The sequence below is a fragment of the Herpailurus yagouaroundi genome, unplaced genomic scaffold, assembly GCF_014898765.1.
Source record: "Herpailurus yagouaroundi ecotype Mexico unplaced genomic scaffold, PumYag 186, whole genome shotgun sequence".
Lineage (NCBI taxonomy): Eukaryota > Metazoa > Chordata > Mammalia > Carnivora > Felidae > Herpailurus > Herpailurus yagouaroundi.
The window spans coordinates 43,605,875-43,677,624 of record NW_024412417.1 but is presented as its reverse complement, the minus strand read 5'-3'; the positions used below and the strand labels follow the sequence as shown (position 1 = coordinate 43,677,624).

Sequence of the window (71,750 nt, the reverse complement as noted above, 5' to 3'; positions counted from 1 at the left end):
TCAGTTGCCTAACTGACTGAGCCACCCAGGCGCCCCCGCTCTCTCTCTTTCTGATGCAACAGCTCACTAAAAACAGCATGTCCCAAAATTTAGTTGATTTGTGCCACTCTTTCCAGTAGGCAAGATGAGACCAGCTGTGAACATGAAAAGGGGCTAATTATGGGCAAAGCGACCAAGTCTGTGGGTCTGGCGCAGGCAGACAATCTTGCTTCTCTTTGGTCGATGATGAAGTCTGATTCACAGACCTCATTGGAGGAAGCGATAGCCCATCCAAGCAAAAGGTGGCAGAGCTTCGGAAGCAGAGGCTATCACAGATAAACCATATTGGCTAAAAGCATGGATTTGGGATTCAGACAAGTCTGAGTGGAAGATACCTTTGTCACTCAAATGTTATAGCCATGAGAATATATTCTTTTTAACTTTCTGAATTCCTTACCTAAAAATGATGGTGATGATGATGATGATAGTGTCCTTACTTCTCTCTTCGTAAGTTGTTAGGTTGATGAAATGAAATACCATACATAAAGTACTTACGTAACTGGTTGTTTGAGGTTGTCATACCTCTAATGGGTGTGACCTGCTGAGTGAGGGCTCTGGCAGCAGAAGTGGCTGGGTCAAAATGGTTACAAGGCTTATAATATCCTCTGCGTTCTACATGGGCAGGTCAGTTTAAGTTAACGCAGGACCCAACCAGCCCACTAGGATTATAGGTCCTGGGATAACCGACCGCCAAAGCAGGGATCCTAGGAAGCACTGAAGGAGTCCCAGTCATGCAGACTGGGATGCAGGACGGAACTTTTGATCCAGTGAAGAATTAGAGTTCCTTCTGTGACTCAAAGGAGAGACGAAATCATGTAATCAAGGACAGATCTGGGGTGTATAGGAGGAAACTGCTGCTCTGGGGCATATGCACACCTAAAATTTCACCATGAGCCCATGCGGTCCGAGACAGGCAGACCAACACCAGGTCTTACATTAATACACTACAAGGATTAGTTTGAAAGGCTCATACAGCAGGGAAGGCTGAGTCTTAATGGATGAAAACTTACATTCCCAGTAGCTTTATTGTACTCTGGCCATCCGAGGCCCGTTGCACAACCAGTGACCAAATAGTCTAGAGAAATGCTGTATTGTGCACAGTAGCATCAATGCACTGCCCTCCCGGGAAATCATAAACAGAGATTTGGGTTATGCATGCCCTGAATTTGGATAAAGGGACAACATCACTCAGATTTTGCCATTATCAGCTGATATTATTCATTGAGATGGATATTTTTTTCCCTTTGTGTCTCTGTAAGACAGAAAAACAAGAACACAGTCTAGAGAATCATAATCCTGGCTGACCTCACAATCAATACCTATACGCAGGTGGCAGATCTATCTTTTGGAGATGAGAAATAATAAAAAAATTAAAATTAAAATTCCATTTGCTCAGTGCTGTCTAGTTCTGGCTGTCACTTTGTTTCATTGGTCCAGAGATTTATCAAGTCGTAATTTGGTGGCATAACTTCTGTCACCCATCCTGCACAACCCTCCTCTGGGGAGACTGCAAAGCCTTCCAAACTAGGTCCCCATGCACCTATAGAATCACAGGGCTAGAAAGTAGCTGTAAAACCCACTGTGTCTAAAACCTTTCATTTTGAAGATGTGAAAACCCAGGGAAGTCCTGATATCTGTCTATCAGATGCGAATTTCCAAGTGCTCTGAACTAAAATAAAAGGAGAGAGGGAGACAGATATGGCCCTGGGGTTAGGACACCCAGCCACATGCTGGTTTCTGAGTGTTCTCAAAGCTCCTGCCTGATTTCCTCCACAAATGAGGGAGAGAAACACAGATGTTGGTCAAGGCCAGGCTTCTGGACAACGGAGCTTCTGACAAAGCTAGAAGAAGCTTAAAGTTGCTTGCATCTTGGGGCACCTGGGTGGCTCAGTTGGTTAAGCGTCCAACTCTTGATTTAGGCTCAGGTCATGATCTTGATGTTCGTGAGATTGAGCTCCGCGTCAGGCTCTGGACAGAAAGCACAGAGCCTACTTGGGATTCTGTCTCCACCCCCCGCCCCCGCTCTGCCCCCCATCTTAAGATAAATAAACATTAAGAAAATATTAAAATCACTTGCATTTTTATGACAGATTGTGTAAAATAATGGTGTTGCCTCCTCTTTTCCAAAAGAGTGATGTGGTAAGAAGGCTGGAGCCTCCTTCTCATTGGGAGATATGGCTTCTTCACCATTATAAGTCAGGCAGGAACTGGTGGGCGTAGGGAGAAGGGAACGGAAGTAAAGGTTTGCCCTTTTTCTAGTTCAGGCCAAATAAATCCCTATAGTTCATATGACCCCAGTTGATTCAGACTCGATATTGAACACTGGGTTGGAAGTTACTTATTTTAAAGTGATTTTGTCTGGTCTAGCCTTCTCTATGCCCACATCTCTGTAAGTCAGGCTGGTGGCTGTGCTCATGTTAAGTAGGTGGCACAGCACCTTCAACAAATCCCTTGCTCCCAAAGTTCTCCCTCAACCTTCCCTGACCTTTGCTGACCTCCCCATATACCAGACACCCTAATCTCATCCCTCTCTCCTCCCCCTGCCAGATACTAGATCCCCACCACCACCACCCCGCCTTAATGAATATTTGCATCTTCTCATCCTGATTTATCATTTGGAGGGTAACAATTGTGATATTGTTATTCATAGTAGGAAATATGTATTTGGTCTTTGTCCCAGTTACTGGCACAGAGCCCCTAAAACCCTTGGAATTTCCTAAGTGTGGATGGCAGTAAGGATGTCTACTGTTATGTTAATGAAGTGACTTTTGGAAGGCACCTAAGGGTGGGGGCTGGATCCCTTGGAGTCAGTCACATATCTTTTAGTATCCTTTGTAATCAGTAATCTAGTGACCAAATGGGTTCCCTGAGTTCCGTTTGTCATTCTAGCAAATTAATACAACCCAAAGAGGGAGTCCTAGGAACCCCCAAACTGTAGCCAGTTGGTCAGAAGCACAGGTAGCAAACTGGGCTTGAGATTGGCATCTGAAGTGGGGGCAGTCTTACAGGTCTCAGCCGTGAACTTGTGGAATCTGATGCAGTCTCCAGGTAGACAGTGTCAGAATTGAGCTGAGTTGTAGTACACCCAGCGGGTGTCAGAGAATTGCCTGGTGGTGTGGGGAATCTCCCACTCCAACACACACACACACACACACACACACACACACACACACACACACACTGGGGATTAGATCCAGAATTTTTCACACATGAAAACTAAACTCTGCCAAAGATCCACATTATTAATATGATGACAATTCTACATCATTTTGCATAGACCCATATTGCTTTCTTGAGACTATGTCCCGTATTGGACTAATAACACTCCATGGCTCTCCACTGTCAGGAAGTTTTAACATGACGATAAATGAAGAGGTCTAAATAACAAAATATAAGAAACCCTCAAGTGATAAATTCCATCTTGTACATTTCCCCAAAATGAACAAGCAAGCGATCAAACAAAATCCCTAGAGGCCAAAAAGAAAGAAACACATCCAGCCTTTTAATGGCTTCTGCCCTGTCACAGACATAGAGAGATATGCCCAGCACTCCTGCTGAGAGATATGCCTTGGATGCCCAGCACTCCTGCACTCAGCTCTGTGCTCTGCTCAGACAATTTCTTTGAGATTGACATTGATGCCTTCATTCTAATATCTCTGAGTCTTTTTACGAAGGAAAAAAAAGATAATAAACTTCTATGCCCATTTACATGTGATTGCAATGCCACCCCCTAATTTTTCTTCCCTCTACTTTCCTTGTTTTTGAAAATATCTTGCAAGGGATCCAGGAACACATATCTTAAGCCTAGGAAAACCAAACCAATGTTTTGAGAATTTGGTCTCCTGTGACAATATGAATGAAACAAAGAAGAAGCAAAGAAGCAACAGGTGCTTAGCTGTCCAGAGGTAGGTTGGGGAAGTACCTATTTTTAAGCTTGGATGAAGGAAAGGAAATAATCTCGGAAGAGAAAGAAGTAAAAGACTCACTTGTGTGCATCCCCTTTTCAATCACTGAAGCCCCAGTTATTCTAAATGTGACCCAGTAAGACCCTTTAGTCTCCCAGGACCACACTTGTATTTGTTTCTCATGGGAAATACCAAATGAAGACGCGAAGAGGAGTCTGTATCTTCTTAGAGACCTTTCCCTGCTGTGAACACAAACCCAGGCGTTATGCTATAGAAGTCACAAGACCAAGCCCCTTTTGGATATCCTTCAATAAAAGAAAGGAAAAGAAATTTTTCAGCTCACAATCTTTAAGCAGTCAAATAAATATAATGTCTGTGTTTCGGAATCTTGGATGTTTCTTCATGCTTGAAGACACCATTTCATTCTTTCCTGGCTTCCATTTTCCTCACTGTTTGTTGCAAGGTCAGACATCAGCATTATTGCTACTCTAATAAAGATAATGTGTTTTTCCTCCAGCCGATTTAATGATTTTGCTCATTATCTTTAATTTGAGCAGTTTGGGATGTGCCTTGATGGGGTTTTTCTTTGTGTTTTTGAGCACAGAGTTTATTAAGCTTCTTGAATTTGTGGGTTATTTTTCGTCACGTTTGAACATCCCCGGACATTATTTCTTCAGCGTTTCCTTCTACCCATGTTCCACATGAACATGAGAACTATGTCCCATCCATCTCTTAAATTCTGCTATGTTCTCCTTTTTAAATTTTTGTTTTCCTTTTTGTGTTTCGGTTTGGATCGTTTCAGCTGATCTTTCTTTGTCTTTTCATCTAATGAGCTTTTTATTGTTGGTTCCATAGTTTTATGGTCTAGGGTATTTATTTGAATTTTCTTTTAAAATCTTATTTTTTCTGTTATTGTCTCACTTTAAATAGTTGTCTTAAAGTCCATTTGTGCCACTCGGTTGCCAAAAAGTGGATCTGCCTTATTTTTTGTTTTTCCCTGGTCATCAGTTATATTTTTTTTACTTCCACACAAATATAAATGTAAGTTTTCCTTGGCATTATATACACAAGAAATATATGGGGGCAGAGTTAATGTTATTCGCCTACAGTCACGCTTTGCCCTCCTCTCAGATAGGCCAGGGGCTGGACAGGAACCGAGCTGGGTCAAGATTGAATCTCAGCGTTTGGTAGTCTCAAGTGTGTCTTTTAAACCATCTCCTTCTTCAAGTGCCATTACTGTGGGCTTTTGTTTGAGAGCTTTGTCTGCCTCTGTCCTCAGTCCTGATAACTTTGCAGTTCAGTGGCTTAGAAGTGACGTTCTTATTCCTCTGCCCCACGCACCTTCAAATTCTGACAAAGTTCTCCACTGCAGGGTCTGCCTGTGCTTACGGGAGGTCCCGCCTTCTGGAGGCTTATTCTTCTCCTAGGTCATCTGTGATCTCACACCTCGTTCCCAGCCCAGCCTCCAGCCCGCTGGTGGTGCAGAACTTTCTGGGGGGGGCATCAGCTCTCCCTGGTCACGGAAGCAAGTGCAGCAAGTGTGGCCCTCAGGACCCCCACCAGCTGACCTTTCCCATGTAGAATCCCCTGCCTCTGTAAGCCCACAGTCAGAGTCTGCACGTGCCCCCAAGAAAGAAAAAAGTAGGCGGTCTTTGCTCACCTAGGAGAGCTCCTTCTTACTCTGGAATTATAGTTCATATAGTTCTGTCTCCACAAGTATCCGATCATTGTAAACATGTGGATTTAATAATTTATCTATGTCTGGTTGTTGCAGTGAGAGTGATGGCCAGCCACGGTTAGTCTATCCAGTCAGAAATGGAAGGGTGAAAACCTGGATTTGAATCCCAACTCATGCACTTGCCAGCATCGAGTGCCATTCTGGACGAGACACTTGTCTCTGACTGTCAGTCTTTTCCTGTAGAAAGTGGGGTTGAGATTGCATTAAATGTGTGACCTCCGTCTGGAAGGCACACTATAATGTTTTATATTTCCAACCTACAACTTTTCATCTTTCTCCCACAAAATTTTTGACCTTTTATTATTCATTCAACAGTGACATGTTTTTAGGTTTGTTTTCTTTTTTGTCACAAATTCTATTTGTGTCACCTGCTACATTGTGGTGAAAGATTGTGAGCTTCTGGGCATGATATTCATAGTGCGTAAAATATGAAACCCACACTGATGAGCAATGTTCTGGAGCCCAGGCCTCAAAAACCAACAGAGACTTGACTCATGCAAATGGAACAGCAGCTCATAGATCATCCAAGGGGAAGTCAAGGTCACAACAAACCACAGAAATCATCGTGTGTCATTCCCAAACAACTCAACCCTGGTAAATTGAGAATATAGCACGTACTAAGGGGTTGGCGCTCCATTTGAAGGGGAGACAGATGAAGAAGACAGAGGAAGAGAGGCAAATAGTGAGAGGGGGTAAGAACCAAATGAGCAGGAGAGAACAGGATGCAGGGTGCAAACATCAGCTATTGAGGGATGCAAGGACATCCAAGGAAAGAGGCATGGACAGTCCAGGTCCAAACACTAGCAGTGAGGGAGAGAAACTGACAAAAGATAGAGAAGGAAGGGCACTAAGTGGAAAGAGAGGCATATAGCAGAGCAGGCAGCAATACATAAGGAGAGCAGGAGGGTGGCACTCAGAGAGATGTGTGGGGAGAGAACAGGACTAACCAAATATAAAGAGCTTTAGCAGGAGAAAGAGAACAGGAAACAGAGGACACATTCTTGGTGGGCTAAGACTGCCAGGAAGAGACAGAATCTAAGCCAAATGCAGACGCAGAGAGAATGGAGATCCCGCCCAAGAAAAGGGGGATGAGAGAAAGTATAGGGAAAACCAGGAAAATGTGATTAAACATAACATTTAATTCAATTAACTGCAACGAGCTAGACATCTTGCAAACTTGGGCTCACGTCATTTGCCGAAAGAGCATGCAATGCATCTACTGTTTTCTCTCCATTTATTAAGGTTGAAACTACTGCCCAAAGCCATGTAGTTGGTGGTTAAGCTGGAAATCCATCCCGGGTCTGTATGTCTCTAAAGATCATGTCTTTTCCACTCTGTCAAGCACAGTGATAGGAGTGTGCAAAGTGGGTAGGGGATGGTTGTTAGAAGGGATGAAGGATGGAGACAGGGGGCCTCTGATAGAGGGCTGTGGACCCAATGCTCTGTTTGTCAAGACCGCAAGTTGTCTTGCTCGAGAACAAATTAAATTTGCCAAGTTGATTGACCCAGTGTGGGAATGTCTCCAAAGCAAATCATGGTCTCCTAGTGTTGCATCACTCTGATTTAGGGAGGTGGGCACCTAACTTATTCAAGCAAGTTTGAGATACAGTCCCTGTTTTCCAGTGGTAGCTTGATGTCAGGTTGAATCAGCAGCCTTTTGAGAAGTTGCCCTGGGCTCCCCAGGCTGCCTCCTAGAGAAGGCCAAGCTCTTTGTCCCAGGGACGTGCATTAATCAAGAAAAAACAAGGGACACATTATAAGACAGGATTGGAGCACGTGCAGGTTAAGTGCATGTCACAAACATGGATAGAGGAAATCAGAGTCGCATTGTGATCCAAGGGGCTCTGAAAATTGCCGAATGCAGAGTGGCCGTATTGGAAAGGGATCCCAGAAGCGGCGGGACGGACGGAAACAATCAAATGCAAACAGTCCTGTCCTTCCCGATCTCATTGCCGTAGCTCTAATTCTGGTCATCGCTGTCATTCTGCAGTTACCAGCTAGTGACGGCCTTGTCCCCAGCACAGTCCTCCTCCTGTTTTATCACGCACGTGTCTTCTGGATGCATCCTCTTAAAGGCCACCCGGCCATCCCATTCTGCAGCTCATGAGACATTTGCTGCTTACTTGCTAGCTTGACTGTGAAGACTTTTCACAATTTGCTTTGGAGAAAAAAAAAAACTACCCTTATCTCCTGCATCTTCCTTTAACGTATTTTAAGCTCGTATTATGTTTTCATTTTCACCGGTCCATGAACATGTCTTAGGATAGTTAACTTCAAGGGTGAGACGGGTTTGCTGCAGCATAGAGTTGTTTGGCACTGGCTTTAAAAATGAACTTGACCACAGGTAAGGGCTCAGGATAATAAGCTGTCACCTGCTAATATGAAGTCACTAACTCTCTAGGAGCAAGAAAGGCCAGGCATCTCCAGGGCTTCCTCTGCGCGGGCACAGGTACACCTGGTCCCAACTTCACCCACATGCGCATGTGGTGCATAATGATTGCTCTCAGGGCTGGAGCTGCAATGTGAAAAGAACCTAAAGTACATTCCAAGGCCTTGACTGTTGATAATCAGGCGTCATTTTCTGGCATGCACAACACACGCAATTAGAAAACAGAAAGAATATCAGACCACCTTCTAGATTTATCTCTGCTTCTCAGTGCTTGTGCATCCTTGCTAAAGTCACTTCCATTCTCGAGGACTCAGTCATTATATCTAGGAAAAATAAAAACTTAAGCTAGAATAATTCATCCAAATGTCTTTAACAGTGATCTGGAGGTGATTTTTCTAGTGTAGAATAAAGCCTTATGTTGAGAGTTACGAGAGACCCCAAAATATAAGTCACTTCGTCACTAACTTGTTGGAATGCTATTGGAGAAGTCAGTTATGTCCTTTCTCTAGGACTCAGCTCAGCTGGACTGCAGTCAGGTGCAAAGTGGGAGCCTGGGGCCCCCAGTCCTCTAAATATATGTGTCTTCTTTAGTCTTTTTTTTCTTTAACTTCTTTTTTAACATTTATTTATTTATTTATTCTTGAGAGACAGAGAGCATGAGCAGGTGAGAGGCAGAGAAAGAGGGAGACACAGAATCCGAAGCAGGCACCAGTCTCCAAGCTGTCAGCACAGAGCCCGACGTGGGGCTCAAACCCATGAACTGTGAGATCATGACCTTAGCCCAAGTCAGACGCTTAACAGACAGAGCCACCTAGGCGCCCTATTTAGTTTGGAAGATATCTGTGTTTTATTTAGTCCTGTCTCCATATGTGTGTGTCAATGTACTTTTGTGTGTTTGGGGGGGGGGGGCATTCAAATACCAAATATTGTTAAGATAAACTATTTGTAAATATTTATAGAAGTTCTTTTTAAGAGGCAGCATCCTGACCAGTCAGAGGCCCTGGCAATAGCGGGCCTGCCTTCCTTCCTGGAGCATCTTACCTGTTTGCTTTTGACCTGGTTTGTGTTTTCCTGGCTCACCTGTACCCCGTGTGGCATTATCCCTCACTTTATATCATCTACCTAGCCCCTGAAGCTTCTGAATTTCCGGATGCTGAGATCATTTCTAGGATCCTTTCAACTTTAACATTGTATGATTCTAGGCATGAGACATGACCTCTACTCTCAAGAATGAGTTTTCAGTCAATCGAGAAAATGATTGGGCATACGAAGCACCTAATCACGGGTGGTGTTTTCATGATTATCTGCCAAATTATTTTTTTTTCCTCTCCTGTGTATTTTTTAATGAAGGATGCCTGCATCAGCTCGCCATGACATTAGCTCCATTATTCATGTGAGTGTGACATGTAAAACTGGCTCTACAGAATCCTTACAAGGGATTTCTTTATCACAGCCAGAGCGAAAGAGGTCTGCTAATTGTTAATGCTAATAAAAGGAGCTGCTATTACTCGGCTTTTAAAATATAATTACATGACAGGAATTCTCTGCTTCATTTTCTTCACACAGCCCATGTAATCGCCATGTAACAAAATTAGAGATGGATGAGGCTTCATTGAAAACGCAGACATAGCCGTTTAGGAAATGGGAAGTGTCCGAGATTAAAAAAAAAAAAAAAAATCATTGCCACCTTTTTAGTGGATCTAGGACGAAATTAAAGCAAAACCAGAAGGATCTATCCATGTATCTATCTATTTATTCTTATTTATTTATTGAGAGAGAGAGAGTATGTGAACAGGGAAGAGGGGCAGAGAGAGAGAGAGAGAGAGAGAGAGAGAGAGAGAGAATCTTAAGCAGGCTCCATACTTAGCATACCTGATGTGGGGCTCAGTCCCATGACCCTGGGACCATGACCTGAACTGAAATCAAGAGTTGGGTGCTCAACCCACTGAGCCACCCAGGGGCCCCCAGACGGATTGTTTAAAAGTGTAGGGCATGTTTCTTAAATTACACATATGAGTGCAATCATGATATTTATCTTTCTCTGAATGAATGATGAACATAGGGGAAGGGAAGGAAAAATAAGATAAAAACAGAGAGGGAGGCAAACCATAAGAGACTTAAATACAGAGAACAAACTGAGGGCTGCTGGAGGGGAGGTGGGTGGGGGGATGGGCTAAATGGGTGATGGGCATTAAGGAGAGCACTTGTTGGGATAAGCACTGGGTATCATATATAAGTTATGAATCACTAAATTCTCCTGAAATCATTACCAACTATATGTTAACTAATTTGGATTTTTTAAAAAAATTAGAAAAATTATGAAGTGCAGGTCCCATCAGATAACTCCACCGTTGGAGCCCTGCACAAGTTTCCCATCCAGTACATTGTCACCATGCCCTATATGACCTTTGCAACCTCCCATGATGCCTCTTGTCTCACGTTCTAAATGCCTTCTTCATTTCACATTGCCCCAGTCACACTGGCTTCATTTTATGTTTCCTGGAAGCTTCCAGGCATGCTTTTAGTGTAGGGTCTCCACATTCTGTTCCCTCTGCCTGACACCCTCCTCTTCTAGATATATGCAGTGACCACTTCCTCCTCTCCATCAATTCTGAGCTCAGGAGGCACCTGCTCTGTGGGTCTTTTCCAGACCTTCCCAGGACACTAAAACACTGCCCTGCAGTTGTCTCTACTACTTTCTGGCACTACAAGCCCCAGGTGAATTCAAGTTCCTCCTACAATCCTTAGTTTACTCCTGGCTTAATCTTGTCCCCTTCTGATTCCATCCCCAACTAGCCCAGGCTCTCACTCACCAACCTGAATCACAGTGACCTTTCACACCTGTATCCCTGAACCATTCAAGCAGAAATTTCCATTCTGGGTCTAGTAAGCTTTGTCTGGGGTCTTATTTTCTGTGCTAAAGTTATTTGGTTAGTATGGTTGACATCTGTAGAGTAGTTAAGTGTTCAGTATGGCAATATGGCAGTGTTTGGTAATCAGATGGATATAAGCTTTTTTTTGTTTTGTTTTTGTATAGTGAATCATTTATTGTAAGTACATAAGTACATGGTTTCAGTGGCAACAATAAAATCACATGAAGGGGAGACAGTGTCAGATCAGACAAATAGATGCTTTTTTTAATCATCACAAAATCTGTGGCCATGAGGGCCATCACATGGAAATCCAAATTTGCTCAGAATCCAAATCTTAAGAGGACAGATCCTCCTAGTAATCCATATGGAGTAGTTCCATAATTCCTGGAATCTGTAGAACCTTGTAGATTGTAACCTTCTAACCAAACATGACTTGTTGGCCTGTCATCATGGCTTTTAAATTTTTCTTTTCAATGTTTATTTATTTTTGGGACAGAGAGAGACAGAGCATGAACGGGGGAGGGGCAGAGAGAGAGGGAGACACAGAATCAGAAACAGGCTCCAGGCTCTGAGCCATCAGCCCAGAGCCCGACGCGGGGCTCAAACTCACGGACCGCGAAATCGTGACCTGGCTGAAGTCGGACGCTTAACCGACTGCGCCACCCAGGCGCCCCTCATCATGGCTTTTAAATAAATCTGATGGACTGTTGGTGAGGATTTTGTTTCCTTCCAAACCAAATAGTCTTACAAATAACACTAGAGCTTTTTGCAATCACAGTGTCACCTCTTTGGACACCAGGAAAATGTTGATTAAGATTTTCTGCAAAGACAATATCTTAATTTTGTATGGAAGGCTCCACTGATGGTCCAGTACATAACAGTACCACCAGTGTATTCGGAGGCATAATGATCTGTACAGCCATATCAAATAGTATGGCCACGTTGGCAGAGTTTCTTCCCCCCCAGTACACCATGAAGCAAAGTTCCGTCTAGATACTTTCATCATTGACCATAGATCCGTTCTAACAATACTTTCAAATTTGAGGATAGTTGTGAGACTTCCAGAAAACAAACAAAACAAAAATATCTAAAGCATGTATCAAAGCCTGTGTGGGTGCTCTACAATTTCAAGATAATTCTGGCCCCAAAGAACCCAGAAGACCCTAAGTACATAAGCTTTTTTTTTAATTTTTTTTAATCTTTTATTTTTGAGAGAGAGAGAGAGAGACCAGGGGAGGGGCACAGAGAGAGGGAAACACAGAATCCAAAGCAGGCTCCAGGCTCTGAGCTGTCAGCACAGAGCCTGACGTGGGGTTCAAACTCAGGAACAGTGAGGTTATGACCTGAGTTGAAGTCGGATGCCCAACCGACTGAGCCACCCAGGCACCCCAGTACATAAGCTTTTTAACTTAATGAATATTTCCTATATTTGTCTCTGCAGTGATCTGTATGTATTTTGCCTCTGTCCACTGGAGAGCTGCTATATTATACTCTCATTGCATTGGATTCTGGAGAGTCTGTCATTGAGAAAACCCCATCTCACCCCTGTTCATTGACCCAGGATAGGCAGAGGAAGACAGGAGGAGGTGGAAGAGGAGGAAGATTACAAAATGCCCTTTAGTTCTGGAACCAGGAGACACATTATTACTCTGCCCCTGTCTATCCAAAGTATGGAGTCTTGAGGCCAATGAATTGCTCTCTTTTCTTTCATGAGATGTAGTTGGCATTATGTCACTTGTTACTAAATAGTACTGAATGATGCAGTAACGTGAGATTATTTTTCCTCACAGTTTAGGATAATAACAATACCTACCTCAAGGATTATTGTTAGGCTGAAAATTTAAAACAATCTCATGAAAGTATTGATGAAATATAAAATCCTAGATATCTGTTACATGGAATTGTCATTTTTGTTCATTAGGGCTTGGGGCAGACTGACTTATTAGATGTATAGATTTCATGTCGATTTAAAAAAAAATAAGGCATCTGGTTAAACTTTTCCTGTATTATTTACCAAATAAAAGGACTGTGGAAAGGGAGGAAGGCTGACCAGTCATCTTCTTTGTCCTTTCCCCTAGAATCCTGATGCTCATGAACCAAATTGTATGCCATCTGGTTTCTGAAATAAGGAAAATAAGTTGGTCTGTTCAAGATGGCATATCCCTAAAATCGTGGCTCTTAGCTCTGAGATACTTGAGTGTCATGTTATCTATGGAACTAATTAAAATAAATACATTCCTAATGATATTCTCTTTGAGTTGGTCTTGGGTGAGTGGCCCACATCTGTATTTTTACTCTCTATAGAAGTTTCTGGTTTATTTAGCAAGTATTTATGAGTATTTTACTACATGTCTGATGCTATAATGATGAGTAAGACAAAGTTCTGCCCCTACGGAGCACAGGACACCCTGGGTGTCTGGGTAGAGCAGAGAACTATTCTAAACATTTCCACTGGCAAATTCTTCTCCATGATTCACTGCTTAATTGGATCTGTGTCACTTTAGATCCAATCCATGGCTCAGACCCCTGGGTTATATTCAGCTTAGCTAGCTGAATTTCTTAGCTAGATGTCTTTATTTAGTCCTATTATATTTGTTATGCATGAGATCTTTTAGGAAACTGAAAATTCTGTCATTAAGAATTTGAGATAATAGACATTTTAGATTATTGTACTAATGGTCAGCAAAATATACCCCCAAGTTAAACAAAAGGCTTTAGCCCTCTTGTGGGCATTATTTACAGTAAGACTGGAAGCTTGGGTGTTTTAATAGTTTATACTTTCCAACAAAGAGACTCTGTCTGCATGCTACAAGATGAGAGACCAGCAAATCAATATCTGTGATGAAAGAGCAGATATCTTTTCTCTGACAGGCCATGTTGGGTTGGCATTTCACCTTTGAGGGTGACTCACTAAAAGCAGTGAATTGGGAGGGGACACACAACAGGTCAACCAGATGAGACAAATCAACCCCAGAACCCACAAAGTGGAAGCTACAAAGGCCATAATCTTCCTGTAGAAAAAAAAAATAATACCATTCTCATTTATTTTTGCAAAGAAGTTAAAGCCCTTGGCTTAGCCACTCTTTTTGTTTTATCGACCTCCCATTGAACACTCACCTTTGTGCCCATGAGAGGTGGTGGGATGATGGGGGCTGATCTGAGGAGTCAGGACATCCAAGTGTTAGTCCTGACTCACAACTTACTCACCGTGTCCCTGAAATATTCATGTTTCCAGTTTTCTCTCTGTAGAGAAAGAGGGTTTATGAGACACTCTCCGGTTCTAACCTGATTCCATCTGTTTTGTTTGCGAACTCATCATTGTCTTATCCATCAATTATTAATAGAAAATATTTTGAATCAATACTACTATAAATAAAAATCTTTCAATTCTCTTCTCTACGCCACAGGTGGAATTGAGTGATATTTCTAACCACCCCCTCAGGAAAGTTTCCTATTTAGTTGTTTCTGGCAAGGCATGAATTATTAATATCCCAGCGATGTTTACATTTAAGAGTTCAGATTCCACCTTTTGTTAGCTATATAACTGAGGCCTGGAGTTCTGGTTTCAAGGATTTTCAGTGAGGGTGTTGCATTTTATCTGTTGTGGGTTTAATGAGTATTAAATAGTGAATATATGCAAAACCAATCATCTCTAGTAACTTTTTTTAAAAGATTTTTAATGTTTATTTATTTTTGAGAGACAGAGATGTGGCATGAGTAGGGGAGGGACAGAGAGAGAGGGAGACACAGAATCCGAAGCAGGCTCCAGGCTCTGAGCCATCAGCACAGAGCCCAATGCGGGGCTCAAACTCACAGACCACGAGATCATGACCTGAGCCAAAGTCAGATGCTCAGCTGACTGAGCCACCCAGGCGCCCCAAGTAGTAACTTTTATCTTTCCCATTTTCCCTCTTCAAATTCCACAAAAGAGTCTTTTAGATGTCAGAAATGATATCACACTGGAAGAATGGTTTGGGGACTTAACCAGTATTGTTTGTATCAATCAATTATTTCCTGTCAGTTGCCTGAATATGCCTTGTGTTTTTGGGATCCTGGTTGTTTCTTATACCATGTTGGGTGACTTCAGAATAAAATATTCTCTAAATGTAAAGGATTTTACTGCTTTTAACATGATTTAGGCTTCTCCCTCCTCTTTAAAATGTGGCTTCTTTTAACCGCCGTCAGCAGAGAAGCAATAAACAGATCATTAGCACTGATGATGTCATAATGGATAATGGAAAAGCATTAATTTTCATAATATCATCATTAATTATAGCTAACATTGAAATGCAGCAGGGCTGACTTTGTCTTATTAAATGAAGCAAAGGCTTTGAAATATTAATTAGTAAAATCAATCTCAATAAAATAGGTGATAGCAAAATTTATTGTTTAAAAACGTTTAGGCATACAAAGTAAAGAAAGTTTTGTAGTTTAAGAAGACACCATTAATATAATTTAGTGCTTCTATTTTACATCACATTATGCCATGGAAAATCACTAGAGAATTCCAGGAATGTCTTTTAATTTTCCTCAATCTCAGTTTCCATCATCAAACCGAGAATGATATGGCCTACCTCCTATGTTAGTGTCTGGATTACATGAGATCATTAATGGGAAAACATTTATAAATAAATACCTTACACCTGTGAAGCATCACTTACTAGTCCTATAGGCAAGATGGGCTTGGCTGGAAGGGGGTACACCCTTCACTTTGCATTTCCAAAACAGTAATCATAGTTACAGCAAAGATCACAAATATTCACGGAGCCCCTGGGTGGCTCAGTCGGTTAAGTGCTGACTTTGGCTCAGGTCGTGAACTCATGGTTTGTGAATTTGAACCCCGCATGGGGCTCTGCACTGACAGCTCGGAGCCTGGCGCCTGCTTCCGATTCTGTGTCTCCCTCTCTCTCTGCTCACCTCTGTCTCTCTTGCTCTCTCAAAAAAATAAAACAAATTACAAATCACAAATAGTCAAGTCTTATTAAATAATCCTGTGTTCTGGGCACTTTGTTAAACACTTTAGATAGATTATTTTATGTAATCCTTATAATACATATTTTTGAGGAAGCTATCTTAATGCTCACTTCACCAAAGAGAATATGAAGATCGAGGAGGCTAAGTTCCTTGCTCAAGGTCATAAAGGTCATGAGTGACGACACCAGATCTTGTTCACTGCAGAGGCCACCTCCTTAAACACAGGCTGTTCTGTCTCAGAAACTATCTAGGCAACTTCCCTTGATCAGTGTGCATCGCCATGCCTCTGGTTGACCAGTTGGCCTTCTGTAATTATTTTATTTAGGTCAGCATGTGAGAGAGGAATCATTGAAGAAATTGCGATCAGAGAAAGAATCCTAAGGGGAGGTACTTGAGCTGACCTGACACCGTGTAACAAGGAATTGGTGAAAAGATTACATTCGTATGGTCTCCAACTGAGTGAATGTCCATTTGGCTATCATCGCTATGCTCACCCGAAAATCCAAAGTTCAGGGAGGTGTAGGTTTGTTTTCAAGCAATTTATGGCATTTTATCTGGTCCTAAGTAATACATTTGATCCTTATTTTTTTTAAGAAACTGAGTTTGAAAAACAAATAAACATAAAGATAGCGTGTGCTCCTGTGCTCCCGTAATACTGTGTCCATACACCGTTTATGACCATTCCTAATTTACATGTCAATTCATTTGTTTTTATGTTCTACTCTTGACTCTACAGTTCTCAGGAACTGTGAGCACCACTCATTTTAGGGGTTAGCATACCATGGGGATTAAGACTCTGTCCCCACCCTCAAAAAAGGTAGTGGTGTGGCTAAAGGTAAATTACTTTACCTTTTAAAACATCGCTTTTATCACATTAAGATGGGGCTAATAATAAAGTAAAATTATAGGTTTCTTGGGATGGCTAAATGAGATGGCATATGGTACATGGCTTACAGAAGGAACCCAAAATATGGAGACTATTACTGTCTGTATATCTGTAGAACACCAACCGACAACTAGCCTGAAACACAAAACTATTAATTTTAAATTAATTGATCAATTGGTACCAGGTTGATGAGTCCAGAGTTATCCATAAATAAAACCACTTCCCATGAAATAGTAGACTTCTTTTCATTCATGAGGAACACGTTAGAAGCGCACAGGACAGGTGTGTTATAAGATAACAGCCTGTGAAAATACAGATTCAATCCTGCCCAGACCTTCATGTCTGGGAGTCTATGAGCTGCAAATTAAATTCAGTATCATCTAAGATTCTTTCAAAGATGTGATTCTATATGTCTATGAATTAATAAAACAGTATAATACTGATATAATTTACACTTGGAGATCAAATTAGCAAGAAGTTTATTTATACACTATGGTATATACATGTAGAAATTTATGTGTTCATGTCCACTGCTTAAAGAATTGGGTTAGGAGCTATTTCTCAATCTCTCACTTTGCCAAGAAGATGGTTGCAGAATGAATATTGTTTGCTTAATTATTGATGCTGTGTTGATTTTTTTTTCTCATAGCCCAAGCAACAACAACAAAATCCATCCAGAAATATAAGCAATAAAGTCACAGATAAAATTTATGGTTTAATTCGAGGAAAAAAAAACATATTTAGCTAGATCTGGCTAATCTCTCAAATTTAATCTCCAAATTCCTTTCAAATGGCAGTTATAAGGAATGGAGTGCCATTTTAGCAAAACAGTAGAAATATTGATGGTATTAAGGCATGCTTTATTTAGGACTTACTATGTGTTAAGTGTAGACCAGACATTTTTAGACATCCTATCACAATCCATCCAATGTATTCCTCCAGGCTGGCTGGATTATGCCTACTTTACAGGTGGAAAATGACAGAGAATGGAGCTCTTTAAATTTTCTATCTTTTTTTTGAAAAAGTGACAAAGTGGAGGTTGGTCAGACACCAGTGCATTTTCTCTTTCCATTGTTACTTGTGGTTTATGTCATGATCCTTTCCATATATTATTCTCTTTGTGTTCCCCTTACTCTCTCCTGCAAGTGTCTGTTGTGACAAGATTGGTGTGTGTGCCAAGGTGTGACCCCATGCGATGTCAATGGGCTTTATACAAGTAAAAATAGAAATAACAAACTTGTTATGCTGTTCACATAATAACACATAATAGGGGAAGTCAGCTCAGAAGTCAGAAAGAGGGTCAGAATGCTAACGAAATGGAACCATAGGGTTCGAGTTCTCTAATCTATGGTGAAGACTGTGAGCCCTCTACTAAAATCCATCCTGTCTTTCTTCATCATATAACACCATGGCAAGTCTGGTGAACTTTGTTCCATATCCTTCCTCGCAGTTTTGTGTAGCTATAGGTTCCTAATATCTATTCAGCAGAATATGAGAAGAGATTATATGTGCTGGTTTGGGACTAAGGCTTTTAATGTGAGGGTGCATCCTCCAAAGTCTCTTTCCACCCTCCATTGGCTGGACACAGTGAGCAAGGTTGGAGGGGAGGTTATTAGCAATACACAATGGAAACAAATGAAATTTCTGAAGGGCTCTTGCTAATGTGAGTACCAGGTCTAGGCTATATGACAGAGGGAAAAGTTAATCGGTGTGTCTTTTCTTCTTTTTTCATCTTCTGTGCTCTGATCCTTTTGTGATCATGGTGACCCTTCTTATTCCTTTTTGGGTTGTGCTTTGTCCATGATTTTCCATTGATGTAAATGGTATGAATCACATAATATTGAATAGCATTCTATAATTTCAAGTGATATACACTAGCTCTATAATTTAAGTGATATCACTGTTGGCGAAATGCTCGGCCCCAAACATATCCACATCTGAATCTCAGTGTTTTATGAATATGTCATGTTACATGAGAAGGGGAAATTACAGTCAGATGCAGTTAATTGCTCATCAGCTGATCTTGGGATGGGGGGATTATCCTGGGTTACTGTGTGGACCCAATGTAACCCCAAGGGTCCTTATGAAGGGTCCTAAGGAGAGAAGGCAGGAAAGCCAGAGTCAGGGTCACAGAGATTCTTGAAGTAGCTACACTTCCTGCTTTGAAGATGGAGAGAGGGGCCACATGCCAGGGAATACAGGAAGCTTCCAGAAATGGAAAAAGATACAGAGAAAATATTCTTTCCTACGGGCTGCAGAAGGAACATAACCCTGGGGACATCTTGAGGTTAGCCCAGGGACACCTCTTTCAGGTTCTGCTCACCAGAAGTGGAAGATAAGTTTGTGTTGTTTAAAGCCCTCATTTTGTAGGAATTTGTTACAACAATAAGGGACCATACACTCACTCAGCTAAAGTAGAAGTTATCTGGTTAATATCCAAGATATTTATCCCTATCTTTCATGGCACCTAGAATACTACATGGCCCGAACTTGACCCTCATTCCAAAGGCGACCAAAAGTAATGTGCAGCCTGGTCCTCAGAAGTTGTCCTAGGAAACCAAGGCAGATCTGTTTTCTTAGGCAAACTTTAACCAGCTACAAAAGCACAGCTTCTGCCAAATGATGTAGAAAAACTGATTTGTCATAGCTTCTCTGGGTAGCATGCGTGTGCAACCCAAATTAAAGAGGAGCCCCTGAAGTGAACCTTGTCATATGCAATCAACATTTATCCAAGGATTCTGGCCAAAGGTATTGATAAATACCCGTGGACAGGTCTGGGACAATTTAGGAAAGAAGTGTCTATTGAGAAGAGAGGAAATCAGCTATAGGGCTCATCATGGTCATTTTTATTAATACATTAGCTGAGGTCACAAATGATGCCAAACAAGAAAGGGATGCAAATATGAATCGGGGTAAATGCAAAATAGAGGGTGTCGGAGTGAGACATAGATTTGTGGAAGCATCCATTGCTTTTTTACAGATACCATTAAAAGGGACGCATTCCCGCGCACTCCACTTTTTAGCTCTTGTGTTCTTTTCTCCCTGAAAATACTGTAGAAGTGGCTTACATTTTATTATTGTTATTAATATTACATGGAACAGTTATTGCAGTACTAATAAAAAGGAATATTTTGTGCTTATAATCTCTCTTTCTAGGAGAAGAATAAGCCTCTCTTGAAAGTCCAGAGTAAAGCATTTGCATCTTCGTTTTATGAGTATAATTAGCACATTTGTTGGTGCTGTCATCAATGATAATCAACATCATAATAACCCCTTATGTTTATATAGCCATATACAATTTACCAAACGTTTCCCCATCCTTTATAATGTTATAGCCACCATCTCTCTGGATTTTGTTAATGGTTCCTAGGGGAAGGCAGGACAGACAGGGATGCCTCCACATTTTTTTTTTAAGAGAGGGAAACAAAGGTTCAGAGAGGGACCCAGTTGGGTCTTGGGTTAGGTCCCTAGTCTCCTGAGTTAGACAAAGCCACGTGAAGGTCATTTCCCTCAAAAACATCTCATTCTCAATGCTGTTCTATGTGTTGTTTAATGCAACTACACATAAAGCAACTTCACTGCTTTCCTTTCCTACTATTTCATGAAGAGATAAGACGATGGTATAATTTGAAAGACAGCCCAATGTCAGCCACGTTACTTAAACCAAAAATGTGTGTAATTCCTTTGTGTGATTCCCTCCTATGAAAACTGTCTGCACACTGACAGAGGCTTTCTAGAGACATAGCTAATGTCTCTAGACATAGCTAGTATCATTTATTTATTTATTTTTAATTGTCTAAAGTTTATTTATTTTGAGAGAGAGAGAGAAAGACAGAGTGTGAGCAGGGGAGGGGAAGAGAAAGAGGGAGACACAGAATCTGAAGCAGGCTCCAGGCTCTGAGCTGTCAGCACAGAGCCCAATGCGGGACTCGAACTCATAAACCTTGAGCTCATGACCTGAGCTGAAGTTGGACGCTTAACCGACTAAGCCACCCAGGTGTCCCCAGTGTCATTTAAATAACTAGGGATTTGAGATCCCTTCCAGGCTCTAGGAGTCACTAGCTTATATTGTGTAGACTATTTTGTAAGCAGAAATTATTAGGAAGAGCAAGGAATCAGATGGTCATGGTTAGGGACCCTACTTTTGCCTTTACTTGTCAAATTGAATGTATACAATTTCCTTGAACAGACAGTATTGATAAAAAAAAAAAAAGGAGTCAAAGAAACCACTTTACTATCTGGTTGTGAAGGGCTACATTCAGTAAGTCAGTTCAGCACAGAGCAAAGTTTAATTAAATATGACTATTATAGGATTATTGTTATTATTATTTTTTGTCCCTCAAAGAACAATCCAATTATCTCAAATGCTACTGTGTAGTTAAGTGTGCCGAGACAAATGGCTATCGGTCTCCCCACTGTAGCTTTCCTCATCCTCTGACCCTATATCTGTATTGTCTTGGAAATGTCTGGAGCTGCTGTGCCACTTCAGGAGCACCATCACCAAAGTGGGACAGCCAGCACTGACTGAATTTCACTTAGGTCCGCTTTCACCATGACTTTGTCTCTTTGCTGTGTTTTCACATCTCAGGACAGAATAGAGCAGGTGTCCCACACTAGAGAGGTCACCTCAGGTTAATACATGGACCAGGTAGGGCAGTGTAGTTCTAAGAACAGGCATGATTGATAGTTCAAAAAGAAGAAGGAGAAGGAGAAGCTTATACATCTAGTCTGGGCTCACAAACATGAAGCCTGAATTCTCCCAACAAAGAGCAAGGGATGAGCTTGCATTCAAAGAGAAACAGTAAGTAAATTGAGATCTGAAGCACAGGGGTGGAAGTGTCCCTGAAACGTGTGTCTAATTCCATCATGGATCACACTCACTTTCATTCCCACACCTGCCCTTCTCCTCCTCCTGAGTGGGGAGTTGTGATTTTTGTCTTGTTTGTGTTGAATTCTGCTCTACTTCGTGTCTGACACTTTTTAGTTATTCGTTATGTACTTGTACTTGTTGGGTTTGACTAGAACCGAGAACTAGAATGGTAGGGAAAGTGAGAGAAAGAGACGTTAAGAAAAGGAGAGGCTTGGCTGACACCCTGAAGCAGTACCATCACATCATGTGAGTGGTAAATGTCAGCCACGGTTCCATTTGCCTTCCTGTATTTATATATTAGTTGTATGTGTTTTGTTAAGATAGCTGTGATACTGTGTTTTATAAGAAATGTGTATTTGGTCTTTGGCCCCTTTCCTGGAAGGAGGCTCCTAGAACCCTTGGCATTTCCTGTGATGAGAACAGACAGGTGTCTTCTGTCATGTTCATGAGGTGGCTTTTGGAAAGCCCCTAAGGATGGGGGCTGGTGGTCAAGGGAACCAACCATGTCTTTAGAGGGTGGGAACTTTCAGTCTTACCCCTTGATGTCTGGGGAAAGGAGAGGGGCTGGAGGTTGACTCAATCACCAATGGCCAATCAGTTCATCAATCATGCCTAGGTAATGAAGCCTCCATAAAAACCCACAAGGACAGGATCTGAAAATCTTCCAGGTTGGTGAACCAGAAAGTTTCTCCATGCCACTGTTCTTGGGACCAAACTCCACTAGGCCCTTAACAAAGAGCTTTCATCTTCTACATCTGGCTGTTGATTCTGTCCTGTAACATCCCTTGTGATAAACTGGTATTCTAGTGACTAAATTGGTTCCGGAGTTCTATGAGCCGCTGTAGCAAATTAATTAAACATTAGGAGGGGGTTGTAGGAACCTTGAACTTTGAGCCAACTGGTCATAGCAGTTGACAAGCTGGGCTTGTGACTGGAATCTGAAGTGGGGACAGTCTTGAGGGACTGAGCCCTTGACCTGTGAGCCCTTATGCCAACTCTGGGTAGATAGCATCAGGATTGAGTTGAATTGCACAACATCTAGCTGGTTTGGGAGTACTGTTCGGGGTTTGGGGAAAAAAATCCCATACATCAGGATTGCTAGTGGAATATTAACAGCTATCATTTATTAAACTCCCATGTCAGATACCTTACCAGAATTATTTCATGTAACGTCTCTTATATCAAGGAAGGTGCGACTATCTCTGTGTTTTCAGGTGAGAAGAGTGAGGGTCACAGTGTGTCAGTAACTGTCCCAAAGTCACACAGCAGGTGCCAGTAGTCTAATTCCATTGCCCCTGCACTTTCCTTGGTAATGTGAGTGGGTTGTAATCCAGATGTAATGGGTTATCTGGTACCTACTTCTGGATCTAGCTTATAGAAAGAAATAGGGACAGTAAGTGCAATCAGATGCTCGGAGGAGACTTCTCAGGGTCTACTTCATTGTCCAGCTCCAGTACCCACTTGATTTTTCTAATAACAATGAAGACTGTGGAAAGAAAGAAAGAAAGAAAGAAAGAAAGAAAGAAAGAAAGAAAGAAAAAGCAAGCAGAATAAGGAGAGGAATCCACAGTGTGAACACAGCCAGGAGTTCACCTCACTACTTATAAACCTTAATTAAACCTAATTTGTAAATCTTAATTGAACCACATGTACAGGCATTAATGAAGCCGTATAATAACACTGCTCTCCCAATAAGACAACACACTAATACTAAATACTTATATTCCTGGAAAATGTACTCACGTGGGCCTCATCAAAGCATAATGGGGAAGTAGATAAACAATTAATCTCATTAATTGCAATCAAAGGACAAAAGTACGAACCAGTTGCCTAGAGGAATCGACTTTGCCAGATTTCCTCACAAACAGATATGGTGCTAATGAAGTGACAGTGTGAACTGAGTGCACAGCTGAGGAACCGAAAGAAAACAAAACAAAACTCTTGGAATGTCAAGAGAAGGACGTTCAAACTGGGGAAAACCAAGGCCCTCTCGTGCAAAAGTCAACCCTTGCAAGATTCCTCTTGGGTTCACCCGTTCGTTTCTTCAACAGATGTACACTCAACACCCACCCTGGTGGTCCTTTTGTAATACCTGTGTGTACCATATCGTAGTCTGTATACCTTAAACTTACACAGCGTAATATGTCAGTTGTGTCTCAGTGAGACACCTGCCCCCTACGCTGCCCGTGTGTTCTTGAAAGTGAGGACTTAAACATAAAGGAGACATGGTTCTTGATAAGGAGATGTGTAACATGAGAGACTGAGGTACTATTTTGGGTCACACACTTTCACAAGTGTCCCATTCAATGTCTTTAAGAGTCAGGTTTTGCTATATATATATAATATATAATATATATAATGTTATAATTAGTATATATTATATATTACTATATTTTATATAATTAATTATAAATATATAATATAAATATAATTAATTATTATATATACATATATATTATATTGTAAACAGACTTGTATGCAGAGATTGGGCTCTTACTTCTTCTTCTAAGCTTCAGAAGCTGTACTCTAGGAAATCACCACTCAGTCTTGATTAGATTTCCTAACTGTCATGCTGACACCCCCAGATATCTGCTTTTACTCTAGGCACCTCATGGACATTCTTTATCGTCAGTGGCTTCTGTGGCTACCTCCCCGTGCATCCTTCTGGTCTACCCGGTATCTTTATTCCAGCGGTGGTCCCATGATCCTGAAATGGGAGCCTAACTTTCCCCATTCAGGGTCCACGATGATTTGGACCTTTCCTGATCTTCACACTGTTACTCCAGAACAAGTCTACTGGTGCTAGCTTTACAAGTGTGTCCCTGTCCCTGTCTCTGTCATTCTGTCTGGCTTGAATGCCTTTCCATCATGTTAGGGCAATCTCAACCGATCCCTCAATATTGGGTTAAGGTGTCACCTCCGTGAATCCTTCCTTTTGTCAGTGAAAAAAGGCAAAATCTCCCAGGTTTGTGTTTGGTCCATTTCTCTACTCATGGAGTACAGCTACTTGTTTACATGCTGTGCTTTTACCAAATGGTAGATTTCTAAACTGGCACCCCCGGCGTAAGGCAAAGGGACATATTTCCATTGAATGTATAAATAAAATAGAAAAGGTCTGACACCAAACTGCATGCAATTGATACTCCCAGTGCCCTCACTCCCCAAATAGGAAACAGGAAGAGGCCAGTTCTTTCTGACTATAAACAGAGAGCATGAGGAAGTTATTACTCAGACCATAAGCCTGTGGTTTGCAACCACCTGTAGCGAATATGGGTCTCCTTATTCCAAAACCAGGGAGGAGCTCTGTTTGCCCACTATGTCTGTATAGCCTTCAGATGGCAAAGTGCCCACTTCTGCTCTTTATGCTCCAATGCACCCAAGTTCTCAGGGCTTGATATCAATCTTGTTTTTGTCCATCAAAGGGCATCCAAATCCTTTGAAGTGATGTTCCATTATTGAGCCTTGAAGATCTTCAATCTATTCTCCCAAGAGTTCCTTGAAGGATCTCATCACGCACACACACACACACACACACACACACACACACACACAATGACACAATGATATTTGATGGTATTACTTTGCTGCTGAAATAATTTAGTGTCTCCAGGGTGAAGGCCTAAATCGTCTGATTGTCCTGAAAGTCTTCCATGATCCAGCTCCTGCTTATCTCCAAGGCTCCTTTTACTCCAACCTTCTGTCAACATTACACATTTTTAAAAAAAAAGCTTTTTTTAAAGAGAGAGAAAGAGCATATGACTGGGTGGAGGGGTAAAGGGAAGGAGAGAGAGAGAGAGAGAGAGAGAGAGAGAGAGAGAGAGAGAATCTCAAGCAGACTCTATGCTCAGTGCAGAGCCTGACATAGGGCTTGAGCCCAGGACCCTGGGATCATGACCTGAGCTAAAATCAAGAGTTGAACGCTCAACCGACTGAGCCATCAGGTGCCCCAACATTACACATCTAATCATGACTTATTACTCTGTGTTCTCTAACCCATGCTATCTCTAATTTTAGCCTTTGAAAAGAATTAACACTTCTTTTAGAGTGGTTTGAGGTTTGTAGAAAACTTGAGCAGAATACAGAGAGCCCCTTATACTCTTCTTCACATGGCCCCAACCCTCACAGTTCCCCCTATTATTAAGATTTGGCGGTAAAGTGCTATGTTACAACTGATGAACAAGTATTCATACACCATGAATAACAGACGTCCATAGTTTACATTAAGGTTCGCTCTTTGTGTTTTGCAGCTCTATGACTTTTAGCTTTTTTAAGTGCTGCTCCCTCTGAATAGAAGGCACTGTCATCTGTTCTTTGGTTCACTCACCTCTCAGGTTTCAACTTATAGGCCACCTTCTCTGGGAAGTCCTCCTTGGCGCATATGCTGTTGCAGGTCACATTATTGGAGAGTAAGTGGATAAGTAAAGGTTTAAGCTTATTTTAATTCATTAGTTAATTAATTAATTAATTTCACATTTATTTATTTTTGAGAGACAGAGAGAGAGCATGAGCTGGGGAGGAGCAGACAGAGAGGGAGACACAGAATCCGAGGCAGGCTCCAGGCTCCGAGCTGTCAGCACAGAGCCCCACGTGGGGCTCGAACCCACGAACCGCGAGATCATGACCTGAGCCGAAGTCGGACGCTTTAACCGACTGAGCCACCCAGGTGCCCTTCCCTCAGCTTATTTTAAACAGGCACACATTCTGTGTGCTCCAGACATGCTCTCGGATTACCTTTATTTTGGGATTTATGTCGCTATATTTTAATACTGTGCTTCTTAGCTGTGATTTTCTTAAATGTGAATGCTATGTCTCACCTATTCTAATAATGTTCATTGCCTGCCAGAGACACTGGCAAACAGTATATAATAAATGTTTTTTTGTTGTTGGTTGATTGGAGAAACAAGTCCATCTTCCGTTTTCTCCCAGGACGTGTTTGGACTCCTTAAACAGTGGAATTAATATTTGACTTCTGGGATCCATAGCCATAGTTCCTCAGAAAGAGACAGAGCTGAGATCCCCAGCTAAAATGTCTACAGAATGAGTCATGCCTCATCTATCTACTACCTGGATCCAGAAACACTAATCACTGTATCAAGTAGAGCAACTCACAACAGATTTTGGCTTGGAGGACATCTCCTTTACAAAAAAGAACATTATTTTTGCTTTGCTTTACTGGATTGCCGTGAGATGAATATCAAAAGAATAAGTGTTGGAGGGTAGTTTATACTATAAAATAATCCAACGAATGAAACGTTTGGAAAAGTCTTACATATTCCCTTCCAACCCTGCCTTAGAAGGGGGTAGGAACCATCTTGCGTGAGGGTTACTCTGTTCTTCCTTCTACGTACCCTTGACCTATGACACATGGTGTGACAGGAAATGATAAGAGATGCCAATCATATCTTTTCTCTAGGACTTTAAAATATACTTTACATCAGATGTAATTTTCAGTGATCTGATAGCATAAAATTAAAGATGACCTTTGATTATTACACTTACTCTTGAGCTGTGAAGCATTCTTATCTCAAAACTGTATAATATTGAAGGCACGTTAGATTTAAAAATACTCATTCATTTTCCAGGGGTGCATTGCCTTTGTGCTACATTTGATTAACTACCGTGTCTTAAAAAATAAATACAGAGATTCGAATAAAGAATAGAGGAGGCAAAAGTGAAAATACACCATGGGTTTGAGCTGGCACGGTGACAAGGCAAAGCTGTGCGCACATCCAGCTGAGTCAGGGGACCGGGCACAGAGCGCAGGGTGAAGAAGCCCACAGGCAGTGAGAAAGAGCAAAGCAGTGGGCATCAAGCAAAAAGAATTGTGTCTCCAAGATAGCATCCAACATGGAATTATCTTATATGTGAATGAACCAACGGAGCTAAGCTCCTTCAATAAGCCACCCTGAATAATGTTTCCCGTGTATCAACACTTACTTTGGGCCAGTAACTTAAGTCATTACATCCATTATTTCTTTAATTTTATCTCCTCCATTTAGAGAGAAGGAAATGATCACTCAGAAATGCTCATCATCCTTCTGAAGTTATACATTAAGTCAAAGATTCAGAACTGTAGTCACTTAGGTCTGATTTTAGTCTGTGTTCTTACCCATAGGTTTGAGGGCCTCTGATGGTAATATTTTCTACGATAGATTGCTGGTTCCAAGTATTCATAGGTTTTTCGGGCTGTACAGGCTCTGATTGCAGCTACTCAACTCTCCATGAAAGCTGCCACAGACTCTATGTAAAGTAGTGAGGTGGGCCATGTTCCAATAAAACTTTATTTGCAAGAACAGGCAACAGGCTGGATTTTGCCTATGCAACATAAGGTGGAAATATTTCAAGACAGCGTTTCTCAAACTATTTCTGGCACAGCCCAGAGCTACCATAGAATATTACTTATATGCATCTGTATTATTTATTATTAAGAGAACCAAGGATCTCAGAAAATACTTCAGTCCTTCTAGACTTTGATGTGCATTGATTTTTTATTTACTATTTTATTTGATTAAAAGAAAAAAAATGCTCTGGCCCTGAACCATCAAAATGATGTGTCATGATGCACATTTTGAAAAAAGATGTTATGAAGATTAAAACAAAAACCTGAATCATAGAAGCTTCTTGTAGCAGATTCTGAATTACATGAATGGAAAATAATAAAAGGAGCAGAACCTTGGATCTGGACGTGTCATTGGAATTCCTAAGATAATCGCTTAGTCAATGGACAATAGAATAAGTTCCAAGAGAACACTCATCTCTTTACAAAGCAAAATACCACATCCATCATCCAAAGAAACTTATCTCCTGCAGTGAGATTTTAGACTTCAGTTTTTCCATGCAGGTAGTTCTGAGTAAGGAACCTTCTTAGAATCTGCAACTCTGACTCTTTCATTCAAAATATATTTGGGGAGGACACCTGGGTGGCTCAGTCAGTTGAGCATCCAACTCCTGATTTCGGCTCAGGTCACGTCTCAGGGTTGTGGGATTGAGCCCCGTGCCAAGCATGGAGTCGACCTGAGATTCTTTCTCTCTCTCCCTCTGTCCCTCCCACCCCCCCCCCCCCGCTGTCTCTCTCTCTCTTTCTCTCTCTCTCTAAAACACATACAATTTTTAGAAATGTGTATTTGTGGAGTCTCCTGTATGTTTCAGGAGTATTCTGGAAGGTTAGGTGACAAGAACAGCAAAAGTCACCTTTGTGGGAGAGGTGGAGTAATGGATGTGGGCACCACATTGTGGGATGCAGAGTGCATCATAAAAGCAAAGAGGCATCTAAAAATCAGGATAAATCTCTCTGTATGCAGGAACATGTCTTTTATGAGGCTTTTTCAAAAATTGGAAGGTCAGAAAAACAGATAAAAATATTATTTTTGGCTTCATTTGCAGGAGTCCTCTAAGCACAAAACAACGGACTAAGTGGTTCACCATATCTCTGTCTTTCCCTGAGCCAATGAAAAACCCAGAGTTAAATGTAATACACTCGCTTAGAAATTTAATCATCCCAGGCATCAGGTCCATCTGTCTCTCTCCACCTTAATATTTATTTATGCATCTATTTATTTGATCACATACGTGTAGCTGTTTTTTTTTAACTTTTTATTGTAATTAGTATATGTATACAATTATAACTCACACACATATGTATGTATGTATGTATGTGTAATGCTGGATTCACAAATTTATTATGTTTCTCTATAGTTTTTCTGTGTTCTAAATCTAACTGTATCATGGAACCTGCCCATTACAAACCTATTTTTCTCTGAGAGGGTGTTTGGGGTCTAAGGTCCAATTAGGGCATGGTTGTCAGAGGAAAATTGGCAGTGACCAAGGCTGAAGACTGCAGGCTGGCAGTAGCTGCTCATTAATCTCACTGCACTCAGCTCTGATCTTCAGAACCTTCACGGGAAAGCACTTAATATGCAACCTTCTTATTTCCTTCTCGGTTCATTAATTTGAACCGTGATCTTATCCATTCCAGCGTTGAGTTTTTACCGTGCACGGTCTAGATGAGCTGTTCAGCCAATAAATCCAATACAGTCATTTCCCAAAGTGGAGAGATTTCTCCCACGGAACACATAGTCTCGCAGTTAAGATGTGCCTGGTGCTCTCAAAGTCAGGGACTGATAGAAGTGTGGACCTTGTTTCTAGTTTTCCTAAGGAATTTTGAATCAAGTGAAGAAAAGCTGGTCGGGGTTATCTCACTTCTCACGGGAGATCTGGGTTTGGAGGAATCATACTCATCCCTCACCCCACCTTGTTATATTTAAAAACAATGCTATATTGCTTCTGACGAGTGCTTTTCCATGTGGAAGGCAGTCACATGACCATCATCTCATTTGGGCATCAAAATAATACGTTGGTCAGACATAGCGGATAAGGGGTTAGTGTCCAAAATCTATAAAAAACTTACCAACTCAACACCCAAAATACAAATAACCCAGTGAAGAAATGGGCAGAAGACATGAATAGACACTTTTCCAAAGAAGACATCCAGATGGTCAACAGACACATGAAAAGATGCTTAACATCACTCGTCATCAGGAAAATACAAATCAAAACCACAGTGAGATACCATTTCAGACCAGTCAGAGTGGCTAAAATTAACAACTCAGGAAACAACAGATGCTTGTGAAGATGTGGAGAAATGGGAACCCTCTTTCACTGTTGGTGGGAATGCAAATTGGTGCAGCCGCTCTGGAAAACAGTGTGGAGGTTCCTCCAAAAATTAAAAATAGAACTACCCTACAACCAAGCAATAGGACTACTAGGGATTTATCCAAAAGATACAGGAGTGGTTATTCATAGGGACACATGGACCCCAATGTTTTTAGCAGTGCTTTCAACAATAGCCAAATTATGGAAAGAGCCCAAATGTCCATCAAGTGATGACTCCATAAAGAAGATGTGGTTTATATATACAATGGAATACTACTTGGCAATGAGAAAGAATGAAATCCTGCCTTTTGAAACAACATGGATAGAACTGGAGCGTATTAGGCTAAGTGAAATAAGTCAGTCAGAGAAAAGGCAGATATCATATGTTTTCACTCATAAGTGGAACATGAGAAACTTAAAAGAAGACCATAGGGAAGGGAAGGGGAAAAAAATAGTTACAGAGAGGGAGGGAGGCAAACCATAAGAGACTCTTAAATACAGAGAACAAACTGAGGGTTGATGTGGGGATGGGAGAGAAGAGAAAATGGGTGATGGGCATTGAGGAGGGCACTTGTTGGGATGAACACCGGGTGTTGTATGTAAGCAATGAATCATGGGAATCTACCCCCAAAACCAAGAGCACACTGTATACACTGTATGTTAGCCAACTTGACAATAAATTATATTTAAAAAAAATAATCCATTGGTCAATATCAGTCTAAATTTCCTTTCATGGGTTGAGATCAGGAGATATTTTATTGGATTTGCCAAAGACTACACCATTCTTCACTATCTGATGTTTCTGTTATTTGTGAAGCCTGACAAAGTAATCACGTTTCAGAGTCTAATTAATTATATTTCAGAATTTTTGCCTAAGTTCATTGTAAAAAGTGAATCAGATTCTAATTAGTTTCATCCTTAAAATAACTGGGGGAAACAATTAATAACAATAATAGCTACCCTTCATTGAGTGTCTACTATAACCCCCAAGCTATAAACTGTCTCTATTTTACAGATAAGTAAAATGAAGTCACTCATAAAAGAATGAGTATCAGGGGCACCTGGGTGGCTCAGTCAATTAAGCACCGGACTTTGGCTCAGGTCATGATCTTGCCGTTTGTGAGTTTGAGCCCCACGCCGCTCTCTGTGCTGACAGCTCAGAGCCTGGAGCCTGCTTCGGATTCTGTGTCTCCCACTTTCTCTCTGCTCCTCCCCCGCTCACGCTCTTTCTTTCTCTCAAAAATAAGTATACATTAAAAATAACTAAGGAATGAGTATCAGAGCCCATTTCTGCTGGCCTCCAAAGCCAATGTCTCCTCCCTGGGGCTTCCTTTTCAGTGTTTCATGTGACAGACATCACCGATACCCTTTCCTGGGACAATGGTGTGTGAGCACAGGCAAGAACTATTGACACGTTTCCTCTTGCAGAGCCTTCCTCTAGTGTGACAAGCAGGAAATTAACAAGAAAAGAAGTACACACACAACGGTATGAATTGTGATGATTGCTCTCCGGCACATGTAGTGATGCAGAGTAATGTGCACAGAGGAGGGCCTTCCCTGCATACTGTTGTCAGAGGCCTGTCTGAGGCTGAACTTCGCCTCAAAGATGGGCCAGAGTCTGTCCTGTGGAGAGCATGAAATGAGGATTTCAGGCAGAAATGTGGATGCTTTGAAACAAGCAAGAAAATAGCAGTCTGGAAGGACTGCAAAAGGGGATAGTAACGCTCCAGTGTAGACGAACGTAGCCTGCAGGTCATAGGAATGCCACGAAATGTGTTCTCAACTGAAGAGAAACTCATCGGAAGTTTTTATGAAAATAAATGACATACAATGCAGGGCTGCAAATCTTATTTGGAATTATATTTTTGTTTAGGGATTCCAAGATTATTAATATAATGAAAGATACATGTCTTGCTTCACTTAATAGATTCTGTGGATTAGAAAAGATTTGTCCGTGCCCTTGGACAGGTGATGGCCTTGGGGAGATTCATGGCTAGGTAGAAGGAACTCCCCACCCCCCCCACCCTGCCACCATCTGTATGGAGAAAGACAACATTATTCAGGAAAGTTGTAACATGAAGGTGGGGAGGGAGACAGTATAGCAGGACTACATATACTTTAAGGACATTTCTGCAAAGAAAGCCATAGTTCATTTTTCCTAATTCCAGTATAGAGTTTAGAAACTCAGAGGATGCCATTGGGTTAGACCTTTTAGAACGTAAAAGGTAACGGATGTGTGTGTGTGTTTGCTTATTCAATTTTTTTAAAAAGACTATTAAAAAGGTTAGTTTTCCCAAATACAAGTTTACAAATCTTCTGCAGTTCACTTTTCTAGCCTAAAGCCCGACTGCAAACTCCCTGATGTCTGGACTATACAGCGATAGCGTTATGTCCAGGTAAAATCAAGAAGACTTGACCCAGGGATCGCTCGGAGGACTTGATTTACTTAGTATTTGCAGGAGCGTGTTTCATAGCAGGTAACTCCATCCCTCAATTACAGCCGCTCTTCCTTTCTTAGGGAAGAGGATGGATCCATTCAGCAGTCGCTCTACCAAGTGAAGTTAGCTGTGGAAGTTGGTTAATTGTCTCCCACCCCCTCCACAGGACATAACAACTATGAGCCAGCCTGTGGTTGTCACCATGACTCTGGGGATAATACCGGATAATACGGTTTACTCTATTTCAATTATATGATCAAGTTCTGTTCCAGTACAGTAGATAGTCCAAGAGATAAGACCATCATCATCATGATCCCTTCCCCTGCCAGCATCTCCTGCTCTGAGTTGCTGAGGTTTGAGCCGATCAGGGTGAAGTCTGGAGTAGGACAGAGTATTGCCTTCTATACGTCCTATGAAATGAAAACCTTGAGGCCAAAGAAAGCAATCCTGGAGATCACGTTTGGATATTTGATGAAAGCATCTGATCTTTGAAAATAAACTGCCAAAGTGAAGAAGCTGGGCAGAAAGAAAAATCTGGAAGGATCTGGCAACTCAAAAGCCAAGAACTCAAGCCCAGAAAGAGGCTGACAAATGGCATGAGGAGATGAACCCTCTTGTATGCACATGCGATCTGGGGTAAGGCAGAGCAGGTGCAAGGCTGTCCTCTGCCTCTCAAAGATCTTGTTGTGCCCCTTTAATGGGAATTATGCTCTCTAAACCTCACTTCCAGTCCAATTTTGGAACTGGTGTTTACCTAACTGTGGGATCACTTTTTAAAACCATTTGTGGGTTTTCTTATTTAAACTTCGTGACAAACCTATGAAGTAGACAGCACTTTATTTCTATCTACATATAATAAATTTGAAAACAGAGATCTTAAGTTTCTTGCTCAAGGCCATAGAGTCACCATGTGGTGGATTCAATTCCCAAACTTGAACATCTGATCCCTGAGCCCAGCTTCTCAACATCCTTTTGGAGGAATTTGTGGAGAATGGCAAATAGTAAGTGATAACAATAGTCACTGGTATTAAAAATGTTGTTTTCCATCCTTAGGATTACAGTTGGGTATTTTTTTAATGCCTTCCATTTTTCTTCATCATATTCATGTTCTCCATTATACATGAGCATATGGGGAATATTTATAATAGCTGCTTCCTGAAAATCCTATCATCTCTGCTGTCCAGGTTACATTTTCCTAATTCATTTACTGTCTAGTGACTTTTAATTGGATGTAGACATTGCCCATTTATGTTGTGAAGCATTTTGATGCATTGCATTAAAGAGTGTTGGACTTTGACTACCAGGAAGTTGAGTTATTTGTGGACACATTTGGTCAGTTGAGTTCTGCTTTTAGGTTGTTTCAAGACAGGTGAAGATCCACCCTTGTTCTAGAGTGATTTAAGCCACATTCATGAAGTCATTCTGGGGTCTCTGTGGAAAGTCCCATATATTCAACAAGGTCTTTGTAGTCCAGCTGGAGGGAATGCCAATCATTTCCAATCTGTGTAAACAATAGGAGTTGTCTACTCTTATAGATCCCTGTGTTCTATGTGAATTGTATAATCATATGCTCAATAATTGATTATTCTTGGAAATCATTCTTGTTTAGCTTTATGGGGTATCTCCACATATGCACACACCTGGTGTTCACCAGAGATCTAAAGGGGTTGTTGTTGAATGCACAGATTTGAGTTGTCCTGGCCTCCTCAAACTTTTGTCTGTCTCCTCAACTCAGCAAGATGGCTGGAGTTTATGTGCCAAGGTTCTTGCATTACCTCATAGGGTAGAAAACTTGGGTGATGGTTGGGTTCTCCTTGATTGTTTCCTTTCTAAGGGATTGCATTCCTCTGCTGCGGTTGTCCAGTATGTGGCTGTATTTGTTCCTCACAGTGTCTTGTCCTGTTTTCTGGTTGTGTTTGATAGGAGTATAATCCTGGACTGTCTTACTCCCTCATGGACAGAAGCAAAAATCCACTAACATTATGAACTTATTATGAGACAGTACCTGTAATGTCTCCCTAGAGGCTAAGCCCCCTGGGTCGGGGCAGGGAGTATACAGTCCAGGTACTTACCCAGTCTGGAAAGGTCCAGGTAGGCAAGGAAGTCTTCTTGGAAGAGGTAGGGCGTGGGCTGGGTCCCAAAAGTCAGATGAGTTTTCAAATATTAACACTCTTTTAGTTTAATTAGCATGCTAAGTTAAAAGAGAGCATAAATGAGTGATTGAAATGGCTTGACTTAATGAAGCCTTAATAATAACCTTAATTCAGTTTATTTGGCATCTATCACTCACAGATGAACAGCTAATGCCTTTTCTAATAAAACCGTCATAATAAAAGGAGCCATAAAATATATTATTTTTATTATTTTAATCACATACTTCCTAAGTGAAGATACTGAATCCATTAGAATAGCCCTACAAAATGCTTTCATTCCCCTACCCCCCCTTTTTTTTTAAATTTCAAAATTGAATTTACTTGATGTTATACCGGGAACATTTGATGCTATTTTCTTACTCTGCTGATATAATTAAGTGAGAACAGATTCCAATGACAACTCCACAGGTTATGTTCTGGAGACTGACTCTTCTTACAGGCACATAAAACTGACCGAGTGCCCTGGGTTTTGATCCCCCCACCAAACTCCTTTCTTGGGGAGCACTCAGATTCTACTGCCTTCATCCGTGAGACCAGCAGATCAGAAAATTGGGAACCTGTGCCTCTGAGTGGTTACAGATGACCCTTCTCTCAATCCTGCTTCCGGCAGCTAGGACAGAGCAGCATTTTCTTCTTCCTTTTTTAAAATTTTAATTCTTAATTTATTTTTGAGAGAGCATGAGAGGGGGAGGGACAGAGAGAGAGAGAGGGAGACGGAGGATCTGAAGCGGGTTCTGTGCTGACAGCAGAGAGCCCAGTGCGGGGCTCTACATCACCAACAGCGAGATTGTGACCTGAGCTGAAGTGGGATGCTTCACAGACTGAGCCACCCAGCTACCCCGACATAGCAGCATTTTCAAAAAGAAATGCTAAGAGTGAACAAAACACAGTATTATCACAGGAAATATAAACGAAATTAACCTCTTCGGTTTCCCAAATAGCTTTCAGTGTCCTTTTACAATTTCCTCTTGAGTCTTTAACTAAACTCTCTATTTTCCATTACTGAGGTTAAGTGAAGTGAGTTGCCTAATGTCACATGGTGAGTGAATGGCAGATCTGGATTTTAGTCTCACTTGATTCGCACACACCCTCACACACACACGCTCTGCCCAACGTCCAAGCAGTAACCACGCTTCTCCGGCCAGCGTGCCTCCGATTTGCCTCTGACTGCTAGGAGGAACGTGGCTATTTCTTCCCTAACTTATTCCACAAATACTGATTGAGGGCTAACAGGGGTTATTACGCATGAGGCTACCTACCTCGAGGAGCACAGGAAAAAAAAGAAAAAAAGCTCTTCACTGCAAACTCTCACAAACTAGCATGAAATCCAGAAAAGGAAATCATCCTTTGCCATAGTGTGAGAGGTGTTTTAGTAGAAACAAGGGTCAGACACGATGGGAGGCGAAAGGAGTGAGAGTTAACCCAGTCCAACTTACGGATGCAGTAGAAGCAATAGGCCTTCTCTGTGGAAGTGATTCTGAAGCCATACCTTAAATAAACAGAGCCTTCCAGATGTGTGGGAATGGGAAGGTTCTCAGAATGAGACTGGCCCTTCACAGAGGACAGAGGGATACCGCTGGTGGGAAATGGTGGTTTATGTTAGTGGAGCTCAGTTATTAGATCAGAGTTCTGATGAAGGTGGGCAGTGAGACAGAGACTGAGCTTGGGAGAGGACTGGGCTGATTTGTGCCTCACTCTTTGCATTAGGTATTTGTTCCAATTGAGGTGCTTTCCACCTTCTTCCACAATCTGTCGACCTGTCGAGCTTCATGTTTCCAGAATGATGTGAATTCGAAAGCGCTCACTCCTTTGCAGGTCAGAGGGGCCTCTGGCTTTGTCCTTAACCCCAGTGTGACAATTGCCGGGCACCTGTCCACCAGACAGTCCCTCCGGTGCTATTTAGGAAAGGGAAGGTGCAGTCCTATTTAACTCCTATTCCCAGACCTACAGGTGTCCCAGCGCTGGGCATAGGTGGGCACTCCGTGGATGCCTGTTCAGTGCATCAGTAGCTGACTTTTCTGCATGCAAGGAGAAAAGCATGGTGAGGCATTTACATTCTTCCTTAGAATTATCCATTCAATTTACAGGTTATTAAAGTACTGTTTCGTGCCTCACCCTCTCACCCTGTCTTTCCCTCCAGCAAGTATTCTTAGGGCGTTTTTTTTTTTTCTTAGTGAATTTGTTTTAACCAAATCCAATTTTTTTCTATTATCTGCCTGGGCTTCTCACCCCTCAAAGTCCATTTGTATTACGTCTCTATTCACTCTGTCGCTCACTACGTCTTCCAATTTAGTATAATTTGTGAATTTCATTAACATGCTATTTACTCTCACTTTGAGATCTCATGTAGTCTACCTCCTTTCGTGTAGCTTATCACCAAGAGTAAAGTCGATGCCCTACTAAATTAAATGTGCCAGTGGTATTTAATTTGGAAGGGTTGTGAATACAAAGCGAGAAAAATAATAGAGGATCGAATAGACTTTTGAGGGGGGAGAAAAGCTCCGAGATGCTTCTAAAGAGTTATTCCTCATGGACAAATATGCTGGAGGAAAATAGATAAAACATATGCGCAGTGAAGGTGTGAAATAATTGGAAAACAGTCATTGAGAGGAAAATAGTAGAAATGTTAATAGATAATGCGGAACTCACGTTAACAAAACAGTAACAACGTAATACTGGAACACTAGAGTGTTGGAGCTGAAAGCCCCTCTGGGGATTATTATGTGTTTCCTTCTCTTTTTAGGGACTAGAAGAATAATCCCTCAGAGACTTGGTGAAGGGCTCACCCCAAATAGTTGCAGATCAAACCCTAGAAGCCTGGTTGTTTCCTAATCAGCTGTTCTTCCCTCTGATGCACCAGCCTTTACATATGAAAGCCCTTGTGGCTAATAAATGATTGTCACTTAAATCATCTTGATTTGTGTGATATACTTGTAAAATTGGGGAGAGCAGTTATTTTCCTTATTTGACACATCAGGAAAAAAACTGTGAGGCTCAGAGAGGCAGCGACCGGTGGAGGAACAGACTTCTGGTTCGTGGCAAGGGCAGATCGGAAGCTCCTTTTTTCCTAATTGCAAAATTGGTATTCTTGCAAATGTACCGTGCTAACCTTGACATAAAATGAACATCAAGTTACATTTGAAAGGAACAGGAGAGAACTCGCCAGCTCATCTTCAGTCTAAAAGCTAAAGAAACGTGGTAGAGGTTGAAATGACAGAAAAATGAATTTGAGAAATTTGGCCATGATGTGCAGCCTGGAGGGTGAACAGAACCTCCCCTTGAATTCAGACAACCCTGTGCTGTTGTCTGGCTTTGATGTTTCTGGCCCACGTTGACCGTGTGATTGAGACGGTAAGCCTAAAGCCATTCCCATCTGAGCCATATAAATGTGTCATTTGCCCATCCGAGCTGTATAAATGTGACACTTGGGTAGGTCTGCTTGTGAGGATTGTACTTGGCCGAGGCCATAAAGTAGCATTGGCCTATTTCCTGGTGTTCATCTGTGTGGCAAAACGGATGCCGGGAAGCCATGGCCTGCCTTCTAGGGCTTGGCTTCTCACATTTCTATGTAAGCATCAGATTCTGGGAACCAGAACATCAGGTCAATACCATTGACACATAGATCTGAATTTCTAGAATAGCTACCGAAATAGCTGACAGAGGAGAAGATTCCCAAAGTGAGGTGGAGAAAAATAAAGATGGGGTGTGTCAGCATCGATCAAAAATTGGTATTGTTTTCAAAACATTCTTCACTTTAGGCTGGACGTCAGCACTATTCGATTTTTCACAGCACTTTATAAAAATGTGCATTCGATGCAAATCCAACAACACTCATGTTTAGAAGAAATACGTGCACTCTTCTTAAAGAGGTGATGGCAACTAAAGCAGAAAGCATGTGTTTTCATAAAAAGTGTCTCGATATCCAGAAGTGAATATTCAGAAGTGGACTTGAAACCTGCCCCCCACCCCATATATATTGCTAATCATACAATGACTAAGTATTTATGTAAGAGTTCAGGTAGAACTATTTGAAGAAACCAGCATTTGATTTATGGTGGGAGAGTACATGAAGATTCTTGTCCAATTTCCTGCTGTTCTTATTAGCCCTGCTACTTCGAGCTGGTGACTTAATTTTTCTGAATCCATTTTATCAGCTTTAAAGGAAAGGAGTAACATTTGCCTTAATCCAACAGAAGATGGTTGTAATAATCAGTATTATTTGAGAACGTGAAAGTAGAGTATAAATCTACTAGAGTTTCTCAAAGTGCCCAAAGCCAGGGATGTGCTACACTTCAGTTGGATTAAAGTGAGAGTAACTATCTCAGAGACCCGATATTTTGGGTGGGAAACCAGAGGTAGGGATTTCCAGGCAGTGCTTATTCTCGAAGTGAGGTTTCTGATAAAGTTCTGGTTCCCCTGGGTTTTTCAACCAGCTTCAAACCAATTACCACAAGGGACATGTCATAAGAAGATGGCCAAAGACATGTTCATTTCAGGATTTCAAATAATCCAAATTCTCCAAAGGGAAAACTGGAGTAAAAATGTGGACTCAAAGTAGAAGAATTTCAGGTGTAGCATTTGTAAGAAGACTAGTGTCTCTGGCACATGGGCACATTGGGGGCTGTCTGCACATGGCAAAGCCCTGGCCGGCCCTTGTGGAACGTGAGATGAGCTCTAATGTTTATCTCTTGGTCATGCTGGCCAATCTGATCATGGAATTCCTATCGGATCAGCTGGGGAAGGTACAGGCTATGGATTTACCTTGAGAGGAAGTACAAAGGTAATTTTGGAAAGATGAGCTAATGACCAAATGAACAAATCAAATGACTATCACAGAACAGTACAATTAGGAGATTAAATGGTCAAGAGCACAGTACCCACAGAAGCCTGGTTTGTGGTGGTTAGTTCAGCAGGGACTGTGGGTGAGGGAGTTCATGCCCAGGCCATGCCCCTTTGTGGGTTCTCGCTGTTCGGTGTGGAAGACAGAATGATGCCCTTCCCCAAAGATACCCACATCCTAATCCTGAACCTGTGAACATGACCATACCTTACAGTACAAAGAGATCGTGCAGACGTGATTAAATTGGCAATCTTGAGATGGTGGGATTATCCTGGATTAGGTCCAAAGTAATCACAAGAGTCCTTTAAGAGGAGGCAGAGGCATCAGCGAGAAAACTTTGTGGCAATGGAAACAGACGTTGGACTGATGTGGCCAGGAGCCAAGGAATGTGGGAAACTTCTAGAAGCTGGACACATCAAAGAACAGATTCTTCCCCAGAGCTTCCAGACGGAATGTACTCTTGCCAACAGCCTGATTTTAGTCCTATACGACATGTTTCAAGCTTCTGATCTCCCAAACTGGAAAGGAACAATTAAACGTATGTTGTCTCAAGCTGTTAAGTTGGTGATAGATTGTTAAGGAGCAATATGAGAGCAATAGAGGCAGATCAGCCCAGTTTTAGGACTTGGAAGGTCTTTCAGTTGGTTCTTACCAGATTTGAGGAGAGGTAGGAGGAGCTTATGGGGAGAGAGGAGTGTAGGCTCATGGAAGAATGTCTTTTAATGAGGCCACTTGGAAGGATATTTTGGCAGCCTGACTCTATATTTATAAAATCTTAAATCCCTCCTTCTTTGAATATTCCTGTTCATCATCGCTATCCACTTCCTCAGGGGTTTTGGTCCAGTTCACAATTTTCTTTTCTGTTCTTGAAGGCTTTTTGCACCCATGGGAGTGAATGTCATAGTTGTGTCTGTACTTTCACAATCTAACTTCTGTGCTTTGATAATAGGAGCAGGGCCAGGTGTCTGACCCAAGATTGTCTTGAGAATCTCTTCTCCCTAGAATCTGGAATCTTCCTCTCTAGAATCTGGGACCCTGATGTGTTGACACTTTCCACCTGCGAGTTCATGAAGAATACAGTAGAACCTCGGATGGAGAGTAACTTGTTCTGTGAGTGTTCCTCAAGATGAGCACACATTTCTGGTAAATTTTAACTTGATAAACGAGTGATGACCTACAATATGAGTCTTACGTGACACCAAACATCACATGATCACACTGAACTAATGGTTCTTCCCTCTCTCTCTCTCTCTCTCTCTCTCTGTGGGATTGTGGGTGATCGTCTCCCACGCTCAGATGCTCGGTCTCAGGCTGTGGTGTTTGATAGAAATCAGTGATTTTTCAGAATGTTGGAAGGTGCTCATAACTGGCACTAGTGTGTTTTTTGTCACTTCAAGGCACCTATGCGTTTCCATCCAAGAGTGAGCTTAGGAATGCTCTGCTTCATTCTAGGTCAGGTGCCTGCAGATATAGACCCTTTCCTCTGCTGCCTTATTGCCAGTTACATTAAATACAGTATATGACCAGAGTTAATTAACACGGTACCATAATCAACATCCACGTGAGTGGATATAATGGCCCCCATGCAGAAACAGGTTAAAAAGAAAGGTGGTAAGGAGATGATTATGGCAGATGTGGAGAAGGAAATCATCGAGAAGTACGAATAAGGTAAGCAAGTGGTCGAAATTGCAAGATTTTATAAGTCTATGTCTGCATCTTGTGTGCAGAGGAGAGAAAAAGCAGTGGAATCCCTCACCTCAAATGAGATTAGAGAGATGTATCAAATGTGGGAAACAGAGCAAAATTTTGTAGAAAAGCACCACCCGAATAAAGCTATAGCAGTGTGAGGGATGAATCTGTTTAACGATAACGCAGTGTCACATTTCCGCAAAATTCTCAAAAGGAGGCAAAAGCAAGTGTCTTTGGATAGGCTCCTTGTTAAAGCTGCATGAAAAGAAAAAGATTCCATTGAGCCAATAGACGGCAGTGATTCGGTTAGTGATAGTGAAAGTCATTCTACACAATCACCCTCCTCTCTCTTGTCTCCCTCACACCAGCCACAAAGGTTGCCAAAGGGAAGTGCAGTTAATCTGTTTACTTTTCTTTATATTTTGTATTTTCTTTATTATTTTGTATTATATTACAGCATTGTAATCATTTTTATATGAATATTTTTGGCTTGTTGGAATGAGTCCTCTGAATTTCCATTATTTCTTATGGGGAAATTTGCTTTGATATACAAGTGCTTTGGATTACAAGCATGTTTCCAGAATGAATTATGCTCACAAACCAAGGTTTTACTGCATTTAAAAACTAAAGGTCTCTGTTGGTGCCCAGATTGCAAAACACATGCTCTCATAGGCTGCTAGTGCAACTGTCCATCGAAACAAAATTTCTGGAGAAAAGCTTTGCAACACAGCGAGTGTCTTAATAAAGGAAATGCCTTTAGTCCCATAATTTCTTCTCTGTGATTTAATACAGAAGAAACACACGGGGATGTTCACTAGGTTTGCAAACAATAATATTCATTGTAGCATTATTTATAAGGGTAACAATATAGAAATAACCAAAATGCCTAATAAAAAGTGACTAGTATTTTATATGAGGATACTTCCATAAGATAATATAAGCCATTATAATTGTGATTTTGCAATAAGTATTCTTTATGATATTTGAAAAGTCTCACAACATAAGTCAAAAACCAGGATATAAAATTATATTTACTATGAGACCCTGATTGAAGAAAACAATGCATATGTATGACTAGAAAAAAAGTTCACCATGATTATCTAGTGGAATGTATGTTAATTTTCATTTTGTTTTTTATTTTTTTTTTGTATTCTTCCATACTTTGCAAATTAGCTGCAATTAAGATTTACACCAGTCAGAGACCAGGACAGGATTGTCTCCCTCAGACTCCATTTCCAATCAATTTAACTCCAACATTGCTTTAAAAATTTTTTTTAAATGTGTATTTCTTTTTGAGAGAAAGAGACAGAGTGAAAGGGGGGGGGGGGGAAGAGAGAGAGGGCGACACAGAATCCGAAGCAGGCTCCAGGCTCTAGGATGTCAGCACAGAGCCTGATGTGGGATTCGAACCTATGAACCTTGAGATCATGACCTGAGCTGATATCAGATGCTTAACTGACTGAGCCACTCAGGTGCCCCCCAACATTGCTTTTTAATTAATTGATTTCTCCCTGTATTCATTGCTAGCCCTCAAACACAAGCTTCTGTCACCTTCTTCTACATTGCCTGAGCCCCCAAAGTGGTCTATTGCCAACCACTTATAAGCCTTTTCAGTTCATTATATAGACTTTGGCCAAAATAATAATAGTAAAACATACATTGCATCATGCATATCCTCATTTCAAAAACCTCTAGGGGCACCTGGGTGGCTTAGTCAGTTAAGTGTCTGAATTCAGCCAGGTCATGATCCCGCGCTTCATGGGTTCGAGCCCCGTGTTGGGCTCTGTGCTGACAGCTTGGAGTCTGGAGCCTGCTTTGGATTCCGCGTCTCTCTGTCTCTCTCTGCCCCTCCCCTGCTTGCACTGTGTCTCTCTGTCTCCAATAAATAAATAAATATTTAAAAAAAATTTTTTTTAAGAAAAAACCCAAACCTCTAACAGCTTCCCCTCAAATGTGGAATAATAACAAATGTTAGCCCTGCTTCTCAGACCCACATGATCTCACTCCTGCCTCCTTTCCATTCATCTCTGACCACTCCCTGCAGAGTCTTCAGTCAATATGGCCATGATCCTTAGAGCCACAGGATGTCTGACTTCTCATGTCCATCCTGGCACTGGGACATTGGCTGTAAATCACATCTTCAAAGAAGTCTTCCTGTGCCTTCTGGATTATTCTGGTTTCCCCACTTAACATGCTTGCATGATACTGCGTAATTATCCCTCATAACAATTTTCACAATTCTCCAAAATAACATCGTGTAATGGTTTTGGTAAATCTGCGTTCACTTGCTGATTTCCTAAATTCTTGTTTCCCCCTGCAAGGCAAACCCTCTCTTCCTACCTCCTTTGGATGGGTAACTCATTCCATACCTGGCCTGGCTTCTTGATCACCCACTTTGGCCCTGCAAGTGCATCCCACAGATAAATGATATGCAAACCCACATCTTGCCCTCCCCTGCATCCTATACCCAGATTGGGCCAGCAGACCCGGGTCCTATTTCCTACAAAGGTGATCATTTTTATAGGTTTACTGGGTTTATTTCTTCAATCATATTCTTTTATAAGTGAGATGGATGGCTCACTTATAGACAATGTGCTTCTGGCTTGAGCATGTCTAAGAATGCTATTTCCAGTCATTGCTCTTTGGATTTTATGAAATTTCATATCACCCTGTGGTTTATTTGTATATAACCCTGTCTTTCTTGCAGAGCTGTAACTCTTTACAGATAGATACTAAGTCTCTTTCTCTATAGAAACATTGTAACACTTAGTAGGTACATATGCATAGTAAGTACTCCATGCATGGTTACCAGAAGAAATTGGGGGTCCCAACTACAGAAGTTATCTTGGGCATGTCTTGGGTTATGCCAATATCAGATGTATATCACTGATATACATTGCTTAACTGTTGTGCTTGGCATTCTGTATGCTAGGACAGGCAGAGGGTTTTCATTGCCTCCTTTGACAATCTGACATTAAGCTTACAAATTCAGTTTCTCCGTAATATCTCTGCAAAAGCCTGGAAAATGATATTTCCTTTCTGCACTGGGAGAAATATTGATGGGAGTTAAATGACCAGCCTTGCAAAACATGTATTTAAGGGTTAGAAGAATGAGGACAATAAAAGCCAAACTAAATTTTAGTCTACCTAATTTAAGTATCTCTAATTCAACAGCATGACCATTTCATCTTAATGGTGCTATCTAGTATAGTATTGTCGTTCTCTTGCCAAAAATTGATTAGATGAGCTCTTTGTAAAAATTATGATGACTGGGAAAATATGGGCAAGTTTAATTTCATCAGTTCAGAAAATATGATCTCCTTTCCTAATGGAGTGGAACATAAAAAGAGGAGATAGAGGGCTAAGTTCGTTGCAGTAATGAGGGAGCTGGCCAAGAAACTGGAGTTATGGTTCCTTGAGATACATTTCCATGAAGTCTGGGCAAAGGAAGCCTCCTTTTACTGAGCTGATAGAAGAGATACAGTTTGTTAAGGGGTGAGGACAAAATAGACAAAGAGCATTTTGATAGAAGCTTTGACATTTTTCTATTAATCGTGCACTTGGTGTTGTCATGAGAGACTCGATGTCTGAGTACTAATCTGAACCAGAGTTTTCTGTTCTCATTCCCAATGAGTGAATAGACCAAAGATTCCTTTGGAATCTAAAAGGGACTAACATCCTTAGTTTACTGAATTTATAAACTATTTAATTGAGATCCGTTAGAGAGCCTAAAGAATCTGAAAGACTACTTGAAATAGTGGAAAACTAGGGGCGCCTGGGTGGCGCAGTCGGTTAAGCGTCCGACTTCAGCCAGGTCACGATCTCGCGGTCCGTGAGTTCGAGCCCCGCGTCGGGCTCTGGGCTGATGGCTCGGAGCCTGGAGCCTGTTTCCAATTCTGTGTCTCCCTCTCTCTCTGCCCCTCCCCCGTTCATGCTCTGTCTCTCTCTGTCCCAAAAATAAATAAATGTTGAAAAAAAAATTAAAAAAAAAAAAGAAATAGTGGAAAACCAGATTGGAAAATATTAAACTTTCCTATTAAATATTAATTTCCCCCATAACAAATATCTAGAAAGGTAATTGTTATTTACACAAATAAATATCAAAAAGGTAGAACGATAAACACAAAGCCGTGGTAAGATTTTGGAGAATAATTTCATTTTCTTGATGAGATCTGATAAAATTTAATAAGGTGAAGGGTGCCAGAGTCACTCGGTCAGTTAAGTGTCTGACTCTTGATTTCGGCTCAGGTCATGATCCCATGGTTCGTGGGAACGAGTTCCACATTGGGCTTTGCGCTAATAACGTGAAGCCTGCTTGGGATTCTCTCTCTCCCTTTCTCTCTTCCCCTCCCCTACTCTCTCTCTCTCTCTCTTTCTCTTTCTGTCTCAAACTAAATAAATAAACATTAAAATTTTTTAAGACGTTCCATAAAATAGGGGAAATTTGTCCTGAGAATGGAAACATTGCTTGCAATTGCAGGAGCTCCAGGTTTTCAAAGAATTGGAAAATTGAAAGGGTTTAAGAATCACTGCCTTAAATCCTGGAGTAGAAAGATGTCACAAAGCTCAAGTTCTAAAGTCCAGTCTTACTCAGAGACGAAATCATTTTCTTTTATTTTTAAGTAACAATAACATTGAGTATCACTTAAAATGGTCTATTATTGCAACAGTTTGAAGTAAAGTCATAATTTTGTGCACTTGTCTCTAGAGCATACTAAAAGAAAGCATTAATGTATGTCACCAACAACGGGTCTTATGTACAAGAGTTACTCAAAAATTGATTCCTGCTTTCTTATATGGTGTAGTACTTAGAACAGTATGCTTGTGGTCCAAAAGCTTTTTATGTCATACTCCTTGCTTGGTTAGTGAAGACCCAAACATTAAAGAATGCGATGCATATAAGTAAACAGAGAAGAGAAAACAGAAATGCCATGAGGGAGAAATGGTATTTATTTTGTAATTAGTCAATAACATTTTCTGGGTATTGATGTTGCTTTATGTAGTATCATCCACATATATAGTCTGTGTGAGTTACCAAAACTTGTGGGTCCTGTATCATGTTGAGTTTCTCAAAAACCCTTCAAAGCAGGTCTGGATAACATTATAATCTCAGTTATAGAGATGAAGTATCTTGTTCTCAGAATATTAAATGACTTCCCCCAGGCTATCCAGCTAATACACGAGCTACTTTTTTTTTTCCTAGATATTAGGACTCATTAGTTTCTGTCATCTATGCATAAAGGATAAACTTATAAAATTTTTGAACAAAAATTTAGGACAATATCTTTGCACAGTCGGAGTAGGCAAGAATTTTTAGATGGGGTACAGGATGCAATCAACATAAAAAAAAAAACAAGGGTAAATTAGACTACATCAAAATTCACATCCTTGGTCCTATCAGGAGGCATCATTGGGAAAATGAATTGGCAAGTCACAGACTGAGAGACTATTTACAATACATAATACTCAAAACAGGACTTATGCCCACGCTGTATGAAGAACTCTCACAATTTTATAATAGAAAGACAAACAACCCACTACAAATATAACATATTTGAAGAGAGTTTATGTGTCAGCAAAGCAAATGGCCACGAGCCCACGAGAAGGTATGTATCTTCATTAGTCATCCAAGAAATGCAAATTAAAGCCACAATGAAATATCACTACGTACTCGGTAGAATGAACAAACTTAAAAAACCACACACACAATATGAAGTGTTGGTGACACTGTGGAGCGACCCATACATTGCGGGAGGGGGTGCAAAATGATATGACTTTGAATAATAGTTTGCCTTTCTTTAAAAGTTAAATGCCCACTAACCATACTATCCTGCAATTCGTGGAATTGGGTGTGGTTGGTGATAGCAGCCTCATCCATACTAGCCAAAACCCGGAAGCAACACAAATGTCCAGACCACGAGGTTGCATAAATAAGGTGGGACATGCATGTATACCAAATCACCACAACGTACACTTGTACACTTTCACTATGTTGCAATTTTATATGCCAATTATACCTCAATAAAGATTAAAAAAATAAAGTGATGTTATGTCCGTATAATAGAATACTACATGTCAATAAAAGGAATGAGCTAATGATGCCCATGGCAACGTGGGTGAATCTCAAAAATATTTGCAGTAAATGGGCACTGGATACAAAAGATTGTATGATTCCATTTATATTAAAATCTAGAAGACTCAAATGCTTTCACTCCTGAGAGAAGGCAGATCAGCCTGGCGCCCATGTTGGGGCAAGAATTCACTGAGGTTGAGCAGCGGCGACATCACTGAGTGATGGAAATGTTCTGCATCTCGATCATGGGTGACAGTTTCACAGGTGTATACATTTGTCACAACTCATCAAAGTGTGCACTTAAACTCTGTGCCTGTTGTTATATATAAATTAGACATCAACCAAGTTGATTAATAAAAATGTGCTGCATTGCACTGTGATACACGCTTTACCACAGAATAAAACTGTGCACTGTATTTTAGACTTTGCATTGCTTCTCTTTTGCTGTAAAACAAACAACACTGAAATGAGTGGCTTGAAACAATATGCATTTATTACCTCACACGGTGTCTCTGGGTCCAAAATCCGGGACCAGCTTAGCCACGTGGTTTGGTATCAGGGTCTCACGAGGCTGCTGTCGGCTGGTTGGCTGGGACTATAGTCAACAGAAGGCTCTACCGGAGCAGAGGGATCCACTCGTTAGGCGGTTCAGTAACTTACCCGGAAATACTGACATTAGCTCTGGTTATTTGTGGGGACATCAGGCTCCTGCCATAGGGACCACTCCACAGGAATGCTTGAGTGTTATCACGACGTGGCAACTGTTTTTTCCGAGCAAGTGATCCAAAAGACAGAAGGTGGAAACCAGAATGTCTTCTGGGTCCTAGCCTCAGAAGTCACATATAGCATTTCCACAGTAGAATCTTGGTTATACAGGTCAGCACTACCAGTGATGAGGAGGACAGGTGCCCAAAGGCACAAATACCAGGAGGTCAGAATCACGGGGACAATTGGCAACTGACTACCACAGATCCCTGTTCCACACTGTCAACAGTTCAAGCGTGTTTTCCTCTTATACATAATAAATTATGTATCATTTGTGATCGCTTATTGAATATTTGAGAGCCTTTAAGTCCCTGAACGCTATTCCGGAAAATTTCAGTGGAGTTCTCATCAGTTGGGTCATTTATTTTTAACACATATAATTTTACTGTAATTGATAGATACTAAGTCAAAAGAAGTTGGATTTATTATATAGTTGAAGTTGGGTTATAGGCAAAAAGGGGAGGATGACCAAAGATGTTAGTCCCTCTAACAAGCTCAATGATGACCGGCAGTCAGTCTGGGATTAGAGTTCCAGTTCTCTTTCCAGAAGGATGTCAAACCAGATCGTAAGGTGTATCGCTGGTATTATCTGCAATGCACTCATCAAATGCTCTGTATCATTTTCTGGCATGATTTGTTGTTCTATTTGGTCCAGTGCAGGCATTCCTCAGTGCCCTTTGTAACCTTTTTAAAGGAACAGCTTCTGTCCAACACTCTACTCTGCAGATTATTTTTCACACGTATCCCCTTCCGTTCCTACTATAACCTAGATGTTTACTTCCCACATTGTTAACATGGAATCGAGAGTCTCTGAAAGGCTTTATTTAATTTTTTTAGTGTTTATTTATTTTTGAGAGAGGGGACGGGAGGGGCAGAGAGAGAGGGAAACACAGAACCCAAAGCAGGCTCCAGGCTCTAAGCTGTCAGCACAGAACCCGACGCGGGGCTCAAACTCATGAACCACAAGATCATGACCTGAGCCCAAGTCCGGCGTTCAACTGACTGAGCCCCCCAGGCGCCCCTGAAGGGCTTTATTTAAACTAGTAGAGATGACACATCCCCTCAAAGATAGAATCGGGACTCATCACTAGGACTTTTGTGCTAAATTCCAGAACCTGATTTTAAGGCCAGTGTCATACTTTTCATGTTCAGGTTCTCACTTTTAATACTTGGTACCTTGGTTGTTTACCAGTAGCACATAGTAGAGACTACAGATTTATTTTTAATCAGCTGTATGCATGTGAAGAGAAAGAATTAAATTAGCTGAGTTTGACATGGTTACATCCATCAGTGGTAGTTTCACTTAGTTCTTTAAATATTTATCCAGCACTTTATGCATGCCATTTTGTCTTTAAGGGTACGGCATTGAACACATCGTGGCACAAACTTCAAAAATGCAAAATTAGAAAGGACATTTATTGAATCCCATGTGCTGCCACCTAGCTTCAATGATCATGACTATTTTGCTGATCTTATTTTACACCTCTCTCTTCTGTTGCAAAAATTATTATTCTTTCTCTTTACAAATTCACAAGATACAGTTTGTGCCCTAGCAACTTCCAAAGTTGACCTGATATTTTTGGGGTACCATTATTAATCAATAGGTTAACAATTACAGTAATACTTGAATTGCAAGGAACTTGTTCTGAGGGTGTTCTGCAAGATGCGCAAACATTCCTAATAAATTTTAATGTGATGAATGAGCGATGCCTTGCAATATGAGTAGTAGGTGACGCAAAATGTCACATCATCGTAACTGAGTCAATGGTTCTTGCAATTCGCCTCGATGTACAAGTGATGTGGATTACAAGCATGTTTCCGGAACAAATTATGCTCGCGAATCAAGGTTTTATTGTAATTGGTTGTGATTTAATTCACTGCAGTCAATATATATATTTTTGATGCTCAACTCATCATTTTAAGGCATCGAAAGATCCTTCAAGTTAACTGTCATGTCCCTTCCGTTTGGCCACGGTGGTTTTCAATAAAAAGGCTTATATTTAGCATAAGGAAGTGTTATGTGAATACATAATTAGAACGGAGTGTGCTGTGTTTGCGCTGTGGTGTAGGAAGGAGGAGTCCCAGTAACTACTGGATCCCAGATTCCCTTTCTGAAGGTGTCAGTAAATTAACTACGTCAGTATGCTTCCAACGAGTCTGTCAAATGGCAGAAGCATTAGTTGAGAAAATGGAAATGTGGTTTGAGGAGGCATAAGGTAATCAAGGCAACAGAAGATAAACAAAATGAAACACGCAAGAGTTGGCAATTCTCAGGACAGCCCGAACTCACTGGCGTGTCGTGACAGCAGACCACTGGAGGTGTGTAGGTATAAAATCGTGGGCTATTCAGTGTGAGCTGCACAGAAGAAATTTCCTCCAAAAAATTCCGCATGAAAAGGGCACGTGGATGAGTGATCTGACAGTGGAGAAAACGGAGAAGCTGCCTCAGGCAGGCGATCAAGGTTCACATCCAAAGTGATGAGTCATGTAATTAGTATGTATCCTAGACATTCTGTGATGAAAATGGCTATATATAAATGTATAATTAAACATATATTATAATTAAATATACACATACATAATTAAACATATAATTAAACATATACCATTTACCTACTCTCTTGCCCAAGCCATACACTCTAAGTATATATCTAGGAGTCATGAAAACATAGGTTTGTGGCAACTTTATTCATAACACACCCGAGTTGGAATCAACCCCCAGACTCATTAACAGGAGATGAACAGACCATGACATATTCGTACGCTAGCATTCTATTCCGCAAGAAGAAATGAAATGAAATACCAATACTTGCAATGACAAGGATGAATTTTTAAAAAAAGAAAGTAGAAAAGAAGCCAGGCATGAACATCTATACTGTATGATTCCACGTATGTAAAGTATAAGAACAGAGAAAGTCACACTATACTGATAGAAATAGAAACTGTGTGTGGCTTATCGGCTTTCAGATTAACTGAAAGGAGCCATGAGGGAAATTTCTGGGGTAAGTGAATGCTCTACACATCGTGCAGGATGTTAGTTCCACCAGCACATGCATTTGTTAAAACTCATCGAAATTTATGAAGACTTGAGCATTTCACTGTAAGGTTTGCCTCATTTAAAAGAAGATTAAACCTGACATTGTATTTAGTGCTAAGCCCCTCCTTATCCTTAAGACATAGTCCTGCCCTCAAGGAGTTCCATTCCACCAAAGGTGTGTCTGTGGGGGGAAACATGAGTGACTCATTGTCCAAGGGAGTAACCCTGGATTCACAGAGAAGGAAACTCTGTAATGAGCCTTGAAGTGTTAGTGGGAGTTTGGAAAAAGAATAAGAAATAGATATATGAATAAACAGGCATATTTGGGTCAGAGGTAAAATTCCCAGGGTTGCAGACTGAGCATCTGCATTTGTGAGCTGTGGGTGGGACTGCATGCAGAAGCATAGGCAGCCCTGGAGGGTATCGGAAAATGTCAGGACAGGAAGTAGGGCCATGTTGCCTGCAGCAGGGAGCAGCAGTGGGAAAAAAAATCAGTTGGATGGTCAGGGGGGCATTTGTGTGCCACATTAAGGGTTGATCCTGAAGACAATGCTCACGATCACTAGAAGGATAGGCTCCATATGTCTCACCCTGGAAGCAAATCTTGTGACAGAAAGAGACATTTGATGTCGAAAGCATGGATTCACCAAGAAGTTTATGACCACTAGGAATGTAATCCTGCATTGTCCATCAGGAGCTTTCCCCAGAGATAATGCGCTCCTGCAGTGTCTTAAATTTCTTTGAAACCTCACCTCTTAGACCAGCCAACTTCTTCTAAGTCAGAAATGAAATACCCTTGATGTGGGGACTGTCGCCCATCATTCCTCAAACCACCATGAAGCAGGAACCTTGAATCAATCACAATACTTAGTCCCAAAGTCACCTTGGGGCTTTTGTCACAACTGCGCTCTGGGCGGCTGCTTCCAAGTGATCCAAGTAACTTTGAAAGAGATTAATGATGATGGTAAGAAAAATAAGAGTAAAATCATGACAATAAAATGAATAGCAAAAAACAATAGATAGTTTCCTTGATACGTGTCTGGCATTACTCAGCCCGGATCATCTCCTTTCACACACAGGCACCTCTCAAGTTCATCTTGTCATTTTTCCTATTTTTGCATGGGACAATTGAGTCTCAGGACAATTGTGATTGCTCAAAATTATACATCCAGTAACTTAGTGGCATAGAGGTGTGAACTACTCTGTCCATATGAATGCTTTGAAAATAATAAACATTTTAATTTAGTTTTAGATTTACAGAAAAGTCATAAATATAGTTCAGAGAGTTCCTCTGATACCTCGGGCTGTTATATATACATACACATATCTATCTGTAGTCCATTTCATACCTCCCCAGTGTCATTTCCATTCAACATGAAGAACTTCCTTTATCGTTTTATGCAACATTGTTCAGTTGATGGTAAATTCTCTCAGATTTTGTTTAGTTACAATTGTCTTTATTATTCTTTTACCTTTTGAATTATATTTTTTCTGGACATGTGATGAAGTCTAGGTGGGTTGTGTGTGTGCGTGTGTGTGTGCGCATGAGTGCATGTGTGTGTGTGTGTGTGTGTGTGTGTGTGATAATTACTGTAAGGATGCCATTCCATTGTGAGGGTTTTTTTTTCCTTATAAAATGTGAATTATTTTTTTGTTTTATAATTTCTTGTACATTATGTATCTTTTCTTTTCCTGACTGCTTTAAAATTTTTATCTTTTCAATTGTTTTCAGCAGTTTTATTTGGATATGCCTAAATATGTTTTCAGTGCTTCCATGTTGCTATGTAATTTAGATTATTCCTAGATCTTTAGGTTGAGTTTTTTTTTTAAGTTTACTTATTTTGAAAGAGAGAGGGAGAGGTGTCGGAGGGGCAAAGAGAGAGGGACAGAGAAAGAATCCCAGGCAGTTGCCACGCTGTCAGCGTAGAACCTGTTGCGGGACTCAGACTCACGACCCATGACATCATGATCTGAGTTGAAACCTAGAGTTGGATGCTTAACCAACTGAACCACCCAGGCGCCCCTGTAGATTGAGTTTTTAAGTCAAATGTTGTGTGATTTTGGTAATTGATTTATTATCTTTCTCCTTTCCTATTATTTCTGTCTTCTCTTTCTAGAACTCCAATTATAGGCATGTTGACTTTCAGGTTATCCCACAGGTCATCTCTTTGTCCATTTTTCCTATTTGAAAATCTGTGTTGATCTGCCCTCAGATCTACTGACTCTTTCTCCTATTGCCTTCAATCTGATGCTTACACTCGGCGTTTTAAATTTCATTTTATTTATTACTATTTTTTTAAATTTCATTTTAAATACACTACTGTTCAGTTGTAAGACTTCTTTTTAGGATCTTTTTCATAGTATTTTGGGGGAGAGGGCTCACAACTTCCTCCTTGTGTTTATTCTCTCATTTAAGTCCTTCAACATATTTATGATAGTTATTATGAAGTCCTTGCCTTATGAAGTCTAGTATCTGTGTCGTCTTTGTGTTTGTGTATGCTGACTCATGGTTTCTCTTGACCAGCATCTCTGATTCCAAGCATTTCTAGGTCTTTTCCATGTTTATATTGAACACTGTGATTGACTAATTGTAGGGGCTCTAGATTATGTTGTCTCCCCTTAAAGTGCATTATGTTTTGCTCTGGCATGCTATTGAATTACTGGTGTTTGTTCTTGAATATGGTTGGGTACAATTCTTTATGTCAGTGTGGTCCTTAGTCCTAGACTGTGACTTTTACTATAGAATGTAGTCTTTACCCGAGTGTCTGGGTGTCTCAGTTGGTTGAGTGTCCGACTTTGGCTCAGGTCGCGATCTCACAGCTTGTGAGTTGCAGCCCTGCGTCGGGCTCTGTGCTGGCAGCTCGGAGCCTGGAGCCTGCTTCACATTCTGTGTCTCCCTCTCTCTCTCTGCCCCCCTCTCCCACTCGCTCTGTCTCTCTCTCTAAAAAAGAAATAAAAACATTAAAAAAATTTAGAACGTAGTCTTTACCTCCGCAGTCTGACTTTTCGAGAATCTCAGCCCTGTCACTGAGGTGCCCACTGAGAATTTGCTCGACTGCCAGGCCAGAAATCTGGTATCTCCTGGCTCTGCAAGGCCTTCGGCATCTTTGTTCAGAGCTCCGCCCTGCAGCATCCGCGCTCTATTAGACGCTTCAAAGTTCACATGATGGAAACACGGGCCAACTCTTGGCCAAGCACCTGTGGACAAGCCCTGTCCTTACCCGAGCTCTCTTCCCTCCAGTACTCAGTGCAGCATATGAAAGTTGCTTCAGGAACCTTAAACTACTGTTTCTGCTTCATCAGCTCAGTGAAACTGTCATTACTGGCTTGGGCTACACCTAATTACATTACTGTCCAGAAAGTACCCTCAGGCAAAAAGATAGGAAAACATGAGGTTCATCTAATGTGTTTCCATTTTCTTCAGAATCGTGGTAGTGGGCTACTGTCTTATTGTCCAAAGCCTGCATGTTGTGTCCATTGTTTTGTTTTTTCTAATTTTAATGTTTATTTATTGAGAGAGAGAGAGAGAGAGAGAGCATGAGCAGGGGAAGGGCAGAGAAAGAGAGGGAAACACAGAATCCGAAGCAGGCTCCTGGCTCTGAGCTGTCAACACAGAGCGTGATGCAGGGCTCAAACCCTCAAACCATGAGATCATGACCTGAGCCGAAGTTGGAAGCTTTGAGTCACCCAGGCGCCCCGGTTTCAAAGTATCCAAAGTGGCAGGAATATAGGGTGAAGTGGAGAAAGTACGTGTTAGGAAATTCATGTGTAATGTTAGAACAAATTGAAGCTCAAGACACCATCAATTTTTTACAAGTTTATTTATTTTTGAGAGAGAGAGAAAAAATACAAGTGGGGGAGGGGCACAGAGAGGGGGAGAGAATCCCAAACAGACTCCATGATGTCAGAGCACAGCCTGATGCAGGGCTCAAATTCATGAACCATGAAATCATGACCTCTCTCTCTCTCTCTCTCTCAAGATAAATAAACTTTAAAGAAAAAGATTCTCTCACCCTCTGCCCCTCCCCTGCTCATGGAGGCACTCTCTCTCCTTCAAAATAAGTATTATTTTGGGGTGCCTGAGTGGCTCAGTCGGTTGAGCGGCCGACTTCGGCTCAGGTCATGATCTCGCGGTTTGTGAGTTTGAGCCCCGCGTCGGGCTCTGTGCTGACAGCTCAGAGCCTGGAGCCTGTTTCAGATCCTGTGTCTCCCTCTGTCTCTCGGCCCCCCCCCCCCACTCATGCTCTGTCTCTGTGTGTCAATAATAAATAAACATTAAAAAAAATTCAAAATAACTATTATTTGGGGGGAAATAAATGTAAAAATATTGATATTTAAAATATTGATATTTAAAATATTTTGTGAATATTTAAATATTTAATATTTAAAATATTTTTAAAACTACATAAACCCATTATATATATTTATTTTATAGTATATTTATATTTATACACACACATTTCTAATACATATATATCAGTGCATGCAAATAACTACATGAAATATTCATACATATTGCACATGTAAGTGTACGTGTGTGAATGCTTGCTTAATAACGGCCTAGCTCTAGAGGGAAATCTGGAGCCATGTATATATATATAAATTTATATACATCAAGAATTTCAACATAAGTGGCATACTACTAAAGATGTATTAATTAGAGCATATGGAAAAACATTACACTCTATTTTGCTATTCACTTGGGAGGAATTACCTAGCTATAATGGAGCAGCAGGAGGACCTTAGTGCTGCAGGTTATGTTACAGCAGGCAAATGCTATATGTAGAAAAATAAACGCCATTTTTATTAGTTGTTTTGGGAATCATTTGCTCTGCTCGATACCTTCCTTCTGAGGGGCCTTCATCATTGCTCATCGCGTGCTGATTATGGTGAGACGCTGGTTCCTTCCAGAACACAAATGGCTTGGTAAGATGTTGAAGCTATTTTAGCCGCAGCACTCTAAAACTGTCTCGTGCTCAGGTGAGCAGATTACAGCCCTCAGATCTGCCCACCTCAGAGATGCGATGGCAGAGCTGGCCTCTGAAACCGACTCTCACATCTCTGTGTTATGCTTCAGGATCACTCCAAGATTTTCATTCTGTGCTTTTGACTGCCTGATGAACCTTACCACCTGGCTGTTCAACCGGCCCCTCAAACATGTCGTGTCTGTAGTTGAATTTGCGGTCCTTGCCTCCCTAATCCTCTGTCTTCTCCATTTTATGGCACTATCACCCCATTTGCTGGCAGGCTCTAATGTATGTAGACTTCTTTTCATAACCAATCAATAAAATTTCTAATTCCGATACCAATGTCCTGTACCCCTTAACTAATCTCTTGAATACTCTTAGGTGCCTTCACTTTCCCAGCTGCGTTCAGTCAATTTGATTGATTCAGCACCCAATCAGTTCACATGGGTGGTGCTGCAGTACTGGGGAAGAGAACCAGGTCAGGAGGCACAGGTGTGAGCCTCAGTTCGGCCACTGGTGAGCTTTTTTTTTTTTTTTTTAATTTTTTTTTAAATGTTTATTTATTATTTTTGGGACAGAGAGAGACAGAGCATGAACAGGCGAGGGGCAGAGAGAGAGGGAGACACAGAATCGGAAACAGGCTCCAGGCTCCGAGCCATCAGCCCAGAGCCCGACGCGGGGCTCGAACTCACGGACCGCGAGATCGTGACCTGGCTGAAGTCGGACGCTTAACCGACTGCACCACCCAGGCGCCCCCACTGGTGAGCTTTTTACCTTTAATGGGTTGTTCCAAAGCCCTCAGTTCCCCTTTTGTCAAAGCGATAGTGGAATTAAACCACAAATGTTTCTTAATTTCTGAAAAACATATTCTGGTTTATGGAGTATGAAAATACGCACTCATAGAACATAAAAAAAAGTATAGATAAACATAAGGAAAAATAGATTACCATCATGCATTTTTTCAAAAAAAATATATGTATATGTATATATGCAGCATATATTCAATGTATGTGTTATATGTTTAACAAGTGAACGTATTATTTTTATCTTGTTTCATCTGTCTATACATAATCAAGATATATATTCAACATGTTTTATGCATACACACACACACACGAACAAATTGTATATTTTTAATCCTGCCTTATTTTTCCCTTAACATTAATCATTTGCTCATGTCTTTGGTTATATGACAATTTTAATGATTGCCCTATTTTCAGAAAATGATAAGCCTATAAAACAAAGCTTTTTCTAATCATTAAATATGTATATTATTTATAATTATTTGCCCCTGTGAATACTATGATGATGAATCTGCTTTTGCATAGATTTCTAAATGCATCTCTGAGTAGTTGATTAAGATATAGTCAAAACAAATTAAGATTTCGAGACCCCAAATCTATTCTAGATCGGTGCTAAGAGAAAATCAAGGCAGGCCACATATGTAATTTCAAATTTTCTAGTGGCCACACTTTAAAAAAGTAAAAAGCACTAGGTGAAATTAATTTTTATCTTTTATTTAACCCAATCTTACTTTTTTCTCTCCCGCTCTACACCCCTCTTTCCACATCTTCAGCACTGAATCGGAGTCCCTCAGTCTCTTCCCTAGAGACATCACCCTTACTCCCGGCCACCGCCATTCTCTCTCAGAATTTTTACAGTGGTTTCCCAGGAACTTCCCCTGCCTTGATCTCACGTGACTAATAATTCTCCACCGCGCCCCGACCCCAGACTAGACCACCAACCATATTTATAACCTCATTTCCCATTCTCTTCCCCGTCTCACACAGTGACCGTCTAATTGTTGAAGATCATTACAGCAAATATAATTTAAAACCAAATGTAGTTACAAAACACAGAGATTGAGAAACCCTATTTTGTAAATTTTATGTTTAGGTCTGTGATCCATCTGAATTAATGTTTGCGTATGAAATGGGATAGGGAATAATGTGTTGTGTTTTTTTTCAGCACTGTTTCTTAAGAAATTCTTTTTTCTTTCTCCATAAGTTCCTTTGGCCACTTTTTCACAAATTTATTAACCCAGCACATGTAGATATACTTTTAATTCCCTTCTGTCTCGTGGACTTTACAATCAAGGATTGTATGGAATTTATAGATAGATTTGGAGAAAACTGACATTTTAACAACACAGTGGCTTCTGATCCATAAATATGGTGTATCTCCTTACTTAGGTGTTACAAATCCGTCTCCTCAAAGTTTTACAGATTTCAGGCTAGAGATCTCAAAAATCATTTGTTATTTTATTCCTTAAGTATTTAACTTATTTTTGTTAGCTACATTATAGTAGGTCCATTGTCCTTATTATGTAATTTTGATGCCATTATACATGATATTTAACAATTTTTATTTTCCAGTCGTCCGTTGACAGTGGAGAATCAGATTTGTATCCTGCTACCTTTTAAAACCCACTAGTTCCTTGTAGTAATATTCTAGGCTAGATCTCTTAAGATTTCCATGTACTCAAATATGCCATCTAAAATTGAAACGAGTTTGATTTCTTTCTCTCCTATCTTCCTGCCTTTTATCTTTTTGTCCTGTATTGCTGCACTGGCCAAGACCTAGAGCTCAAATCTGAATAAAACTAATGAGACTGAACATCCTTTCTTTTTCCTGATCTTGGGGGGGGGGGGAAACATTCAAGCTTTCACCATTAAGTATGGTGCTAGCTGTGTGATTTCATAGATGCCCTTGACCAAGTTGAGGAAACTGCTTATGTTACTACTTCATTAGAAATTTTATCACGGGTTAGTTACAGATTTTGCTCAGTGTGTTTTTTCTTTTTGGATCTCCACACAAAAGAATTGATGTGTTATGGGTTTTTTTTCTTTGCAATATTTGTATGTTTTGATATCATTTATGTATATGTGATATATAGGATCCTATTATAATCTAATAATCCATATACTTAATATATGTCATATATTTTATGTTTTATGTTATATATAGATATGTATTTATATATTTTTTACAGTTTTCAATTATAATAAATATAGGATCAATTACAATGGAATAATTTATATGCAACATCTCTCTTTTGGAGACCTAAATCTTAGAAAACACACTTTCCTGGCTTCTTTGCTAAACAGGTGTGGCTTAGATTCTTCTAACTAAAAGTACTTCAGTGAGACGTGAATGGCAGAAAGGAAGGCAAATCCTTATTCTCTGGCCACATCTACAAGAGGACAGTGACAGACAGTGGGCAGTGCTTTCCTAAACAGCCTCCAGATGTGCCCCTGGGAGTCACCCATGCAGTGTCCAGGCACTAAGTCCATTGCGTCCTGCAATCAATTAATTAATTTCCTGGTGTCTTGAGGCCAGTGGAGGCTTCACTGAACTTGGCTCTCCACCCCTTCTCATTTATGTATGAAACGTCTCGCTGCTCAAAAAAAAAAACTAGAGTTATGTCTGTTTTTTCTCATCGAACCCAGACTACAAAAATTATGGATAATCATTTTTCAATGACAAGTCATAGCATCTTAAGTTATAGACCCAACACACAAATCAACACGGACGTGCATGAAGGTCTACTCTTATGTTAACAACTGCTGTACAGAAATCTAAATTAGTCATGAGGATGCCAAATTGAAACTCATTAAAGCGACATGTATCAGATAGTGTATTTGCGATATCAATTATAAATCAACATTTCTAGATTTGAAATTGTCATTAATAATAAATATTGGAAGATACGTCACTGCAGGGGGCCATGTAGTTAGGAAATAGGCAGCAGAAGATTTGCAGTGTGGATGGAAGGCAGACTTTTCTATGGAATCTCAGATTGCACACTTATTAGCAATGCTAAATTTTGATAACATGGTTGATTCCATAGCTGGGATAATCTGGCCCAATACTTCTGCTGGGAAGAGACGTTCCCTCTCTCCACACTCCACCTTGATTTTCCTCATGGAAGAAACAGTGACGTTTCACTGGGGAGATTAGAATGACCATCGTTGATGTGTGGCCAGGCTGGGTGCCCGCTGAGCTGTTGGTCGTTTGTGCTTTTTCTCTTCCGTGATCACCCTGTTTGTATATTCTCTCTTTCTCTGTCCGTGAAAGTCAGGCATCCATTAGGATACTTTGTCTTCTCAGAACCTGGAACAGTGATTGGCACCTAGTGTTCAATAACTGAGAAATGAAGGAAGGAATTGGGCATTTTTAAAAACTTATCAGTGCATCGAAATTCGACATCACTTTAGACCTCATATATTCCTGCCTGCTACTCCAGTTCTAGAAACACTTCTATAGAAGATATATTAAAATCACCCCAAGGTAGTAGTTAGGAAATTGGAAGAAAGTGAGGCCATTTGACTTTGCTCATTTGGTAAGAAAATGCTGCATGGAAAGTGGCCCTGTTATTTGGCACAAAATGTCTCTCGTCCCTGTCCCTAGGCATCAAGGGACTGTACCTCCCTGAGCCATTTTAGCCCGGCCACACTGCTAACACTTAATGGGAGCAGTTTTAAATACACAAGGTTGGATGTGCTGCAGTACTGGGGAAATCTGACTTCTCCGTGCCAAAGCGGGTATTTCAAAGAATCAAATATTTAATGAGTAAGTCACAGTTTCTGAAAACCTATCACAAGAGATGAAGTTAAGCCAGCCTCTGAAGAGTGATGGAGTGATAATAAAGTTACCACGTGGCTGGTTTTGCTGACCGTGTGTCTGGATTCACCCACCATTGGTTACTCTATAACCCTTGGATCTCTAGTGAGCCCTGCTTTGGGTTTAACTAAGTATAAAATAAGGAGAAATAATCCCAGACATTCACATTTTATAGAACTCAAATTCCAAAGCCTAAAGGCTTTGAAAAGATGTTTAAAAACAGAGTTGAGTTGGAAAAAATGAATCTCCTGTCTTTTTTGGCCTCTCGGCAAGGAAGATCATCCCTCAACTAATTAGCAGAAGAAATAAGCCTGCACTTTAACCCACTTACTTTTGGAATTAATCATCCCGAGTCTACCTATTTTAATTAAGTGTATTTAAGGCTCACACAAAGGGATTTAATTAGACTCAGATACAGTGTGCCAAGCTGGGAATCCCAGAAAGGGTGCATTTGCCTTAAAAAAGCAGACCATCATGGAGCAGGGTTGGCCTCATGCCCTCTGAGATGTAAGCTCTGTGTTTTCCTTAAATATGTGGAAATCTTGATTTGTTAAACCTAAAAAATGTTCTTTTGGTTGATTTTGCCATTTAATCGTTTTTAATGATTTAATGATGTAAGGTTATAATGGGAAAGGATCTTAAATTTTATCTAGTCCAGTCCCTTGTTTTTCCTATAAGTACGTAGAAACTTCTTTTAGTTTGTTTTTTTTTTTTTTTAAAGTGTACTTATTTTGAGAGAGAGAGCAAGTGGTGTAGGGGCAGAAAGAGAGGAGAGAGAGAATCTCCAGCAGGCTCTGCACTGTCAGCACAGAGCCTGATGCGGGCTCAGACCCGTGAACCATGAGATCATGACCTGAGCTGAAATCAAGAGCCAGACACTTAACCAGCTGAGCCACAGAGGCCCCCCGAAGAACACAGAATTTTTAAAGAGTAAATATGTTGTCCAAGTGTGAGATAAATTGTATAGTGACAGAGCTCAGAAGAGAACCCAGTTCTCTAGACTTCGAAACCAGCGCCCCCTTCCCTACATCACATTTCAGTGTTGCATGTGGTAAGCATTTGGTAATTCTCATCTATTGCAGATGATCTCTTCATTATTATTTGCTAATCACTTACTCTTAATGATGGTAAAGACACTATTGTAAATGAAACTTTCTTATTTTCAAAAAGCAAACCCTGCTTCACAATTGTTTAGACACAATATGTTGAAGTCAACCTTGACTCTTTGATTAGCTCCCTTTTCTTTTTTTTTTTTTTTTTTTTGAACGATTCATGATAAGGAGAAGACTGTGCCACTACCTTCAATAAATATACAATGCAGTTGTGGCTCTAAGGCCAAAGCATGCCAGGAATAGAGAAGATGCAAACTTGGGAGAAACTGAAAGCCAATAATTATTAAATCTGCAGGTTACACAAGGCCAGGGGGTCAAAGTTAAATTTCTCATAAATTCAGACACTCTTCTGGGTATATATGGAAATGTAGTACATCGTAACTCGGGCAGAGCCCCTGTGAATCTCAGATTCTAGATGGGGGAATACTTGGAGCACATTGTGGAAGATGTAAAGATTCTCTGAATGCATTTATGAAGGATGCCAACACAATCAGCTTGTAGAGGGAAGGTAGACACCAGTACAAAGGAGAAGGTTTCCATGGCCTTTGCTTTTATTATAAGCTAGAGGCTTATTTATTTTTTTTTAATTTTTTTTTCAACGTTTTTTATTTATTTTTGGGACAGAGAGAGACAGAGCATGAACGGGGGAGGGGCAGAGAGAGAGGAAGACACAGAATCGGAAACAGGCTCCAGGCTCTGAGCCATCAGCCCGGAGCCCGACGCGGGGCTCGAACTCCCGGACCGCGAGATCGTGACCTGGCTGAAGTCGGACGCCCAACCGACTGCGCCACCCAGGCGCCCCTGAGGCTTATTTTATTTTTTAAGGGCATTTATCACAATCATAATAAGTGCTTCAGCAATTCATTCATTTATTTGTCCAGTGTATTTTGAGTACCTGTTATGTGTCAGATGTTTCTCTATGTTTTGGGCACATGGATATGAACAAGCATGATCCCTGCAGGTGTATTCTAAGGCAGAAGCTAAATAATTAATGAGAAATGATAGCACATAATATAATCTCAGTTAAGCAGTCAGTGCCAGGAAGAAATATAAGACTACATAAAGAAGACAGAGAGTGACAAGGAAGCCATTTCACATGGGGAAAAAAAATTAAAAAACCCAAAACCTAAGAATTCCTTTTGGGAGGTGCTGTCTGAACAGAGACCTTAATGTAGCCAGAGAAAGTGATAGGGAGACCTCTGGGAAAAGGAAGGCCCAGAAAGAGAGAGCATCAAATACAGAAGGCTGTGGGACTCGGCGTGGCAGGATTGCATGAATGATCACACTAACATCACGTGCAACTGTCACCTTAAGGCTTACTATGAGCCAGACACTTTTCTAAGCTTCTTTCATATATGAACTCCTTTAAAAATCCCAATAACCTAATGAAATGGGTATTTTTATTGTTTTTCTCATTCTATAGATGTCTCATTTTACATATGTTTAAACTGAGACATAGAGAGTATTAATAATTGTCTCAAGGTTAGACAGGTACAAAGTATTTGGTCAGTGAATGGAAATATAGACAGATGACGGAAAACCCAAGCTGTTCAGTTCTCCAAATGGTAGGGAATGGAGAGTAAGGGTTGGAAGGAAAATTAGAGACAGAGAATCAATTGAAGGAGCCTTTGCAGTAATTATGGCAAGAAATGATGTGGGACTGATCTAAGGAAGCAGCTGTAGGAGTTGGCAGGAGACAATGACTTTGAGCAATGTGTAGGAGGTAGAACTTATAAGAGTTGGTGGTTTAGAAGACACGAGTGATAAGGATTATGATAAAGAGTTTTTAAAAAAGATTTGGCAGATTGAGGAAATGTCATTCTCTTCCTGATTCTTCTCAAACCATGAGAACCTTGAAATGCTGGACTTTTCACTAAGTGTCGAAGGCCTAGAATTTTAGTTTTAGAAGGGATAATGTGAATATTGTCATTTTCTATCCTTGAAGATGTATAGATAGAGACCCAGGTAGGCAGAGGGAGTGACGTGAAGTCACTTAACAGATGGGGGTGGAATCAAGGCTGAAAGCCGAGTCATCCTCTCCTAGTTCCTACGTTAGGAGGAAACCTAAGTCGTTACACATTTCAGAATACACCAGATTTTTTCTGACATCTTTCTGTTCTTTGGTGCCATCGCCTGAAGTTCATTTGAATGTCCTCATAAAACAAAGCTGAGAACATTTGTTCACTTATTCTGCCAATACTGGTGGTTATCACCAATATGGCAGGCATCATGTTAGGTCCCAGGATTGTCCTCTTTGGCTCTAAAATATTGATAAATTTCTCACCGAGTACCCACTGCTTAGCAGGTATTGTTTAAAACCCTATTTATTCTCATAGGGTGTGAGTTTTAATACTCGGATTCAAGTTCAAGTTAATTTTAAGCCAAAGTCTGTGTTTTCTGCCAGGCAGAGAATATTAGGCTGAGAACTGTCTTCAGTTTATTTTTGCAGTCATTACTTGCTCCCCTGTTTCTTCCACCTCTTCCATATCTTATGAATTATAGCTGGCATTAAGTTATTCTCTACCACACTTCCTTCTCTTTTCCTTCCAGAAAAGAGGATGTTTTTTATCCATATACCAGTGCAAATAATGACTTCTTGGAAGCAAAGTTCCTAGCAGACACTTGGGGAGTAACTAGCATCCTTCACTATAGGAGCATCATGTCTGTGAGCATCACTAAGGGAGTGACATGGACGGTGCCTTGTCAGCTGTCAGTGCTGGTTATTTACAGACAAGAGCTGGCCATCCCGCCCTCCACACAACAGAGAGAGCCTTCTCAGTACCTAAAGCTGATTTTTATGGAAATTCTAATCTTGGTGGAATCAGGGCATGCCTTCACCAAATCATCTCCCAGGCTCAAATTTATCATCATTCTTTGATAAGGTAATTTTCTTACCATCATTGCAAGCTACCCCTGAGTAGGCTTTCTTGGGAAGAAGATGGGGGAAAGATTAAAGGCCAACATTATTTTCAGTAAAGTGTATGCAAAAACCTTTAACTACCTCCATAAATGGGATCTGTGATTATTTTGCAATGGTCCTGTAATGGCGACGCTATTGCCTATTTTTATAAGATTCTGCATCAGCCTAACTATGTTCACAGTAAACTTGTCAGATGTCAACAATACGGGAGCTCTAATCTAGTTCCCAGGTTTATTAACTGCTGTGCCCTGTGGCATTTTCTCAGAATGACTGTATAACATTGAGCCAGAGGCCGCTTTTACTTCTAACATAAATACAAGAACAACCTTAATAAAACAGATGAATTACACTGCAGTATAAATTAGACTGTTCTAATGGACTCCGGCGGCGAATGCAGTGAAATAGTAACCAATGTGATTAGGTTTACTACACCAAAGACAGTGACTGTAAATCATGAAGGGCTGCCAATTTTTATTTTATTTTATTTTACTTTATTTCATTGGTTTTCCCATACACATCTCTCACCTCTTGAGGGAGCAATTGATTTGCCCACGGACCACAGCTCAGTCTCCGGCAGTCTGGGGTCAGCTTTTTCAGGGCTATGCTCAGCATCACAGTGCGAATGCACAGAAAGTCCATAAAACCTGACTAGCACACGCATTCTACAAAAAATTTAAGTCCAAGCACGGTGGACCTGAACATCATTTCTTCTGGAATGGCACTGGATACGGGGTTTGAATTATCTGCGTGTAGGTGATATGTTGCCTGGATTTTAGGAGGCATCGTGAAAAGACATGTTTTGAAGATCCCTTTACAGCTGGTGTTGGTTTTTGTTGTTGTTGTCATTTCTTTGGAAGAAGCAAGAACCGTAGTGAACCCTGTAGTGAAAAGGGTCTGAGACTAGCAGGAACCAAAGCGCTGTCTTGCAGAAGTGGTATGTGGGCATGAGGGGCTGAGTGAGGACACCAAGGAATGTCACCCTAGAAAGGCTATTCGGTGAGAAAAAACTGATTTTTGAAAAGCAGAGAGCATGTCCAAAGTATTCAACCTAATGGGCAAAAGGGGTAATCCAAGTGTAAGATATACAAGGGCATAGATGGGGCAAGATTAACTTCAGAGGGAAAGCTGGATCTTTGTAAGAATCCCTCAGTAGGGCATTGACAAGAAAAGGAGTCGGTGATTTTTCCAAGAAAGAAAACTGTGCGCCCACCAGGGAGAGAACACATCCCACGAGAAAGCATCAGGGCCACTGGACTCCTCTCGATGCCCGGTCTTGGGGACCAGAGGGAGGGCGTGTGAAAGAGCTTATCATTTGGCACACAATCGGTCTAGCCTCTAAGGTATCCACGTAGAAGGAGGGAGCTGAGAAGAGAAGAGTGTGCTGTTTCCTTAAAAGGATTCGGGCAAAGGCCATGTGTCCTCGGTAACATTTCTTTCAGAGCATAACGCACAGCAGAAGAGGACCTTGGCTTTCGGCATTAAAGCTAATAGCGGGCAGATGCCTGGAGAAATGGCTTGTTTGCGGGGGAGACGTTCATGGGAATAGCAGTTGTCTGCATGGAAATCGTTTGCATTTATACATCTTCCCCACCAGACTAAAAACTGCTCCAGAGTGGGAGCCGTGCCCGGTTCCTCTCTGCATCTTCAGACTCATCACAGTACAGAGCACAGAGCATGGGTTCCGTAAATATGCACCAAATCCTTTGCTGAAGGGAAGAGCCAGGGGAAAAAAAACCACAGGCTTGTGCAACACCCAGGGATCTGGCTTACCAGGAAAAGTTATAGCTCCATGCTAAATATACTCGGAGCAGGACAGAAGAACAGAGCATTGATTTTGGTGGTCAGGCTTCGCAAAACAAAGAATGGCCTGAAGTTTCGACAGGTGCAAGGTAACTGTGGGTGTGTCTCAAAGGGCATCTGCGGCAGACAATTCGACAAGGAGAGGAGATGTGCCGTGAGGGTCACATACTGTGGGCGATTCGCAAGGGACTATACGGGCAAGAGTTTGTGGACATCTCTGCTGGGGGCTGTGCTGCAGACCACCCAGAACATGGGGGAGGAGAGGAGAGACGGCCAGGCTCCAGAACCTATTGGAATCAGAGTAGGTAATAAGCACAGTTGTGTTCACACAAGCGAATCGGCTGGGCCACATCTGTATCATAAGCAGTGCCAGCCCTGCAAAGTAGACAGGGTCTAGAAGAATTTCCTCTTAATGTAGGTAGAGAAATTTAGCCAGAAATTAAATGGCAGATCTGCGCTTCAAAATCTGGTCACGTGACTCATTTATTTCTTAATTCCTTCAATTCTTCATTTTGTTATTATCCTTTTAGAAAACTTGATGGTACCAAGTGAGCTAGGAATCGAAGTTCTATGCCCTGCTTTCTGTTTCTGGCAACTGTTTTTAGAAGAGGTAAGAATAGGGGCGCCTGGGTAGCTCAGTCGGTTAAGCGTCCAACTTCAGCTCAGGTCACGATCTCGCGGTCCGTGAGTTCGAGCCCCGCGTCGGGCTCTGGGCTGATGGCTCAGAGCCTGGAGCCTGCTTCCGATTCTGTGTCTCCCTCTCTCTCTGCCCCTCCCCCGTTCATGCTCTGTCTCTCTCTGTCTCAAAAATAAATAAACGTTAAAAAAAATTTTAAAAAAAAAGAAGAGGTAAGAATAAATCTTGATAAAAGTTTGATCCACTCGTTTACTTAATAAATACTTATTGAGACTCCACTTTGACTCTGGCCCTGTGCTTCATGCCAGGATCACTTCTGTGCCCAGGTTCCCTCTCGATCTACCGATAGACGCGCTTGCTCATGGATTTAGTGGAAAGAGTCGTGATGACTTTTGGATAAAAATCACAGAGACAATGCAACCCAAATCCAGTGTCAATTTCGAAGTCATTCATATGGAATAAAAATGTATAGGCCACCTTTGGGGGTGTCGATGGAGTGAAAACCCCCAAGGAACGCCAAAAGGGTATTGGGTTACTGTTCTTGGTGCGTTCTTAACCCCCTCCGCGGTCGTTTCGTGCTAAGCAGCCAGGTTGAAGGATTTCACCTTCAAGATCAAAAGACAATTGGGAAGTGAGGGAAGAGAGTTGTAGGTACCAAGGACGAAGTTGCTGACAAAGACCAAAGTTTAAATAAAACATGTTCGGTGGAGACGAATCAATACTTTATTTGTTAAGGAGAAGTAAAAGTACAAAAAGGCTTGTACAACAGAGCATAAAAAAAGTGGGAAATCAATTCTACTTAATTCAGAATGCTTGAAGAGTCACCTATGCCATTATGTATGAATAATTCAGGAACAGGAATTTATTGCAGACACATATTGTTTGGTTTGGATTTAGCACTGGCCCCCGTTTGACCTAAATCCTGTAAAGAATGATATTCAACTAATTGAAATAACATTTTTCAAGTAAGACAATTCCTCAGGGGTATTCCAATAATAGAATTTGGACAATGAAGTATCCGATAAAATTTATTTAAATGGTGCAATGTTATAGCACGTTGGCTACGATGAGTGAGGATCCCTTACTTGTCCATCGTCACAGGTTAGAAATGAATGGGAAGGTAAGGAGTCCATGGACGACTGCTTTTCTTCCCACCGATGTCAATCACGCCTAAGCAATGTCCCTCATTATTTTCCAGTGCTTACAGGCTAGCCCAGGGAATGCTGTCAAAAGCAGGAAAATTAAACCTAGGAAGGATACAATGAGTCAGTGATGAAGAGAGTATCACTGCTCCCTAAATAGAGTCTAAAGGAAATACACGAGGACTAGTCCAGCAACATGGGTTTAGAGATGAGGAACGTGGCGTTTCAGAGCCACAGTGACTTAACAGAAAGTCATTCAGCCAGCCAGTGTAGGGCTTGAACCCAGACGTAGGACCCTTCCTTGTTAGACTGAGGGACTCTCTGGTGTGCTGTTAATCTCTCTCTTTGTTGTTGTTACTTCTCATACAACTAATACTGCGTCTTCTGTATCACTAGCAGCTATATCAGAGTGGTTTTCTATGCCATGCCACACCCTGTCCTGAGAATTTGATTGATCAAATCCTCAGAAATGAAGAAAATGAGGTCCCATGGCTAAACGGACACATGTCACAGAGTACATAACTGAGCTAAATTCGGGCGCCTTTCGGGAGTGTTTCTCAGAAGTGAATGTTTATACAAACTGCCTGTATCTTGTTACAATGCACATTGTCATCCAGTAGGTCTGGAAGAGGACCTGAAAATCTGCATTTATCACCAGTTTCTAGGTAATGGCTACTAGTGCACAGACCATAGTTTGAGTGGTGATGCTCAAGGTGGTTCTGTTTGGGTGGGACTAATGAGTGTTTTTGAAGAAAATACAGTAAATCTTTGAAATAGTATGATAATGAAGACACAGAAAACATAATAAAAATAATGCAAGGTAACTGTATTTGTTAGGATTCTCCAGAGAAACAGAAACAACATGACGTATGTATATGCATATACAAGTGTGTATGTATATACTATACATATATATATATATATATGTATGGAGAGACAGAGAGAGACAGAGATTTATTATAGGAAATTGGCTGACACAATTATCCAGAGCAACAGGCCCCAAGATCTGCACAGTAAGTCATCAAGCTGGAGACCCAGGAGAGCCAATGGTGTAGCATCAGCTTGAAAACCAGTATACTCAAGAAAAGCCAATGTTTCAGTTTGAGTCTGAAAACAGGAAAAACCTATATAAACTTTATATATATATTTATATATATGTGTATATATATAAATTGACACCTACATTAAGGTGACAATATGCTTTAATCAGTCTACTTATTTAAATGTTAATCTAATCCTAAACAACCTCACAGAAACATCTAGAACAATGTTTGACCAAATATCTGGACACCTAATGACTCAGGCAAGTTGACACATAAAATTAAACCATCAAAGTAGTAGTATTTTAATGATAATAAGTAGACTGGAGAGATCCCATGCAGTCGGCTAGAATAGAGTTCTAAAGGTCTGGTTTCTCAGTCAAAATCTGCCTATTAATTGCCTGGTGTTGAATTTTTGGCTTAAATATGGATGGGGAACTTTATTGATCTTGTGTTTCGCTGGGTCCAAAAGAAGCAGTGGAAATTCCCCCAGCATGCTCTTGGTGTGTTGCTATCCCTTTCTTTGAATTTATTTGGGAAGAATGGGCCAGGAGATGACCCTTGCAGAGTTGGCCAGCCTCCCTCCCCCCTCCCAATTCCCCAGGCTGATATGTCCATTTTTCAACACCAAGTGTCACCCTGCCCTTTGCAACAAGACCACGTTGGATTGACAAAAGCTAATTCTCAATAGTTCTACTGTATTTTTTCATTCAGCCTTCTAGAGTACTAAAAATTGATTATTGACTCATCAGATGAAGAGTTTTTATCCCTGTGAATCTAGTTAAAGTGCACGTATCGATTCCCTTCATAGAAACTAGATTGCGAGGTGGCTTTTCATAAATGACAACAAACTGAGCACGGTGCGTGGCTCTATTAAGTTTGATAGAATGGAATCACTGCATTTTTAGGTGGCGGGGTTTGATCCTAAAATGCAAAGTGTTAAGACTTGGAGACCAGCATAACTTCATCCTAATCCTAGGTCTGCTGTGTTCTAGGTGTGTGGCCCTGATGAAGTAACTTAGCCTCTTGATTTAATAAGCCTCGTCTCTGACAAGGGAATGATAAAACCAACATAGAAGGGGTATTTTAAGTGAGAAGATTAATTGCAGTATCTTCCCAGTCTCCGCACAGAGTAGGTATTCAATAAGCTGTAGCTCCCATCTTATTTACCGTCTGGTTCTAGCCCTTGCCGGGTGTCAGGGCCTTTGCTAACAAATGTGAGTATAAAGGTGGACATAGAGCTTGATATCCAGACTCTTTGCAAGCTCCATGAATCCCCGTGATGGCAGATATAATTTAAGGAGGTGTTCTAGATTCAGGCCCGGAGCGTTGACAAATCTTTGGGAGTAGACATTGCTTTGGTGCACATCACCTTGGTGAACACCCAGTTCTGAAGGCGGTCAGAAATGGATTGCACCAGACTTTGGCTCAGGATCATGTTTTAAGAACCTAAACGGTGTGTGTTTGGGACTTGATAATATCATGTCTTTAACAGCAGTTGGACTCCTTTTGCTGGGAACCGCGGAGGTTGTTGGAGGATCTGACTCAGCGTTTATCAACGTTTTTTTTCATTATCACCTCATCTAAGGAGGCTTTTCAGACATTGTTTTCCTTACCTCCTCTCATGAAATTTTAATTATCACAAATACACCGTATCTCCTTGTCCTGTATGCTTATCTGTTCCCGATCTGCTAAAGAGAGATTTGGGCCCCCACCCCAGTACCAACTTGTGTCCTCTTGGGGGCGATATTGCTCCTGTGGAGAAGATGGGATCAACACTTGTGTAGGTTCTGGCCTTACCAGGTTCTGGAGCGAAAGCCTGCTTACCGGAGCCCGGAGCAGCAGAGTTACCAACAGGACCGGGAAGGCAGCCCTTCCCTCTCGGAAACCTCTGAGCTCCGGAAAGTCATTTCGTTCGGGAATTGTTCAAAGCGAAGAGGGAAAAGACAGGCTGATGTCTCCTCCGACGAAGGGTTGCACGCTGGAGATGTCAGTCCTACGCTGTTTCAGAGGCGCGTGGCCTGTTCTCCACGAGATGTTTACATCGCTGAAATCTACACACTGTTGACAATGCAACGTCAGCTTGCGATTGGCCGTGAAGTTCCTCCGACCTGCCCTAGGCGCTGTGGAAAGGAGACACGTGATGCTGCTCTTGTGGTAGAACGGCGGGATCTGCTGCGGACTCAGG

The 71,750-nt window shown here is 41.1% G+C and overlaps 1 pseudogene; it reads right to left on the bottom strand.

Annotated features, from left to right (window-relative positions):
- Nucleotides 1–11,208: 11,208 nt before the first annotated feature.
- On the bottom strand, nucleotides 11,209–54,454 carry LOC121043083 (mitochondrial inner membrane protease subunit 1-like; annotated as a pseudogene).
- Nucleotides 54,455–71,750: the final 17,296 nt, after the last annotated feature.